Raw genomic sequence first — 70,981 nt, forward strand, 5'->3', positions numbered from 1 at the left:
ACCGCTAATTGTGGTGTTGGAGCTGGGCTGTTGGGAGTGGGTGGGCGCAGATGTTCGCTTTGTGGGGCTCCAACCCCAGCCACGCCTCTTTGCCGGATTGACGCGGAATTTGCCAGCTGAGGGAGCCTTTAGTAGGGAGAAGGAAAACAAGCACGCCAGCCAATCAGAAAGTGCCTGGCAAGGCATATAGCCAATCAGAAAGCTCGTAAGTCAGAGCTCTGCAGAGGGACGTGCTGGGTGCCCCGGGGCACTGACAGACAAGGGGACAGACATCAAGGCTACAGCAGGGATGGGTATTCGGATACGCACCTTCACTTCTGTCACACCATGGCCACAGTGGAAAATACTGTTTTCCACCACAGGCCACTGAGACTTTGCCTGTGCTGCGCTCTTTGGCCTAGAAGATGCTATGGCCCCACTCCTGGGAAAGAGGCTGGTTTATTGAAGTCTGAGAGGTCAGGGGGTCAGAGTGGAACAGAGAGATGTAAGAATTCTCATCCTCAGGGTTCTTTGCAGGGAGGCACGTGTAGACATGGCCGTTTCTCCTCCACCATCACCTTCTGCCCCTGCAGCACATCGCACAGTACCGACGGTTTCCCCCAGAAGGTCACATTCTTCTCACCCTGACCTTCGACTGTGGTAACGGTGGGCCTGGTGCGTTAGTCGGGGAGGGGATGAAGAGGAAAAGCTCAGGGAAGGCAAGAATGCGTTCAACAAACTCTTACTGAGTGGATACATTTATATGTATATTTTTAACTGGGAGATACTGGGCAATTTATCTCCTCTGTGCCTCAGTTTTCCTCATCTGAAAAATGGGAATAATAATACTCTCCTCACTGGGCTGAGGATAAATGAGTTGATTCAAGTAAAGTGCTCAGAGTCATGTCTGGTACACAGTAAGTGCTCAATAAATGTTGGTAATTATTGATATGAACTACCATCTCTTACCTTTAAAACCTTTTCTTTCTTTCCCCATTGCCTACTGGAAAGAATCCAAATGCCTTGCTTTGGCATTCAAAGCCTTGTTGTTGGGCCCAAATCTCTGCCCCCCAGGTCAATCTCTAGTTCTTTCTTCCACTTTATTTAGACTAAGCCCCATGTCCAAAATGGTCTTTGCTTGGGTTATTTCTTCCATTAGGCAAACCCTCCTCCATTCACTCCCATCACGATTCTCTCAATCAGTCCTTTCTCCATTCACTCCCTCCCTCTGTCAAGTCCTTTGTGCCTCCATTCAACACCCGTAATGCTTCTTCCAGACCCACTCTAAACCCCACACCTGATGACCAGGTGGCAGGCCTTCCACGAGTTGGGAAGAGGCCACTTAACCTAGTAGTTTGATGTTCGTGGAAATAAGGAAAGGATAAGTGTTTTAACCCTCTCCAACACCTGGGCCACCCTGGCCATCTGGAAACATTTCAGGCAGCTTATTACCTGTGTCCATGACTCTGCTCACACAGTTTTGATGGTGGGAAAGTGTTTCCCAACCCCTTCCTGCCAGGGGAGGCCCAATCAGCTTCCTGGACCCAGACCCAACATGCCAACCATTCCTCAGATGTCTTCTGTCAGGGTGGAGTGGGCCTGGATCCCTTAGGGGAACCCATGGGATCTGGGTTCTGTGTGTTTGCAACTGTTGCCAAAAAGGCCTTAGAGCGTCTTGGGGCACAGGTGACAGAGGGAATGAGAGGGTGAATGGAGGCATGAGTGACTGAATGGGCAAATCAAAGCTTGGGTAACTGAGGAAGCAAAGCATACGGACACAAGAAGGACAGAGTGAATGGGAGAATGGCTGAGTGACTGAAGTAGTGACTGAAGGGCACAGATGTTACTGATTCTCCCCTCAACATCCTCTTTCTCAGCTTCTTCTTTAGTTTCTCCCCTCTTCCTACAACTGGAAGATGGCACTCAGCCAGGCAGGCACCTTGGACCCAGTGACAGAAGCCCTGTTTGGTGGTGACCAACCCTCTGCCCTATCTCCTGACATATCACTATCATAACCCCCTCCAAGGCACATTGCCCCCTCACTCACGAGAACTTGGGGAGTGTGGCCTGGCAGAGGCGCTGGCGGGTGCGGATGGGGTTGGGTCCACATGGGGGTATGCACAATCCCCAGGTACTCCACTCTGACCAGGAGCCTTTCCCTGCAAAAGAGGGGAGAGGTTCCTGAGTCAGAATTAGAGGTCTTGGTGGGGGGGTTGTGAGAGAGAGGCTTCAGGGACATGGGGTCTGCAGCAGAGAGTCAGAAAGCCCCTGTCCCTGCACGGGCTGCCCCACCCTCGCAGCATGGTCCCTGGGGGCACTCACAGGGGCAGCGCTGGATGTTGTAGCAGTGCCGGATATCCTGCTGTTTCCCAACACATCGTTGTCCGTCAAATTTGCGGCCCTTGCAGATCCTGGAGCGTGTCTGCTGGCCTGGGATCTCCTGGCAGCTGATGTGTTTAATGTTTGGGCGGATACAGTTGCTCCACTCTCCCCAGAGCCCCCACTGTCCATTCACTGCAGAGACAGGGGCAGCTGGGCTTGCACCAAAGAAGGGAGTCAGTGAGGAGGTTCAGAGGAAGGAATGGGGGCTGAGGAAGACAGTGGGAAGGATTGGATGTGGGAAAGGGGGATCAGACATGGAATCAAGGCACTGGGACCAGGAATGGAGGGATTAGAGGCAGGAACAAGTCATTAACAGCAGGAATTGGGCAGCAGAGATGGCCAGGCGCCTTAGGCATGGAAATCGGGCATCTTGGGGTGCTGACCAGGGCAGTGCACAGCCGTGTTGCAGACGTGCGTCCGGGTGGCATCACCGACACAGAAGGGGCCCCCATGCTGGGGTACAGGGTGATCACATGTCCGTTGTTCCTGGATCTGACCCAGGCCACAGGTCACAGGGCAGGGGCTCACAGCACCCCATGGCCCCCAGCCACCAGCCACTGTTGGGAGGATAGAAGTGAGGAGAAAGGCCACCTCAATCTCCCTGACTCAGCCCCTAGACCCATGAGGCAGACTGCTCCCAAATGAAAAGCTCCATGGTCACATGGTCTCAGATCTCTGTCTCTTGAAATGTCAGAGCAATCTCCACGTAAGTTAAGAGCAGAGGTCTCATACCCCAGTACCTGGGCAAGGTGGCAGGCTGGTGCAGACCCGCTGCTCATAGGCTGACCCTGGGCAGGGATTCCCAGGAGGCTGTGTGGAGGGCTCAGGTGCAGAGCATGTGCGGCTTCGTCTCTCCACAGCTGCATTGGGTCCACCTTGGCAGGTGCCTGAGCAGGGGCCCCAGGGGCCCCAAGCAGCCCAGGCCCCGTGTGCTGTGATGGGGTAGGGGTGGGGAGATACCAAGTGTGGTCATGCATATTGAAGTCTTCATAACATGGAAGTTCCCTGCTGTAACCCCCGGACCCACCCTGGGTGCCCGCATCATTGCCCAGGGGTTGCCCTCACTCACTGGGGCAGACATGTTTGGTGTCACAGGCCTTTGACTCTTGTGCCTCTCCTGTGCAATGGCCCCCACACTTGGGGGTGGGGCGATTACATGCTCGACGACGAATCTGGGCCCCTCTAGAGCAGGTGACAGAGCAAGCTGTCCAGGGTCCCCAATCGGACCAGCCACCCATCTCTGTGGAAGAGAAAAGAAGGAACAAGATGGAGGTGGTAGTATTATTCAGGGGTCCAGGCTTCCTCATGTACCCCACATCAGCTTATCCTATCCCCCCAGTTTCTGCCATACTTGGCCTACCATCATTGCTCATCTGGACTATTGCAGTAGCCTTCACACTGGCCCCTTTGCTTTGCTACTCAGTGCATACAGTTTGTCTTCCTAACAGCAAAAGGGATCTGTCACAAGCCAAATCAGATCACATTTTTCTGCCATCACTACATCACTCAGAATAGAAGCGGATATCCTCACCATGACCTACAGGGGTCAGTCCCCCTCTGACCTCACCTCTCATCACTCTACTCCAACCACACTGGCCTCCTCCTTGACACCTCACAAACATCAAGCACAGTCCCACCCTCAGGGCTTTTGCCTTGATTGTTCCCAGTGCCAGATAACTGACAGTGCTCGCCCGCCTTGCTGATCCTCCTCACCAGGACAGCATGGCTGGTCCTCACAGGCCTGTAGCTGCCACTGGAGGGTTCCAGGCTCCACCTTCTCGGGGAAGCATTGGTCATCCCAGCCTATGCAGTGCCGGTGCCGCAGCTGGGAGCCCTCAGTGCAGGTCACTGAGCAGGGGCTCCATGCGGACCACGGTGACCACTGTGGGAGCCTGTAGGGAGAAGCACACGTCCCACTCTGGCAAGGATGGTATATGGGACCAGACTGTGTGTAGGCACAGGCGGGAATGCAGGATAAATGTATGCAGAATGGAATGATGGGAGTACCTACCTCTTAGTGATGTTGGGGGATTGAACAGGAAGAGGAGAACACACAGTAAACACTTATCATTTACCTTCATGATCAGGAATCTGGAGTTACCCTTTGAAGTCTCCCAAGGACAGTGCCAGGCATGCAGTAAACAGGATAAGGACTAAGGGCCCAGAACTGCTGTCAAAAGCCCACCAGGCCACAACTATGCATGGTAGCGGGCAAACAGGAAGTGCTTAATAAATAGCGGCCATCATCCCAATGAGCTCAGAAACCCCACCCCCACCATGGCATAATGCTAAACAGATGAGACCTGTTGACAACTAGGGGCCTAGAGCAGCCTTCAAAAATCCCCAAGCTACACATCCCTGTAGCTGTGTGTATCTGGTATATACGCAGTGTATCTGGTGGTGTATCTGGGATATATAGTAAGCAGTTAGAAAATATGTCTGGCATACAGAAAGGGCTCAATATATGTCAGCAGGCATTATGATTAAGAGACTAGAGCTACTCTCAAAAATCCTCTACTACTCCCAACATCTGCAGTGAATTGGGATGCTGGAAGTAGTCGATGAATGTGAAGTGTCATTTTAATTTTGAGCCTGGAGTTGCCCTCAGAATTGCCCAAACACTTCCCTTCCTGCAATGTATCTATACAGTATGAACATGCCTTATGAGCTGTCATCACCATTTATGAGGGCTTGAGCTACCCTCAGAAATAGCCGAGCAGCAACCCACCCACAATGCTTCTGGTATGCAAGAAGTGCTCAATATGTGTAAGCCATCTTGGTTCTCAACCAGGGAGGGGTCTTTCACCTGTCTGGAGACACTTGAGTTGCTACAGATTGCTACTGATAACTAGTGGGAGGCCAGTGATGCGATAACACATTCTGCCCTGCACAGGTCAGCCCCCCACAACAAATAATTTTCTGGCCCCTAAGTGTCAACAGAGCCGAGGCTGAGAGACCTGGAGCTACAGTTGTGATCAGGGCCTTGGAGCCATGCTGGAGAATCTGAGAGAAGGCAAGAGCCCAAGTTCTGTGTTACCCCGCATACAGTCCTTTTTGCCTCCCACAAACCCCAGGCTCCCCCTGACCTGCATGCCATACAGAGCTTGCTGCCAGGCTTCTGGAAGGCATAGTCAGCATTGAGACAGCAGTTTTTCATGCTGACCCCTCCCCCAAGGAGGCCCTTGCACTTGCCCGTAGATTCCTCATACTGGGCGAAGCAGAATACAGGGTCTGAGCCTGTAACAGGGTGGGGGAGCATGGTCAGGGTTGTGAAGGGCCCAGGCACCCCTGGGGGCCAGCTGGACCCCCACCCACTTACCTGTGGCTGGGGTGAGCAGCAGCAGTGGCAGCAGCAGCAGCAGCAGCAGCAGGGCCTGCGCTTGGGCGGGCATGTTGAGCACTGTACCCCTGCAGCCCCGCCAGGGAGGAGGCCTGGCTTTATGGGAGCCTGCTCCCAGAGTTAGTGGAAAAGAGGAACCAGGGGCAGGAGGAACTAGGAGGGCGAAGGGCAGTGTGGGAGGGGAGGAGTGGGGGGAGGGCAGGGTATTGTGCTGGTCTCTTCAGCTCCAAACTCTCCTGGCCACCTCTGTCCCTGAGCTTCCTCCTCTCTCTTCTCCCCTCCCTACTTCCTGCCTCATTCTTGTGAGGTCCTGTTGTGTTTGTCACCATATCCCCAGCACCCCAGGCCCCACCCAGCAGCCCATGGGCACTCAATCAATGCACCTTGGACAAGTTCTGAGGGGGAAATGCAGCCTGGCAGTTGGAAGCAAGATAGAACTTCCTTACTGTGTGACCTTGAACAAGTCACTTGAACCTCTCTGAGCCTGTTTCCCCACCTATAAAAAGCATGCCCTCTACCACAATGACAGGGCCAACCCCATGGGGGTGCTGAACACTAGTGAAGAGAGCACGGTGTGCTCAGCGTGTCCTGCCTCATTGGGCGGAGCGGGCATCGAGGTAATTGCTTCATCCTCCATCCTGCCTTCACCACCACCCTCCTCTTTCCTGAAAGTGAAGTTCTTCGTGGTCAGCAATGTTGAGGGGAGGTCAGCACAAAGGAAGTGAGAAGGGGAAGTGGCAAGAGTGCGGGGAGAATTCAGGACTGAACTGGCGCTATCCACTGCCTCATGGGCAGCTGGGGGTACCTTCAGGTCCCAAGGAGGGGGTGGTTGGCTTGGCCATGTTCCATCAACTATCTTGGATAGGTAATAACTGCCCCCCTCCCCAACCCATACACAGCCTACATCATAGGGCATTTTGAGCAGATCTGGAGTTAAGGTATTTAAAAGTCCTTAGCCTAGTGCCTGGCATACAGCAGGTGCTGTTTGTTAAATACATTGATTAAACATTTATTGAGCAACTACTGGGTGCCAAGGGCTGTTCTGGGCATTGGATGGAGCAGACAATAAGAAGCCCCAAATGCTAGCCCTCAAAGGACTCTTGTTCTAAGAGAGGGAGACAAGGTCACCTCCCTCACAGAAGAGTATCTGTCACTCTCTAGCCCAGAGGCTCTCAAATCTAAGTACGCATGAGAATCATCTGGAAGGTTCGTTAAATCCAGATTGCCAGGGCCCACCCCAGTTTCTGATCCTATAGGTTTGAGGTGGGGCTCAAGAAGGTGAATTTCTAATAAGCCCCAGCTGACACTGATGCTGCTGTTCGGGGACCACACTTTAAGAACCATCATTCTAGTTCCTGACCCTTTTCTCTGTGGGTCTCATGTAGGAAAACTGTTTGTTGTAGTCCTTATTTTACTGTTAATAATTAATTCCAATTCAGCCTAAGCTCCACAGAGCCTTTTTTTTTTAAAAATAAGCCTAATGAGTGAAACTCCAGAGCCTGCTTTAAAAACAGAAATCTTTTTAATTAACAAAAAGGAGTCTAAGAAAGCTAGGAAGGCAATGTTTCATTTCCTCTGCATCCATGCAGGAACACTATTCTGCAAATTAAAACAAGGTTGAATGATTTGATTCGGTCAGGTGTGTTAAAACAGAGCTTTCTCAAGAATATTCGTCTTACTTTACGGGTGATAAGGCGTGTTGACAATTCATATCCGTTACAGATGTGCTGTTTTCTGATAACATAAGCCTGTCTTTGAACAAAGCGGTCTTGTTAAGTTTCCAGGACTTCAGTGCTGTTATCCTATGAAAACAAACTCCTCAAGAAACCTGTAATTCTGGTTGCTTGCTTTATCTAATCATCTGTTGCCCTGGTAATGATGTTATAATCGATACTTCATTTATTCCTAAACTCTGTACCTACTTACTGGTTCCCCTGGGAAGAGGATTGTCGCTACTTTCATCTTCTCCCACACGTTTAGGCAATAAAATGACTGCAGATTTCTTATTTAAACAAAGACTGAGAGTCTTATCTCATGTAATCATTGCAACACCACCACGATGCATTTGTTTCTTGTCTGTTGTCCCCACTACAATGCCAGCTCCACAAAGGCGAGATTTGTGTCTGCTTTATTAACCGCTATATCTGCAGGGCCTGGATGGGCACCAGCAAACAGTAGGTGCTCAATCAACATCTGCCGAATGAGTAAGTAAATGCAATAAACAGTGCTTTCAAGATTCTGAAAAGTGCTTAGAGGAATAATCTGGATTGGAGGTAAAAATGTGATCATCATGACGGGGAGAAGCAGTGTTTCAAGTGCTGGAACTGGATCAGACAATCTGGAGAGGGCTTGGCTTGTGCGAAGAGGGAAGGGAAGCCCAGGCTAAGCCCTGGGAAAGTCCAGCATTTCACCTTTTGGAGAACTGGGAGAAGCCAACCCAGGGGCCCGAGGAGGAAGAAGACAGCCAGAAGAGAGCTTTCCCCTAAGCCTGGCACAATCCATCCACCAGCTCTCACCCACTAATTCAGTTTCAGTCATTCTCTCTTGAGATCTCTTTTCTTTTTTACATATTTATACACACACTTCAGAATTTACAGCTTCTACCATAGCCACATACAAACAAGATCACATACATACTCGAACACACAGCCTCTCTCAGCCACTCTTTCAGGGAGTCGGTTGCTGTCATTGACATCAGCCTGACTGTGGTCTTCTTTCAAGAACAGTTTCCCACACAGTCACGTCATCTAGCCTGTCTCCTTCAGCCAAGGCCACAATGACTCTCACTGGTCAGCTTTGTACATACCCACAGTCATGCGTTTTGATGTTTCAACTGCTCATTCGGGCCATCATTTTCTCATATACACAAATGTTTGGTGATTTATAGCCACCGCTAGTCCCTCTGGAAGTTCCTTGAACACACATGATCACTCTCTCTCCCACCTCTCCATACTCATGCCCATTTCACACACCTAGAGTCCCTGACTAGGCTGAATTTCACTCATGCACAATCAGTGTCTCAGACACTGTCTTAGTCACCTAGTCTCATATTTCTTTGCAAGCAGCTTTCAACATGCCCAGTCTTTGTTCTACAGTCTTTAAAGTCTCTTTTAGAGTTTTTCACAGACCCTGAGCCTGTCAGTCATTCTGTCACAGGTTCAGTGTCACAGTCACTTGCCCTCATTCACCCTTTGACATCCTGTAGTCACTAATTCACAACTGTTACTAGGCTCTCTGCAAGTCTCACACACACAGTTTCTCACAGCTCATCTTAGTTGTTTACACCATCCAGCCAGAGTATCCTGTACATTCAAACACAAGTAGAGCCTCCCCGACTTCTTGCACAAACTGACCGCATAGTCTCTCAGTGTCTCATTTGCTCAGCTTCATTTTCTGTTTTTCACCAGCATGTAATCTCTGGTTTACTATATGAAATGTTCCACTCTCACACACTGCTCAGTCATCAGTTTTCTCTCATGTGGCGCTGACTTCCTTCTTTTTACTCCTCGCTTCTCACTCACAGTGAAGTGGTCTCTAGCACACTTCCACTCACTCTGTCTCACCATCATCTTCTCTTATATTTCCATGGTCCCTGAACCTGTTGGCTAGATTGGAGTAGTAACTGCATCCATATGCCACTAGGCTCAGGAAGACAAACACACACACACACGAGCACACACACGCACACGCACACACACATTACAGCCTCTCACGCTCTCTCAGCTGCAGCCACTTTTTCTGTTTCTCATGCAGTCTTTGCTAGTTTAATCTCACAGAAAGTTTTCATACATACAATCACGCATTCTGGTATCTTAAATCTCAGGCACCCATCTGGCCTCACAGCTATTTTCTCTCATACAATCAACCTCTCACACACACGCTCTCATTACTTTAGTTGATCCAGCAGCCTTGCATGAACGGTTTCACACATAACCCATCTCCTAAACACTGAGTCACCTGCTTACTTACAATGAAGTTTCTCACCTATGCACTGTCCCTGACAATCTCCACTGCACTTTCATGCCTATACAGGCTCTCACATGTTGTTTTGGTTACTCTCTCTTGCTCACCATCAGCTTGTCCAACAGTGACTGATGTGCAGTCCCCACTTCCTTCTCGTAAACATTGTTTCACACAAAGCACCAGTTTCTGGCATAGTATCTTAATCACTCATTCAGTCTTTGTGTTTTTTTACCACCCAGCCACAATTTCTCACATAGACACAATGTCAAGTTTGTGGTTACAACTTCTACTCTCTCAATACATGACTTCACAAATGTATATGTGCAATCACAGCTTGCCAGAGTTTTCTCTTTTTCACACACCTGGTTACCAATCTGTAGTCTTTACTCTTTCTGACACACACCATCATGCTCTCTCTCCCATGATCAATCTCACACCCTTATGGCCTTTCACACAAAGTTGTGCCTTTGCACACAGTTATTCCCAACGGCTTCAGGGAAAAAAATGCTACCAGCCTCCAGCATCACCTTTAAAAATATATATTTACAGGAACAATTCCCCATTCTCTGGGACTCTTAGAAAAAAAACCCATTTGGGAGGAAGTTAAACAAACAGTGGAGACAGGTGTAGCACCGTCCCCCAAATCACCAAGACCCAGGTCCCTAGGCCCGGGCTGGGACGGTGCTGATGGGAGGTGAACCCAGGAGTCCTCTGAACCCACCCTCCTCCAGCCTGGAATTCAGATTGAGCAGGCTTTATGTCCCTTGTTCCTCCCTCCCAACTCCAGGGACACATAAAGGGTCCTTTGTACCCGCCCGCAGGAAAATTGGGGGGCTGGGAGGGAGTTGAAAATACACATTTGGTATCAAAAATAAACACTTGGGGGTGGCAGGGAGATCCCCCAAATCCCTTCCTTCCCACCCACCCCATCTCAGATATAGGAAGAGATACCTCCCTCTCCCTTATTGAAAAGCCCTGTTTAAAAATAGATTATACTATCAAAATGGCAGGGGGTGGGGGACAGGGAGACCTGGAGTACTGGCTGGAGGGGCCCCCCAGACGGGGACCACTCCCCAAAAATCCCTCCATTGGGAGGTAACAGGCAGGACCCCAGGAGTTTGGCAGACACAGGAATGGCTTCTCAGGGGGGAGAAGAACAAAAGGGGCATTCCTCCCTGGCCGAAAAGGTGGTTGAGAAAAGACAACCTGTCTGAGAGAAAGGCTGGGGAGGTGGAAATTCCCATCTCCAAGGGTGTGAGTCTTCCTTGGCCAAGACTCCCAAACCATTAAATGGCACAAATTCTTCCTGGACCCTTGGGGAAGGCCAGGAATAATAAACTACAACAAGCTAGCTCTTCTACCCATACCCCAAAGTGAAGACAGGGCTCCCTCAGCTCCCCAAGGGCAGGCTGAGAAATAAATAAAGAAAGGCCTGTCTCAAGCCAGACCCCGATTGTCTCATCTTGGGGAAAAAATGTGGAACACGGGGGAGATGCCCTTGCCACCCCCTCCAAAAGAGTTGGGCCAGGCTCCTCCCAGTGGCCTTCAAAAAATAAATAAATAAACCGTCCCCACCACTGCAGCAGGAGACGTATAAGAGCGGCCACTGGGGGACTGATCAAGAAGAGAGAAGTTGTATGTTTTTTTTGTGGAAGGGTTATTGAGAGATCCTTCTTCCTAAGAATCCCTACCCAACCACAACTGGAGCACGAGTCTGTCAGCTGAACTATGTTTCTCCTTGAGACAGCTGGCTGGAGAGAAGTTCAGGGCATGGAAGGAGTAACTCCAGAAAGGGGTGGTGGTGGTGGTGGTGGTGATAGTCATGGCTTCTGGGGCCCTGGGGAGAGCACCACGGGGGTTGAGAGGCCATCCACGCTGATGGAAGGGATGTGCACCTGTGCGCTGCCACTGGACGGAAACTGAGGACAGAAATAGGGAGAGGTCATGGATGGGGACCGTGCTAGGGTCACTCACCCTTTCTGAGATCAGGGAGCTGATCCTACCTGGAAGGAGAGCTTGGCCGGGCTACGGGGTGCAATGGGACTCAGGGTGCTCCAGAAGTGAATGCTGGGGGGCAGCGAGCTGGGCGTCAGCAGCACCGGGGTCTGTGGGGAAGGGGTGGTCAGAGCACAAGTGAGCAAGAGGGCAGCTGTGGGAAAACCAAAGGAACTTGGTTCTGGCCCCACCTGATTTCCCACTCATACTTCCAAGATCACTCCTCAAAAGTGCACAGGCCTAGACCATAACTACTGAGGCCATGTCTGTGACAGCTCTCTGACTTCACACAGACAACTCTAACTCCAGAGGGCCCACCCCAGGCAAGACCACCTCCAAGAGCCCACCCGCTGTTTTCAAACCTCACAATCCCAGTAGCTCAGGATCAACTTCCAACTCTTATCCCTGACCTGCATGCTGCTGCTGCTAAGTCACTTCAGTTGTGTCCGACTCTGTGCGACCCCATAGACGGCAGCCTACCAGGTTCCCCCGTCCCTGGGATTCTCCAGGCAAGAACACTGGAGTGGGTTGCCATTTCCTTCTCCAATGCATGAAAGTGAAAAGTGAAAGTGAAGTCATTCAGTCGTGTCCGACCCTCAGCAACCCCATGGACTGCAGCCTTCCAGGCTCCTCCGTCCATGGGATTTTCCAGGCAAGAGTACTGGAGTGGGGTGCCACTACCTTCTCCGCCGACCTGCATAACCTCACAGGAAACCCGCTGAGAAAATCTCAGACCCCAAAGCCCCACTCAGGTTCCTCAAGCCATGCCTCAACCCAGAAACAGTTCCTGCAGAAAGCCTCTTGGTCCCCGCCCACAAAACTCCCCAGAACCGCCCTTCTTTGGACACCTGATCCTTGGCATTGCAGACTCCTCCATCCAGTAGCAATCAAGCCTGTCCCTCCACGCAGCCAATCCCACTCGAAGGCTCCACCCCCTCACTCTTTCCGAGGTAATCGCATTGGCCTTCGCGGTAAGTCTCCCTCCCCCACCCCGCGCCACCCCTCCCCAATCCCATTTGTTCCAGGTGCCAGCCCCGCCCCTTCAAAAGTTCTCACCAATGTGTGCGTAGGTAGCAGGGAAGGCGTCAGCGCTGGACCTGGCGCCTGTAGACCTGAACCAGTTCCCGATCCCGGAGTCCGTTCGGGTCCTGGTCCACCCAGCAGGCTCGGGCTGAGTGGAAGCTCCAGGTCCCGGGGCTTCCGGCCCTTCTGAGGCTGGGCAATCTCCGCGCTGGGTGTTGTGGAAGCCGAGAGGCCGCCCACCTGCGCCGCAGTTTCCATTACGACAGCGGACAGCCGGGCTGGCACGCCCTCTGCTGGAGGGACTTCTGGGTCGACTTTGGGCTCAAAGGGCTCGGCCTTGACGGCTTCCAGCACAAACCCCGCCTCCCCACTGGCTGCAGCTTCTAACTCTTCCTTGGGCTCTTCCACTTTGACTTCTGGGGGCAGTGGCCGGCCCAACCCAGGCTCCATATTTGGCTCTTCGGATTTAAGGTTTGGGGCCTCGGGTGGGGTCAGGATGACCTGGCAGAGGAACGAGTGCAGAAGGGATGCCTAAGGATTCCTGGGGTAGTGAAGCCAGTTATTTCCCATGGAAAGTGGGACCTGAGAATAGGGGCAGGTCCTTTAACAAGATGTGGTACTTTGCCAAGAAAATGGGGCTTCTGGTCCTCCTATCTGGGTTGCCTTCAGGGGTGGGACTCCAGGAGATACTGCCCCCATTTATAAAAGCAGTGGTTCTCAAAAATTTGCTTTATGGACCAGCAGCATACACCTCATCTGGAAATTTGTTAAAAATGTAGACTCTTGGGCCCATCCCCAGACTCACATAAAGAAAAACTCTGGGGGTGTCCCTCAGCACCTCTGGCTTAAAAAGCCCTCCAAGTGCTTTCTGATGAGTGCTAAAAGTGTGAGAGCCAGTGCATTAAGCAAATACATTCAAGGGCACCTACTACATATTGGGTGTACTGCTAATTGTAGTGCACTCAATTTCCTTCCTCCTTCCCAGGGTTTGAATAGTTTTCCTCCCCATCTCTTTCTCCAAGGGGACTTCTGTGTCTCTCCTTCCATTATATCATCTTTAACAGGACATTATGTCCCTCCTCTTCCCAGTCCCTCTCTTCATTTGGGAACTGTACATCCCTCCTCTTGCTGAAATTCCATATTCCAGTCCTTACCTGCAGAGGCAGGCCAGCCTCCTCAGCTTCCAGGCAGGCCTCCAAGGGGTTTGGACTGGTGCTCCTGCTCCCCGAGGGAGGCACTGCTACTCCTGCAGGGCCGGTGTTGGGGAGCACTGTGGAAGGTCGAGGGTGAGAGGGCGGTTGTGGCTGCAGGGACTGGATGGTGAAGGTGGAATAGAGGCCTGAGCGCATGTAATCATTTCGGCTGCTGCGCGCCAAGCCGCCTGGGCCTGCCATTCCTGCACCCTTGAGTGTGCCTGGCTTCCCAGAGGCAGTGTCCCCGGGGATGGCGTGTACAGCTGTGGCGCCTGCATTTGCCAGAGTGGAGGTGACAGACACCTCAGGCTGAGGCGGGCAGTCCTCAGTGGAGCACCCTGCGACCTCAGGGTAGGACACAAACTTGTAGACAAACTTCTGGCCGCTCACTTTGCGGATGATGTTCTGGTAAGGGGGAAGAGACAGGATAGAGTGTCTTAGAAGAAAGGGCTAGAGAGAGAGTGGACGGTAAGGAGTGTCTCCTGGTGTTTTTTTCCCTTCATGCCTCTCCTGTCCTTTTACATATACACTGTCCTTGCTCAGTGTCTGTGTCCCCATAGGGTCCTCTTCCCAGCTTCTTTCACATCTCACTCACCTCTTCATCTGAGGCCTCCTCCCTTCTCCCCTACTTTCTACTACTCTTCCCCAACCCGATTTCCCTGTCTTCTCCTCCAGCTTCTTCCCCTTCTCTGTCTCCCCACTGCATAATCCTTCCTTTAGTCTACTGTCCTTCTCCCTGCCACACCTCAGTCCCATCCATCCCCGTCCACGTCTCCCTCTGTCATACTCTCATCTTCTGTTAGGTTCCCCCACCCTACCTTAGATACACATGGCCACACCCACTGGCTCCTCTCCACACTGGGACCCAACTAGGGAAGCAGATCTAGGAACAGGCTTTCCTCTTGGCTCCTGGAACCAGGGGTGTCTGTGGGCTAACAGGGCCAGGCCCTGGGGGTGGCTGCCAGGACACAGTTTTGGAGTCTAGCTAATGCAGTAAGACAGGGAAATGAAGTCACTGATATAAATGTTGGAAGAGACTAAATGAAAATGGAAGAATATGGTGATGAATTGTTAATAAATATGAATTATTAGAGGATGATTTAAAGCTCTTGACACAGCCGTGAAACAGGGCAAAGTCATCAGGGTGGAGACGATGAGGAGCCTTATTCTTAATACCACTAGAGAGGTTTAAGCTGAAACAATTGGAAAATGAAGTAAATGATAGCAACTAACAAGAATTTAAAATACTGGTATAAATACTGGGAATCTTAAGGCTGGCTTGGGTGGGTCACAGAGCACATCTGGGGTATTTCAGGATAGCCCTGGAGGATCTCAGGGATGTTCTGGTGGTTTCAGTGCATAGAGTGAGGCAGACTCATTATGAATAGTGTTCTGGAGGTTTGAGCTAAAGGATTAAAATATAAAAATATAAAAAATATAAATATATTAAAAAAATGGAATAAATGCTGTGAGTGAGTTAAGGGTGGGCAGCAGCACCGGTCTAGGGCTGTTCTGAGGGACAAGAGGCATCTGGGGGGCATTAGGGCACCCTGAGGACATCTTCATGTTGGCCACGAATGTCACAGGGTGGGTTTGTGTTTCTCAGAAAAGGAATGAAAAGGGAGACTCATTAATATTGTCTGAGAAGTTTCAGTGTGGGGTGAGAGGAAAGGGAATTGGATGAAGGCAGTCAAAAGGCACAAACTTCCAGTTATAAGAAAAGTAAGTACTAGGGATATAATGTACAACATGATAAATGATTCACACTGCTGTATGTTATATATGAAAGTTAAGAGTGTAAAGACTTTTCTTCCTTTTTATTTTGTATCTGTATGAGCTGGTGGGTGTTTATTTAACTTATTGTGATAATTATTTCTTGATGTATACAAGTCAAATCTTTATGCTGTACACCTTAAACTTATACAGTAATGTGTGTCAATCATACTGCAGTAAAACTGGAAGAAGAAAAACACTGTTTTGGAAGTTTCAGGTCAAGAAATAAGAAAATGAAATAACTGGTATAAATGTGAGGGGGGATATCTAGCACTGGTTTGGCAGTCTGAGAGGAAAAGATAAGCAAAATTTATAATTTTAGCTACAGGAATAAGATGATAAAATAAAATAACTGATATAAATATTGGAGAGGACCAGTGTTGCTCTGGGAATACAAGAGGATGGGGTGTGGAGCGGGCATTATACACGTTGTTTTGGAGGTCTTAGCTAACGAAATCAAATATGAAAAGAATTGATAAAAATGTTGAGGGTCTTGGAGGATGAGATAAGCAAAGGTTAGGATAATGCTATCATGGAGACTTTGATTCTAAGAATAACGCTATTCTAGAATTCTTATTCTGGGATAAGAGCAGACCATGAAATACCTGGGGGAACCCAGGACTGTTCCGGGATGAGGAAGACTCATTATTAATAGTGTTTTCAAAAGTTTTGGTCAGAGGAATAAGGAATAAGGCAAGAAAATGAAATGTTGTGTGGGGTATGGTTGGGACAGAAGGACTCTGGGGATCTCAGAAAGAATGGAGTGAGTAGGGGTCAGTATTAATGTTGCTTTGAAGGTTTTAGCCAAAGTTAAAATACAAGAAAATAAAATAACTGGAATAAATGCTTGGGGGCCCCAACATTGGTCTGAGAGTACCAGAGGATGGGGTAAAAAATGGTAAATTTCAATACTGTTTTCAAAACTAGAGCTAGATCAAATTAAGACAAGAAAATGAAATAACTGGTATAAATGTTTGCTGGTGTGGGGGGCGGGGGAGTGGGGTCCCAGCCCTGGTCTCAGACACCTTACCTTGTCATAATAGTACCGCAAGGCCCGGCTGAGCTTGTCATAGTTCATGTTGGTCTTATTCTTGCGCAGCCCCCACAGCCGGGCCACCTCCTCAGCGTCCACCAGCTTGAACTCACCGCCATCCCGTGAGGTCCAGGAGATGATGTGGCCATTGCCTTGCTCTCTTAGCAGCTGCAGCAGAAACTGCCACAGCGTCACAGAAGGGTCCATCGCTGGGGAAGTACTCACGCCATCCCAGGGGTACCTGGAGGGCAGACAGCTCAGAACTAAGAGGCTGTGAGTACATAAAGGGGAAGAGGTCAGTAGGAGAAAGATTTCTTTCTTTCCACCTTGCCTCCACCTCTGTCCTCAGCTACCACCATCATTCCCTGAGTACCCTCAGCCTGCCTTTGGATGATGGAAGGGTGGGATGAGAATTTTGGAAATGATACGATAGTGTGAATGTGTTCTGCCTGTGGGACAAATGTGAACCTCTGGGGGCCAAAGGGCAGACTGTGCTAGGCAGAATAATGTCCCCCACCCAAAGATGTCCATGTTCTAATTTCTGGAAACTGTGAATATGTTACATGGCAAAAGGAACTTTGCAGATGGATTTAAGGTTATAGACCTTAAGCTAGAGAGATGTTTAGGTGAGCTCAATCTAATCACATGAAGCTTCCAGAAAGGAAGGTAGCCCTGCTAACACCTGGATTTTAGCCTGGTGAGACCTGTGCTGACCTTCTGACCTCCAGAACTCTTAAGAGAATAATTTGTGTTGTTTTAAGCAGTTAAACACAAACTGGAATCAAGATTGCTGAGAGAAATATCAATAACCTCAGATATGCAGATGACACCACCCTTATGGCAGAAAGTGAAGAAGAACTAAAGAGCCTCTTGATGAAAGTGAAAGAGGAGAGTGGAAAAGCTGTCTTAAAACTCAACACTCAGAAAATGAAGATCATGGCATCTGGTCCCATCACTTCATGGCAAACAGATGGGGAAACAGTGGAAACAGTGACAGACTTTATTTTGAAGTCACTGAAGATGGTAACTGCAGCCATGAAATTAAAAAATGCTTCCTCCTTGGAAGAAAAGTTATGACCAACCTAGACAGCATATTAAAAAGCAGAGACATTACTTTGCCAACAAAGGTCCATCTAGTCAAAGCTATGGTTTTTCCAGTAGTCATGTGTGGATAAGAGTTGGACTATAAAGAAAGCTGAGAGCCAAAGAATTGATGCTTTTGAACTGTGGTGTTGGAGAAGACTCTTGAGAGTCCCCTGGACAGCAAGGAGATCAGTCCATCCTAAAGGAATAAGTCCTGAATATTCATTGGAAGGACTGATGCTGAAGCTGAAACTCCAATTCTTTGGCCACCTGATGGGAAGACTGACTTATTTGAAAAAGACCCTGATGCTGGGAAAGATTGAAGGTGGGAGGAGAAGGGGATGACAGAGGATGAGATGGTTGGATGGCATCACCGACTCAGTCAATGGACATGAGTTTGAGTAAACTCCGGGAGTTGGTGATGGATAGGGAGGCCTGGTGTGCTGCAGTCCATGCGGTTGCAAAGAGTCGGACACAACTGAGTGACTGAACTGAACTGAAAGCAGTTAAAAGTTTGTGATAATTTGTTACAGCATGAATAGAAAACCAGAGCAATGCCCCTCACCTGAATATTTTCATTTGCACCTTCTACCACATCAAATACCAAGTTTCCCAGGAGGTTCCCTCTGTCAGCATCTCATAAAGGCTGTTTACTCCATGCTGGGTTCCCTTCCTCTGCTTTCAAGTCTTCTCCTTTGTTCAAGTCTCAGCCCCAAGGAGCCTTGACTTTATGAAAATTCCTGACACTGAAATGTCTGCTCTCTTCTGTCTGTCTACCCCATGCTCCTCTGACCTGTTCCTTTCCTTCTGATTCTCCTTCTTGACAACAGCAATAATGAACATCTACTGAGTGCTAAATATGTGCCAGGCATTGTACCAATTAGAGGCAATATGGCCTATTGGACGATCACCCAGGCTCCAGAGCCAGACTGCCAGGGTTGGAATCCTCATTCTGCTACTTATTAGCAGTGTGACCCTGGGTGTGTTCTTTAACCTCTTTGGGCCTCATTTTTTCCATCTCTAAAATAGATGATAATACCACCTAGCTCACAGGGTTATTGTACAGTAAATATACTATGCCTGGGGTATGATAAGCTCTTACAAAATATCCATTTCTAATTTGTTCCTAATTCTTTATCTGCTATACAGAATATCCATTTCTAATTTGTTCCTTACTCCTTTTCTGCTACTCTAAAACCTGATTTGAAACCAAGTAAGGCCTTTTGTGGTCTTTATGGATCTTCACTTGGTGTGATTGTTCATACATCTTGCTATAGAAATCTGAATGTAGCTGATTACAGAGCCCACTAAGAGTATTATGTAACATCTCGTATGTGTACCTTGTTACTTGTCTAAAATCTGAAAAATTCAAAATTGTGAAACACATCTGGCCCCAAGGGTTTTAGATAAGGGCATGTAGACCTTGATTGCTATTTTTATAGCTATTGACTCATTTCTCTCATCACAACGTTGGGAAATAAGTACTCTTATTATCTCTAATTTATAAAGGAGGAAGCTGAGGCACAAAATGTCTAAATGACATTTACATACCACACAGCTCTAAGTGGCAGAGTCAAGATTTGGACCCAGGCAGCCAAGTCCCAGTTGTCTGAGCTTTTTAACCATTAGACTAAACTGCCTCTCATACTGACTATTCCCTCAGCATGTCATGCACAAAATAGGACCTTCCCTGGCCTTCTTCCCCCCAACCTATTAACTGCTCCTTTTGCTGAGTGTGAGTTGGAAATAAACATGAACTTCCTATTCCTTAAGGAAAGAGTTTTTATCAATCACCCAGCTGGGACTGCTGGGTTAAGAAAGAACTTTATAATTTATAGCTTGAGTCTTTAATCTGTAATGAAATACAGTCTGATCCTCTTATGTCTGAGCTGTTTCGAAGTTCATTTGGCAGACACAGTTTCAGGCAATTATGTAAGTCATAAGGCCACAAAGTATCCAGATTACAGTCCCGTCATCAGAAACCTTGCTTGGTTTATTTGGAAGGCCTGTTTGTTTCAGAGGCAGAGAGTCCACTGTGACTCCTGGTGGTGACAACAGGCAATTTTACCAGTTCCCCTTTCAGCAGCCACAGAATCTATCACTTAAGGTGAAACCTGACAGTTGGCTTCAAGCCTCAGCAGCACACGAGGTTTTGTATTTTGTTTATTATCACATCTCCCACATAATCCCTAACAAGAGTTCTAGTCATATGCCTCTCTCAGATGCATTTACTTCTCTTTATTTCATTCATTTAGCAAGCATTTATAGAGGGCTTGCTGTGGGCCAGGTGCTGGGGAGACAGCAGTGGATACAACAAAAATCCCTGCTCTGGCATAACTCCCGTTTTAGTGGGGAAGACAGACAAGAAGCAAGATAAACAAGAATTCTTCAGATGGTGATAAGAGCTCTGGAAAAAAACAAAGAAGCAGGGAGAAGTTATTTTCTGAAAAGGTATTCACTGTGGAGGTGATATTTGAGCAAAGACATAAGAGAGGTGAAGGTGTCAGTTTTGTGACAACCTGGAAAGCAGTCATCCAGGCAGAGGAAATAGCTCGGGTGAAAGACCCTGAGGCTGGAGAGCCTGGCAGGTCAGAGGAAGGCAAAGAAATCTGGCACGGTCAGAGAGAAAACAGTGAAGGCAAAGTATCAGCAGTAGGAGCTGAGAGCAGAGGGGCAATGGAGGCCAGACTGTGTGAGGCTCTTTTAGGCCAGGAAGGGCTTTGACTTGATTGAATAAGATAGGAGCCATCAGATGGCTGTGAGCAGAGGAGTGACAGGCTGTGACTTGGATTTTAACAGACCCTCAGGCTGTTGTGAGGAGAACCAGCTGTAGGGGCTGAAGAGGCTACTGCAATAGTCCACGTAAGAGATGGTGGTGTTAGCAGTGGAACTGGTGAGAAGCGGCTGAGTTCTGGATAAAACCTGAAGTCAGAACGAATGGAATTTGTTGACAGATAGCACTAGGGGTGGGGTGGGGTGGGGTGAGAGGTGACTCTAGGTTTGTGGCCTGATCACCTGCGATAGGGGCCCTGTGGGAGAGCATGTTTTGAAGGGAGAACATGGGGTCTGATTTAGAAACGGTCAGTCTCAGAGGCCTGTGAGACACCTACATGTATGCCAGGAATAATATTACCAATTTAAAAAACAGGAACCAGCCACATAGCCCTTACCATTTTAGTCATTTAACTCATTCAATCCTCAAACCAACATCATGGGTGGTCACTCTTATTACCCTCCCATGTTCCAGATGAGGAAATGGAGGCACAGAGAAGTAATATAACTTGCCTAAGATCACAAAGAGACAGGGATCAAACTGGCAGTTTGGCTCTAGGCAGTGATCCTAGCCACTTTGTTCCACCAGCTCTCCATAGAGCAAAACTGAAGGGTAAGATCCTTGAGGGGGACAGGAATGCTATTTTACACAGGGTGTTCAGGGAGGGCTTCCCTGAGGAAGTGACATATGAGTAGAAATCTGAAGGAGGGGAGGTAGCAAGTCATGCTGACATCTGTGGGAAGGGTCTTTCAAGCACAGGGAACAGAATGTACAAAGGCTCTGAGGTGGACTGAAGCTTGGCATGTTACATCGTGGGCACCCTGAGTTCATCCAGTTCCCATCTCTAAGGATATGCATGTGCTGTTCTCCCTGCCAGGAGTGTCCTTCCCTCTTTTCAACATACGATGAATCCTTTATTACACACATCATTAAGTTCTGAGATCTCCCATGCAGAATTAATTCTTCCTCTGTGTGATGAATAACCTGTCTACCCCAGCAGATCTTTCTTCTCTCTGGCTTGCCAGCCTCATACTCCTCTATCCTGTTCTAGCTCTGTGACCATGAGCAAGTTACTCAACCTCTCTGGGTCTGTTCCTGTACCTATAAAATGGGGGATATGCCACTCTCAAAGTTAAGTATCTTCAAGATACACCTACTCTGAAAGGTTTCCGGGAGGATTAAATGTCAGTATATGCCAACATCCGCTGGATCATCGAAAAAGCAAGAGAGTTCCAGAAAAACATCTATTTCTGCTTTATTGACTATGCCAAAGCCTTCGACTGTGTGGATCACAATAAACTAGGGAAAATTCTGAAAGAGATGGTAATACCAGACCCCTGACCTGCCTCTTGAGAAACCTGTATGCAGGTCAGGAAGCAACAGTTAGAACTGGACATGGAACAGGCTGGTTCCAAATAAGGAAAGGAGTACGTCAAGGCTGTATACTGTCACCCTGCTTATTTAACTTATATGCAGAGTACATCAATAACCTTAGATATGCAGAGGACACCACCCTTATGACAGAAAGTGAAGAAGAACTAAAGAGTTCTTGATGAAAGTGAAAGAGGAAAGTCAAAAAGTTGGCTTAAAGCTCAACATTCAGAAAACTAAGATCATGGCATCCGGTCCCATCAATTCATGGCAAATAGATGGGGAAACAGTGGAAACAGTGGCTGACTTTATTTTGGGGGGCTCTAAAATCACTGCAGATGGTGACTGCAGCCATGAAATTAAAGGTAAGGTCAGAGAAGTTATTTGTTTTATTAATTCACAAGGCAACCCACTCCAGTATTCTTGCCTGGAAAGAAAGTTATGACCAACCTAGACAGCATATTAAAAAGCAGAGACATTACTTTGTCACCAAAGGTCCATCTAGTCAAGGCTATGGTTTTTCCAGTAGTCATGTATGGATGTGAGAGTTGGACTATAAAGAAAGCTGAGTGCCGAAGAATTGATGCTTTTGAACTGTGGTGTTGGAGAAGACTCTTGAGAGTCCCTTGACTGCAAGGAGATCCAACCAGTCCATCCTAAAGGAGATCAGTCCTGGGTGTTCACTGGAAGGACTGATGTTGAAGCTGAAACTCCAATACTCTGGCCACCTGATGGGAAGAGATGACTCATTTGAAAAGACCCTGATGCTGGGAAAGATTGAGGGCAGGGGGAGAAGGGGATGACAGAGGATGAGATGGTTGGATGGCATCACTGACTCAATGGACATGAGTTTGGGTAAACTCTTTGAAGTTGGTGATGGACAGGGAGGCCTGGCGTGCTGCAGTTCATGGGGTCACTAAGAGTCGGACACGACTGAGCAACTGAACTGAACTGATATGTAAAGGACTTTTGCTCCAGCCACGCTGGCCTCCTTCATGGCCCTTGAACACGCCAGGCACAATCCCTCCTCAGGGCCTTTGCATTGGCTGTTCCTTCTGCCTGGTACACTCTTCCCTTACACATCATGGGTCCCTTCCTGAACTCCTTTAAGCCTTAATTCAAGTGTCACCTTCTAAATGAGGCCTGCCCTGTGCCTAAGATTCTAACCACCCTGATACTCTATTCCAACCTTCCCTTCTTCACTTTCCCTCCTTAGCACTTGTCTAACATACTAATTAGACTGACTTATTTATATAGTCTGCACTCTTAGCAAATGTCTGTTCCAGAAAGGCAGGGATTTCCGCCTGTTTTGTTCCCTTTCATATCCCCAGCACCTAAAAGAATGCCTGGTGCTCAGTAAGTGTGTGTTGAATAAACAGTCCTGACTAACTAGCCTCTTAACTAACTCTCTTATGCCCTCTTCATCTCCATCTGTCCCCAACTCTGATTTGTCTGAAATTGTCATTTTCTCCATTCATTTGTGCAATAAATTCTTATCAAGTACTAGGTAAGAATTTTAGGTGTTGGAGACCTAGCAGTGAATAAGCAGACAGAAAGAGTTCCTCATGGGACTCCCATTTTAATGGGGAAAGACAATAAATATGATAAACTGGTAAACAGAGTGCCTGACAGTGATAAAGGGCAAAAACACAAATAAAGCAGAAAAAGGGCCTGAGTCCTGCTAGGTGTGCAGGTTCAGATGGTCAGGGACAGGTGACATTTGAACAGAGTCCTGAAAGGAACCATGCAGAGATGGGGGTAGACTGTTCCAGGCAGAAAAAATAGCCAAGGCAAAGACCCCAAGGCTGGATTTCTCCTGGTGTTTCTGAGGATGAGTGAGGTCATTGTGGCTGGAAGAGAGTTAGGGGTGGGTAGGAGGTAAGGTCCGGAGAAGGCAGTGGCACCCCACTCCAGTACTCTTGCCTGGAAAATCCCATGGACGGAGGAGCCTGGTAGGCTGTAGTTCATGGAGTCGCTAGGAGTCGGACACGACTGAGCAACTTCACTTTTACTTTTCACTTTCATGCACTGGAAAAGGAAATGGCAACCCACTCCAGTGTTCTTGCCTGGGGAATCCCAGGGACGGGGGAGCCTGGTGGGTTGCTATCTCTGGGGCCGCACAGTCAGACACAACTGAGGCGACTTAGCAGCAGCAGCAGCAGCAGGAGGTAAGGTCAGAGAAGTTATTTGTTTTATTAATTCACAAAGCAACCCACTCCAGTATTCTTGCCTGGAAAATTCCATGGACAGCAGAGCCTGGCAGGCTACAGTCCATGGGGTCGCAAGAGAATAGGACATGACAGAGCAACTCCACACGCACATTCTTTATTTACCCTGGAGGGGATTCTAGTTCTGATGCCCCCACTTTACCAATGAGGAAACACGAGAAGAGAGAGAGTGGTTAAATCACAAAGGTCACATAGCTGCTGGAATCGGGTGTGGATATGTCCTGAGACAAGGTGTGGAATGGAGACAGCTGAGGGAACAGCAAAAACCAAAGCGTGGAGATAGGAACTAATTTGGTTTTTTAAAGAATGAGGCCTCAAGTGGGGTGAGATGAAGTGAGAGAGGAAAGCATCAAAAATTATCCTATGTTCTGAGGAGCAATCTAATCTGATACCTACTGGATCACCTTTGAGTAAGGCATCCCTATGCTGAACTTCCCTCAATACCTATCTTAAAGGTTGCATTAAATGAGCTCATTAACATAAAGCATTTTGCCTGGTACAAGTAGGTGCTCAATAAATGTTAGCTTCTATTGGCAATATCACTATCACTAATGTATTCATTTACTGGAGTGAGGTAGGATGTCTCAGTGGTTAAAAGTGTGTATGAGAAAGTGTGTTCTAGGGTAAAAAAGACCTAAGTTCAACAAGCACACAGGCTGATCCATGATTAAGGAGGGAGGGTGGCAGGGAAGGCCATGGACTGATCCACCACCATGAAAGAAGGGGGAAAATAAAAGCACACATGTTGACCCTCCTGGAGGGATTACAAGGCACTGGACTCATAGAATGTTATACCAGAAGGGAAGGGTGTGAACGCAAGCACAAGGGTGGCAGGAAAGCCAATGGACAGATCCACAGTAAAGGGGTGTATGTGTGTAAAGGCTCACCTTATTTACTAGGAGCAAGGAGATCAGAAAGCACATTGACTCCTGCACAATAGTGGAGAGCCATCCCACAGACTGATTAAAAGGAGAGGAGGACAAGGCCATGGACTGGGCTACTGAAAATGGGGAGATAAAACGCATTAAACTGATCCACTCTTAAGGAAGGGTGAAGCCCAAGGACTGGAGTGTCAGTCTACAAAAAAGGGAGAATAGGGCAACGGGCTAATAAGCAGGGGCACGTGAAAAACAAGCATGTAGACGGATCCACTGTAAAGTGGTGTGTGTGTGATAAATCCATGAACTGATGCACTGGAGGCATGAATACAAGTTCACAGATTAACTCATTGTTTGGTGGGGGGGGGGGTGTACAACGCTACGGATTGACTAACTACAGGAACAGTAAGGGTGGAAAAACAAGGCCACAGAAAGGGCCCCTGAAAGTTGAGGGCAGGAGAAATACAAACACTCAGATGCACCTACGGTCGAGTCGGACACTGCCGGAAACTGGTTCCCTATAAGCGTGGGGTGGGGGGCAAGACCACAGACCAGTCTACTGTAAGGTGGGGTGGGAAGAAACACAAGCACGAAGACTGATCCATTATAAAACAGAAAAGGGGGTTAGGCCACGGTCAGATCCACTACAAGGGGCGATGGGAGGGGACAATGCCACAGGCAAGTCCACCAGCCGTAGTGGCGGCGGTGGGGAGCCGAACACCAGCAGGGCTTGGGCCAAGGCACATCTCCCCCCCCTCACCCCGCGGGGGCGGGAAGGATACTTGGGGTCATGGACCGGGCCCTCCAACCTCCAGGCCCCGGACTCACCTGTGCGTAGAGGAGCGGCGGTGTTGGCAGCTCCGGGGGGCGGGGGCTCCATGCGCTGCCCCACCGCCCCCCAGGCCCGGGCTTCCGAGGCGGAGGCGGCGGCGGCGGCGGCGGAGGTGGCGGTGGCGGCAGCGGCAGCACCTAGAAGCCGCCCCTGCGTTTCTTCACTGCTCACGTGGGCCCGTGAAGGAGGAGCCGAGCGTTCTGCCGCTCGCTAATTGGCCAAAGTACCATGGATCGACCGCGCGGCTTCCAGGGCTGGGGAGGCGGACACTGCTCCACAGACCTATGCTGTGATTGGCCCGAGGGGAACTGATGGAACGCTGATGGCCGCCTGGGTTCCGAAGAGGAGAGCTCGGCCCTGCGGTGCTTCACGCTGATTGGCTCAAGACAGACTGATAGGCCGGGGGCGCCTGCCTCGCATGGATTGGCCTATATGGGATTGATGGAAGACAGCCAGCCTCTGAGGATACGGGTGATTAGGTCCTGCTTTCTGCTGATTGGCTACCGAGCGACTTCTAGACGGCTGCCAAAACCCCAACGGGGCGGTGCCGAACTCCACGCAGCTCAGCGGAAGCAAGACTTGTATAGAAGTACACAGGCATACCAGCCCGCAGGGAGGGGGGTCTGGGTACTGCGTAGGCGGGCAGGGTAACTGTGTAGTGATTGGCTGGAAAAGACGAATTTAGAACGGAGCAGCTGCCAGACATACAAAAGTGTGTGCTGAGTGGCGGAAACTAAATACCTACGGGGGAGGGGTCGAGCTGCAACCAGTTACAAACAGGCGGAACCTGGCTTTGCATGGATTGGCGGAAGCTGGACTCAACCTAGAATAGAGACCAGACCAGGGAGGGCGGGATCAGCCCTAGACCCATTGCTGGAAGCTGGAACTACTTAGCGGCTGGGGCAAGGCCAAGGTTGAGCCTAGATGGGCGTGAGTGTAATTTAAGGTACCTGAGGAACGACTGGGGTGTGGGAGAAAGGTAAACCTTCCGGCCAGGAGTGAAAGGCTGAATTGCTTTGGGGAGCAAACCTCCACCATGAATCGGCCCATTCTCTGGTAATTCATAGTAGTGTACATGAAAAGAAATGTGTCAGGTGGGGGCCCAGGTTGCCAAGGCAACGGTAGAGCGGGCACAGAAGTCAAATAGCAGGACTTCAGTGGTGTATTAATGGTCCCACACAGACCGGATTTCTGGGCCTCCTAGTACTTTGTGCTTTAGAAACAGGGCATTTTAGCAAACAGTAGGGGTTAAGGGGGGAAAGAAGGGCCGTGTGACTCAAAGACATTCAGGCTCTTTAATGTCAGGGGAGGTAGGAAGAAGTCAGTGCTGAGTCTCTGGGAAATTCTGCAGACCTTGTAGCTCTCTAAGCCCCTGAAAAAGAGAATATAAGAGACTGAACAGAGACTGGGTCCAGGCCCCATCCCAGGCTTGCTCAGAACTCTCTTCCCTCCGAGCCAGCCTGGCTCCAGTTTGACTCCAGTTTAGAGGAAAATATGGTCCTTCCCATCTCTGGCTCTCTCTCCTTCTCAGGTCACCACCCTAAACATTTGGAGATAGAGTCTGGGAATGGAGTGAGCTACTCTCACCTCTAGCAACATGTGGATATGGGCCTTGATATTCATGGAGTCCTTGGTGAGGTTGTCGCTGAGCCTGGAGAAAAGAAACAAGAAAGGTGAAGTGGGCAGGAGGATTATGCTTCTTCATCACTTCAAGAACTACCTACATTATGTATGACTTCCACACGGTAGGTGGTAGGACATCCTACTACCTGAGCTGCTCCTATGCAGAGATGCCTGGCTGCCATCTGGACTGCACTGATTCAGAGACATTTATTGAGTGCCTACTCTACACCAGGTCGTTTTAGGTACTGGGAGATAGCAGCAAACAGAGCAAACAAAAATCTTGGCCTTGTGGAACTCAAATTCTCATTATGGGGAACAAATGATGGGAATAAAATATGCAGTATGTCAGATGGTTACAAGTACAATGAAAAAATTAAATGTTGAGAGGGAATAACGAGTGCAGGAGTGGGGGTTGTAATTCTAATTAGAGTGCTTAGGGATGGCTTCACCAAGAAGCGCGTTTGAGTAAAGACTTAAAATGAAGAAGCGAATTGGAGGATGGAGGATGAGTGTTCCAGACACAAGGGGCAGCAAATGCAGAGGCTCTGAGGTGGGAGTGCACCTGGCATGTCTGAGGTACAGCAGAGAGGCCAGCAGGACTGGAGAAGGATCAGTGAAGGGGGTTTGTAGAAGGTGAGGTCACAGAGGTAAGCAGGGGAGAAAGATCATGTAAGACCTACCAGGCCATGGTAAGGACTCTGGCTTTTATTCTAAGTGAGATGGGAGCCAGAGGAGGATTGTGATCAGAGAAGGGATGTGAAATGACTAGGGTTTAAGAGGATCCATCTGGCTGCTGTGTGGAGAACTGACTGGGGATAAGGACAGCTAGTGTGGAAGAGGAAGTCCAGTGAGGAGGCAGTCCAGGTGAGAGAAGCAGACTCAGACCACAGTGGCAGCAGTTGAGGTGATGAGAAATGACTAGATTTGGGATACATTTTGAAGGTAAAGTCAACAGGATTTACCAAAGGAGGGTGTTGGGTGTGAGAAGGAGAACTCAAGGTAAAGACACCAAGGCCTAAGTGACTGGGAAGCAAGAGTTGCCTGAAACCATGCTGGCTCTGGGCTGTTGAGTTACATGAAAGAAAAAAAGTGGAAGTGTTAGTTGCTCAGTCATGTCGGACTCTTTGCAACCCCGTGGACTGGGGCTCACCAGGCTCTTCCACCCATGGAATTCTCCAGGCAAGAATCCTGGAGCGGGTTGCCATTTACATGAACCAGTCACTTTTTTCTCTCTATGCCAACTGGCACCAGTCTCACCCAAAGAATCCTAATTCACCCAAAGGATCAAGGAAGGCCTTTGAAGAATGAGTAAAACAGTAGGATATAGTCTTTTCCACAAAAAGTCCAAAAGGCAGGAAAGAGCTTTTTAAGGAGTAGTCAGGAGGCCAGAGTGTTAGAAACTAAGTGAATGGTGGAAGAAAAGTGGCACAAGTTAGGATCCGAGAGGTAGGTAGGGGACAGATCATGTAATCTTGATATTATGAGAGGAATATGGATTTTACTGTGTTGAGCTATCTGTCAATGTAAGAGTTAGTTTCAGGGAAATGAAATACTGTTAAGAAAAGTAGAAGGCAACAACAAAGGATATTAAATTGGGAAAAAAATACTATGAACCCATTTATATATCACTATCTCTCAAAGTTGTATTTTCTTTTTTTTTTCAAAGTTGTATTTTTAGTCTAGCCCTCTCTCCCGAATTCCAGCCTTGGGAGTTTTAACTACATCTTCAGAAAACTTACTTCAACGTTTAATGATCACCTCACACTTAACAGGTCCCAGACTGAACTGATTTTCCCCTCCAAATCTGCTCTCCCCTTATCTTCTCCATCTCATAAAAGGGTAATTCCATCCTTTGCTCAGCCAAAGACCTGGACTCCTTTTTCTCACACCCCGCTTCCAATCAAGCATTCTATTTATAACTGCAACTGCTCCATCCCAGGCAGTGTTTCTAGTCTCCAGTCCTTACTGTTCTCTGCACCACTGTCCACCTGTGACATACTATATCCTTTACTTGTTTATTGTTTGTCTGAATAGAATGTAAGCTGTGTGGGCAGAGATTTGGTCAGCTTTGCTCCCCCCCCGTATTCTCGGGAACCAAAAAGTATGTGGCACATAGTATACACTCAGTGTATAAGCTTAGTCTATGAAAGGTTTCAGCACTTTAAAAAAAAGGAGAAAAGTATAAAGTTCACCAAATGCTAGTTGTAACAAAAGGGATATGTTTAATTTATTGCTACTGATTTAATATGTAAGGCTGTGTTAGTCAAATGGTTATTCTGTTTTTTCTGTAATCATGTCTACTTATGGGTGTGGATGTGTACTCCTTTCTTTGTTATCAGAAAGAATATATACAGAGACCTGATCCCCAAACAGAGACATAGACTAAAAACAGGAAGTATTGATAGGCCATTTTGGTTACATAAAATAAGCTGAAGGAAAGTTACTTAAAGTGTTTCTCAAATAACCACACATTTTAAAGAAGAGAATGAGCTACACAGACTCAAATCTTCATCTCCTAGAAAGATTCAATTACTAGGGAGTCCTACTAATTATAATAAAGTAATAACAGATTCATGGGCTTCCCAGGTAGCGCTAGTGGTAAAGAACCTGCCTGCCAATGTAGGAGATGTAAGAGATGTGGGTTCGATCCCTGGGTCGGGAAGATCACCTGGAGGAGGGCACGGCAACCCACTCTGGTATTCTTGCCTGGAGGATCCCATGGACAGAGGAGCCTGGCCGGCTACAGTCTATGGGGTTGCAGAGTTGGACACAACTGAAGCGACTTAGCACAGTGAGGAATTCACATTTCTCATCACACTAATAGACCAGATCAATAAATCAGAAAGACCAAATGGGGCAGACAATGACAAATACCTCATTCTGGGGAAAGACATCAAGTCTCAAAAAATTAAAATCTATTTGAAAGGCTTAGGAATCCGGTGACATAATAAGGAAGGCTTTGTCATTAAAAACAAAAAACAAAAAACAGACTTGGTGTAAATGGCTGCTGGTTCAGAATTATACTGGCCTATTAAAGCAGGCCCCTCAATCAAACTATTCACCAACTGATCTGATCACTAAGATTTAGAAATCTCCACAGGTCTGAGGCTCATTTGAGTTTATGAACACTGAAACCTTGAAAAGGTCTGAAAAGAGAAGAATTACTGAAACCTAAGGTAGGCAACTGTGGAAGAAATGAATGAGACATAAAGTGAAATATAACCTAGAAGGTAGAATTTTACATCAGTAGTATTCACACTTGTGAGATGTTGTTAATCTAAGTGTATTTGCTCAGCATCCCCTCACTCACTCCATCTGAGTGACTGAATGCTCACCATTCTCAGCAGTTCCTCTATCATGGCAGGCACACTGGTCCCCTTGCCAGGAATGCTCTTCCCTAGAGAGCCCTATGGCTTGTTCACTCAACCAAGTAACTCAAATGCTGCTTCCTCTGGAAGGCTCATTTCAGAAGTCTCTCCACAATCACAATTCCCCTTCCCTGCATAGAACCTTACACTCAGTCAGAGTTCATCCTTTATCCCCACATTACCTCCATCACCACCAACAGAGATCTACTAATCCTTCAATCCCCACTTAAATCTATTTCCAGCATATGCTTTGAAATTCATTCAACAAACACAGGATGACTCCTATATGTTTTGTGCTATTCTAGTGACTTGAGACGTAGAGAAAATCTCTCCCTTTGGAAAGCTTATATCCTAATGGGAGCAGGCAATGAACATTATAAAAAAGTAAATCACACAGTAAACATTAGGAGGTCATAAGTGCTACAGAAAAAAAGAAAAAGTAGAACAAGGGAGGGGAATCAGGAATGCAAGGGTTGCAATTTTCAAGTTAGGTTATAGGAAGTGACATTTAAGCAAGACTTCAAGTGAATAAGGAGAAAGGAAGCCATGCATATATCGGGGGGAAAGTGCTGTAGGCAGACAGAGAACAGTTACTGCAGTTGTGCTGAGGTGGGATCACTTTGTGGGCATTTAAAGAAGCCTGTGAAGGTTAATGTGATGAGAGCACAGTGAATGAGCAGGAAAATTAGCAGAAGGTGAAGTCAGAGGTAACTTGTTTTACTGTTACTGATTTACAGGCTGAGACCTCCAGGATCTGGTCAAAACTGTGCTGATGTGTAACAGTTATAGCCCTTGCAGAATGTAAGCTTTCAAGGAATTCTTCTGTCTTGTTCATACTGCCTCCCCAACACCAAGCACAGAGCCTGGCATACAGCAAATGCCCAATAAATTTTTGTGTGAGTGAACAATACAGAGACCATTTATTGAGTACTTATTATGTGCTACACCTGGGGCTAAGCTTTGCATCCCCACTGTTCTCTCCCCTAGAGAGAGGGGAAAGTGGTTCCTAGGTACCATCCCAGGTAGCCAGGGTGAAAGGGGGAAGAAGGATGTTACAAATGGTATTGTTTTAGACAGTATCCTCATGCAATGGACTTACTCTGTGAGGAGATTGCTCTTACGATCAATGAACTTGAGAGCTTCTGCCAGTGTCAACTCCAGGAAAAAACCATATCCAAGGGCCACATAGATCCGTGAAGTGTCTGGGCTAAGGAAACAGTGGTGATCAGAAGTGGAGAAGTCCTTGTCACTGTTTAGCATACTACACAGTTTAATATTTATTTTACTCCCCATCCCCCACCTTCCCCAAACTGAAGGTCAGGGTGGGCAGAGAATTTGTCCTATTTTATTTACTGTCACATCTTCAGCACCGAGCAGTGTCTGGTTCATAGCAAATACTAACAAAAGTATTTGCTGAATGAAGGAAAAGGGAAGCTGAACCCTGTGGGCTCAGAGGGGCAGGTAGACACTCACACCACTGTGTCAACGAAGAAGTTACAGCCCAAATCCACTTGCATATATAACTCCGAGTGATTAGCTTCCTGTGGGGCCAGGGAAAAAGAGGTAGGGATCAGTGGTCAACTTTTAGGTCAGGTGACAGGTTTTGGTCTTGGGTATCTCCTCTCTTCCCCCTCCTTTGCCCACAAAAAGACTACCTAACCCTGGCATCTTTACCTGGAGTCGCTCAATGACATTTCTCAGTTGAAGGTATTTGGCCAGCTGCTCATATACCTTGTCGCGATGGTCCAGGACCTTTCTGATGGGACATGACAGGACAAAAGTAAAATGGTGACCAAGAGGAAACCCTGTCCCTCTTGGAATATCTCACACCATGAACCCCTGAGACTCTCCTGTCACCAGAGTCTAAACAGGAATTTTAGTGCAGAAGTCAAGGTTTGGCCTCTGGGTCAGATTGCTTCGGTTTGAATCCAGGCTTTCCATTTTACTAGCTGTGTGACTTTGGCAAGTGAGTAACCTCTTTGGAACTCAATTTCCCCATTTTAAAAATAGGAATGAGAAGTATTACTTCATAGAGTCATTAGGAGGATTAAATGAGTATTTACTATAAGGCATTTAGAATAGTGCCCTCCAAACAAAGTTCTCTATATGAGTTAGCTCTTATTTACGAGTATTATTATTACACTCTACTCTCAATGCCTCCCTCCAATCAGAATATGACATTCTCACCCTAGAAAAAAATCCTCCATCTCTTTTAGGAGCTCATAATCCTAGACCTGAACACTCTCTTTCCTGCTCTGATTAATAATGATAGTAATAATAATTTTTTATACTCATTGAGCCTCTAGTATCCAAGTTAAACCCTTTACAAGGACTGAATACACTTAAAACACAAACCCACTGCCGTGGGGAAGGTTGCATTAACTTCCCCATTTCACAGATGAGGAAACTGAGGCACAGCAAGTGGAGGCGAAGTATGATTTCACACGGAAAGCAAAATGGTCAAGCCAGGATTCGAACCTGAAAACTCCAGCTTCAGAACTCTAATTCTTAACCCTTTAAGGTCATCGGAAGCCGTGCATGCGCGTACACAGGCACCATTAAATCACCAAGTCTCCCTCCTCACCCGACGCTGCACCCCGGATACCGCCCCTCCTTCCTCCTCGAATGGCGCACGGGGCCGGGCTCTGAACGCCTCACCCACCAATCAGAAGGCCAGGCCCTGACTTCGAACGCCCCGCTCACCACGTGGACCGCTCCAATAGCTCCGCCCCTCGTTCTGTCACTTACTGCAAGTCCCGCTGCAGCACGTCAGAGATGAAAGCCTCGTAGCGCAGCACTTTCTCCGCCGTGGCCTCCACCGCCCGCCGTTTAGGGGGCGTCGCCATGATGGGCTCCTGAGGAACGGGGAGGGAGAAAGACCACGTTTAAGACCACTGGTCTCAGTTTGGTCTCAAGCACAGTACAACTGCACCTTTTCAGTGTTGGGAGTTGAGTCGTCCGGCTTATGCCGAGGGTTCAGCCTTCCGCCCCTCCCAGCTCTGGGACCCCATCACACAGGGACACCCAAGCGCGGCCGTTACCTGAAAGCCGCCGGCAAAAAGAAGTGTTAGTAAGAACCGTGGCTTCCGGGTGGCGCGGGTAAATGACGTACGGCGGGGGCGCTGGCCAACCAAATAACCAGGGTGGGTGAGGCAGTCCTGAACGGAAAAAAAACGCCGGAGAGAAGGAAAGGGCGGGGCTTTAAGAAATCCGCTGATTAAGGAAGGCTGAAGAGCGTGGGAACCTGGACTGCACAACAAGCCTATGGGGATAGTGCACTGTTGCTGGGGGTGGGGTTTAATGGGATTTGGCGGGTTCCGGAGGTGGCGGTACACAGAGCGAGTACAGCTTTTGGTGTTTAAAAGACAGAGCTTCAGAAGCAGCCGGGCAAGGAAAGATTATGAATGTGGTCTGTAAAAAGGAAAGTATATCCTTGCATCGCCCTGGATTTTGAGTTTTCACAAGGGAAGCTTGGGTTTGACTTCCAATAATGGAAATAAATGTCAGCATTAACATAAGTTTTGAAAAGGAGACAACTTTTCTGATATGCACCTTTGACGACTCCAGCTCTGTAGCCCGCAGTCCATGACTGGAGTTCAAGCAGAGGTTGATAACGCACTATGTCTAATCAGTTCAGTTCAGTTCAGTCACTCAGTTGTGTCCGACTCTGCGACCCCATGAATTGCAGCACGCCAGGCCTGCCTGTCCATCACCAACTCCCAGAGTTCACTCAAACTCATGCCCATCGAGTCGGTGATGCCATCCAGACATCTCATCCTCTGTCGTCCCCTTTTCCTCCTGCCTTCAATCCCTCCCAGCATCAGAGTCTTTTCCAATGAGTCAACTCTTCACATGAGGTGGCCAAAGTATTGGAGTTTCAGCTTTAGCATCAGTCCTTTCAAAGAACACCCAGGGCTGAATACCCAGGGCTGATCTCCTTTAGGATGGACTAGTTGAATCTCCTTGCAGTCCAAGGGACTCTCAAGAGTCTTCTCCAACACCACAGTTCAAAAGCATCAATTCTTCTGTGCTCAGCTTTCTTCACAGTCCAACTCTCACATCCATACATGACCACTGGAAAAACCATAGCCTTGACTAGACGGACCTTTGTTGGCAAAGTAATGTCTCTGCTTTTGAATATGCTATCTAGGTTGGTCATAACTTTCCCTCCAAGGAGTAAGCGTCTTTTCATTTCATGGCTGATCATGTCATTTAATTGGGGCGTCAAATGGAGGGTTGCTGAAGTCCTCTGCCCAAGATAGGTTATCTTGTCATTAGAAAGAGTTCCTATGTTTTTATTTAAATGTGTAAACTTTGTATTTATTTTTATGTGCTCAAATTACCGAATGGATTTATTTCCTATGTTAGATTTTCAAATAATAGCCTCTAACTCAGTAAGTCCAGGCCTGAAGAAGAACTCCAATGCTGGATCCCCCAAATGATACTTCTGGCTGCAGGCCCTAGAGCACCCACCATATCAGGGAAGTTTTCCCAGATAATTTGTGGGTTTGCGGTCTAAAACCAAGCTTTGTTTCAAATGCTCAAAACCTGAGCAAGTCAAACTTTTCTTTACCCTTAGAACAAGACGATTGCAAGGAAAACTTTGTGAGTTTAAAAAATTATTTTTGGTAAATCATCTCATGTTACATATAGTTGCAATTATATTTAGTTTGATCAAAAGAGACAGTAGGTAGGTAGACAAATATTATCGAGTTAATCTATACAATTTTCCTGTGAAGAAAAGGGTGTTACATTTATTATCTTTATTTAACATGGAGAGCACAGAGTTCTGATGAGCTGGAGATGGTTTATTAGCTTACATTTCACAAAAAACATTTTTTATTATGGAGTCCATGTAAGATTTCTTTTTTAAAACTTTTTTTCTGTTTCAAAATGTTTTCAACTTCATTTTAAAATGTCAAACCTACTCGAAAGTTGCCCATATAGCCTTTACTTAGATTCACCAAATGTTAATATTTGACAGCATTTGCTTTCTCTCATTTCAGACCATCCAATAATTGTTGATATGGCTGCATAGCATTCCATCTTTTGGATGACCTCAGATTTTTGAGCCAGTCTTCTGTTCCTCGATGTTTGGATGTGTCCAGTTTTTTTCGTTCTTATAATCCAGAATGAGATAACAGTTTTTGTTTTCAAAATTTTCTGTGCAACCATGTTTGTTTTCTTGTGACAAATTTCTAAAACTTAATTTGTTGATCTAAGGGAGATCATTGCATTGTAAAGCAAGTGTTAAGTGACAATTGTATATCTACTTCCAATAACAAGCTTCCTCATCCAAGTTTTACATCAAGGTCAGCACACTGTGGCCCACTGTTTGCTGACCCTTGTTTTACTACTGTCTGCAAGCTAAGAGTACTATTTCCATCTTTTAGAGGCTTGAAAAAAAGTAGAAAGAGTATTTTGTGACATATGTGAAGGAGTTACACGGCTCAAAATAGCCTGGAGTTAAAACTCCCCTCTGGGTCCTCCCCACCATTCTATGCAAAACAAAGAACTCTCACCTGAAAAAAAAAAAAAAAAGGACATTAAGGTTGATTACGCCCAGCTCCCAGCAGGTCCCAGCCTCTGGCAGATCTCCAGAATTCCTTGCCCAAGCTGTTTAAGAGATGACCAAAGCTGGTGGAGTTACTTCCAGCCGGGATTTCCGGCCCCCGCCCCCATTCTAGCTAATTAAACCTCCCCACTTCCCTAGCTTTGGGAACCTGGGCCCTGAAGGGGCCCAATAAGGCAAGAGCCTTGAGAAATGCACTGTGCAAATATATTGACTTTATTGTCTCCTTTCGGGAGCCTCACAGACATATCTAGGTAAAAAGATCGTTAAATAAATGCTGTCAGTCATTGCAAAAAAAAAAAGACAGAGAGAGAGAGAGAACTAATCCAAACAACTTTGGAGAAGAACAGGCCCCCTTAAGACAGTTCAGTTCAGTTCAGTCGCTCAGTCGTGTCCGACTCTTTGCGACCCCATGAATCGCAGCACGCCAGGCCTCCCTGTTCATCACCATCTCCTGGAGTTCACTCAGACTCACGTCCATCGAGTCAGTGATGCCATCCAGCCATCTCATCCTCGGTCGTCCCCTTCTCCTGCTGCCCCCAATCCCTCCCAGCATCAGAGTCTTTTCCAATGAGTCAACTCTTTGCATGAGGTGGCCAAAGTACTGGAGTTTCAGCTTTAGCATCATTCCTTCCAAAGAAATCCCAGGGCTGATCTCCTTCAGAATGGACTGGTTGGATCTCCTTGCAGTCCAAGGGACTCTCAAGAGTCTTCTCCAACACCACAGTTCAAAAGCATCAATTCTTCAGCGCTCAGCCTTCTTCACAGTCCAACTCTCACATCCATACCTGACCACAGGAAAAACCATAGCCTTGACTAGACAGACCTTTGTTGGCAAAGTAATGTCTCTGCTTTTGAATATACTATCTAGGTTGGTCATAACTTTTCTTCCAAGGAGTAAGCGTCTTTTAATTTCATGGCTGCAGTCACCATCTGCAGTGATTTTGGAGCCCAGAAAAATAAAGTTTGACACTGTTTCCACTGTTTCCCCATCTATTTCCCATGAAGTGATGGGACCGGATGCCATGATATCTTCATTTTCTGAATGTTGAGCTTTAAGCCAACTTTTTCACTCTCCTCTTTCACTTTCATCAAGAGGCTTTTTAGTTCCTCTCCACTTTCTGCCATAAGGGTGGTGTCATCTGGATATCTGAGGTTATTGATATTTCTCCCGGCAATCTTGATTCCAGCTTGTGCTTCTTCTAGCCCAGCGTTTCTCATGATGTTCTCTGCATATAAGTTAAATAAGCAGGGTGACAATATACAGCCTTGACGTACTCCTTTTCCTATTTGGAACCAGTCTGTTGTTCCATGTCCTGTTCTGACTGTTGCTTCCTGACCTGCATACAGATTTCTCAAGAGGCAGATCAGGTGGTCTGGTATTCCCATCTCTTTCCAAATTTTCCATAGTTTATTGTGATCCACACAGTCAAAGGCTTTGGCATAGTCAATAAAGCAGAAATAGATGTTTTTCTGGAACTCTCTTGCTTTTTCCATGATCCAGCGGATGTTGGCAATTTGATCTCTGGTTCCTCTGCCTTTTCTAAAACCAGCTTGAACGACAGTAGATTTCCACATACATGCCTATATATACTTACTCTTTTCTTGGGTTAGTTAGTGCAGCAGCTCACTAATCTGACTGCTGCCCCTTCTTGCCTCATTGAAGGTGATCTGTTCCTGTAAAGTGCCGGTCTCGTTCTTTCTCCAAACTTCACTTTCTCTAATTCCCTTACCCTACATTTTTTGGTGCCGAAACCCGGGAGGTTGAGGTTACTTCTCGTTCTCCATGGCCAGCTCTTCGGAGCATGGAAGCCTGCCAAGCTCACTGTTCTGCTCGGGCTTTGAAGACCTCCTCGAGAGGATGTCCTGTGCCTTCGTGAGCGGTACAAGTCATGTGTAAGGGCTTTATTGGTTTTCCATGTACCCGAGGAATAGTGGTCTTTCTCTCTCTCTCTCCCTTCCTCTTTTCTCTACACTTTCTTTTTCTTGAGACCAACCAACTCCAGGATAGAGGCCTTCTGCCATTCAACTTCCCTCCATCCACCATGAATTCTCGCCTGACCCAGTAGCCCAGGTAGCCTCTAGGGTGCCATAGACTATTGTCCTTTCCCGGTTACAGGGGAACCCTCCGGCCAAAAGGCCCTCTGAGGAGGTACTTGGGGGATGCCCCTCCCTCCTTCAGAGTCTCTCTCTCTCTTTGCCTAGTCAAAAGATTAGGTGACATCTTTTCTCTCGACCGGACAGTCGCTAGCCATTTGCTATGGGGTCAAGCCAATCCATCCCATGGGACTCTCCCTTGGCCTGCATAAAACGAAACCTCAAACCTCTACTCTTGACCGATCTCAAGGTTCATAAACTCGAGTCACTTTGTACTCAAGTTTGGCCTCAATACAATCTAGATAACCAAAACCGTTGGCCTGAGTTCAGGACTTTTGATTTGAGTATTTTATCAGATCTCACTAACTTCCTCAAACAGAATGGCAAATGGTCGGAGGTCCCCTATATTCAAGCCTTCTGGGATCTTAGAAGCCATCCTTCTCTCTGCAAGGACTGTTCTACCTATCAAATCCTCCTCTGCTCTCTTTCCCCCTGCATTACAAAAGAATCCAAATCTAAAGCCCCTAAAAGGCCCCCTAAACCCTAAGGCCCCGATTTTGACCTGGCAGATAAGCCTCCTCCCTACCGCCCCAGAGAAGAAACTTCCAGAGATGAGATCCCATCCTCTAGCCCTTCCTCCTCCAAAACAGTAAGCAATGACTCCAAAACCCCAAAAGAGAATTCCACCGTGCCCCCCCCCCACATTGGCCATGACCCGAAGCAAACATATGTTTCCTTTCAGAGAGGTAGCGGGACTGGAGAGCCCTACACGGGTTCATGTGCCTTTTTCAATTTCTGATATGAGCCAAATTGAAGAAAAATGGGGATCCTTTTCAGAAAATTCTACTACATATAGAAAAGAATTCCTCCACCTTACACAAGCATATCATTTAACCTAGAATGATCTTTACTACATCCTAAATGCCACTTTAACCCCTGATGAAAAGGAATGGATATGGCAGGCAGCTCAGACTCATGATGATCAGCTCCACAACCAAGATAGGACTAATCTGGTGGCTGATGATGCAGTCCCTTTAACTGAGCCATGGTGGACATATCAAGCAGGTAATGCCAGCATCCGGTACCTGCATCATATGATTACTCACATTCATGTTAAAGCTCTCACATTCATGTTAACTACGATAAGATTAGGGAAGTGACTCAAGAAAAAGATGAAAATCCTGCTCTTTTTCTTTCACGGCTTACTGAGGCAGTCCAGAAATATACTAATTTAGATATTTCCACCCCTGCCAGACTTCTGTACCTACACGTCTAGTTCATAAGCCTGTCACCCCCTGATATTCACCAAAAACTACGCTAGTTAGAGAAGGGCCTCAAAACCCCTCAGTGAGATCTCCTAGAAATAGCCTTTAAAGTTTTCAACAATAGGGAGGAAGAAGCGAAGAAAGAAAAAGAAAGAAAAAGAAATGGAAAGAATGGCCACATATGCTTTATTTGCTGCAGCTATTCAAGAAAAAAATTCAACCCCTTTAGCCCATCAACCTAGGCCCACCCATATGGGACCTTACCCTTCAGGGCCCTGCTTCAGATGTAACCAAATGGGACACTGGGCTAAGTCCTGCTCAAACCCTTGGCCACCCACTAAACCCTGCCCCACCTGCAAACAATGGGGCCACTGGAAAGTGGATTGCCCTCAGACACTACCCACCAAGTCTCGGGGTCCACCCCAGGCCCAACAACAATGGGCCAGAAACCAGACTCAGGGGGGCCTTGACACCCCAGACCATGGTTCCTCAGATGAGGTGGGAGATGATCCAGTTGTGCTTGAATTATTCCAGTGATGGAGCCCAAGCTCCAGACTCCAAATCTGCCCCGTACAGATGGACTTGGAGCTTTGGGCAATTGGCATGGTGGCTATACCCAAAGTCTCGTTCCTAATAGACACTGGAGTGGCCTTTTCACTTGTAACCTCCTTTAAGATCCCTCTCCAACATTCAAAAGTGGCCATCGAAGGGGTCTCAGGCACCCCCTTTTATCCCAAAATAACCCCTCCTCTCCTTTGTTTCTTTGGTAAGGCAACACTAACACATTCTTTTATAGTAGTTCCTCAGTGCCCAATGGCATTGATGGGACGTGATCTTCTGGCTAAGTCACAAACTTCTATAAACCTCCCATTCTTAGATCCCCTATCAATTCTTTGCATCCAAATGGCACCCAAACTCTTGGCCAACCCTCACTCCCAGAACATGCCCACTAATCTTCCCCCAATAGATCCTCAGGTCTGGGACACTGAAGCCCCGTCAGTAGCCTGACACCATCCCCCCATACAGGTTTTTCTTAAGAATCCCTTTCAGGTAATAACCCAAACTCAATATACCCTGACCACAGAATCCCGACAAGGACTTAAACCAATAATCTCCCACCTGCTCAAAGCCGGTTTTTGTGGCCTATCTGTTCTCCTCATAATACTCCTATACTGGCAGTCAAAAAGGGACCCCACTCCTGGCATCTAGTCCAAGATCTTTGCAAGGTCAATGAGGCTGTAATACCTGTACACCCCGTGGTCACTAATCCCTATACCCTTTTCTCGCATGTTCCCCCTGACACACTCTACTTCATGGTATTGGACCTCAAAGATGCTTTCTTTACTATACCTCTACACCACTCTTCACAGCCCCTATTTGCCTTCACCTGGACGAACCCAGACACATATCAATCTCAACAATCAACTTGGACCGTTTTACTGCAAGGGTTTAACTGCTGCTGCTGCTAAGTCGCTTCAGTTGTGTCCAACTCTGCGTGACCACATAGATGGCAGCCCACTAGGCTCCTCTGTCCCTGGGATTTTCCAGGCAAGAATACTGGAGTGGGTTGCCATTTCCTTCTCCAATGCATGAAAGTGACAAGTGAAAGTGAAGTTGCTCAGTTGTGCCCGACTCTAGCGACCCCATGGACTGCAGCCTACCAGGCTCCTCCATCCATGGGATTTTCCAGGCAAGAGTACTGGAGTGGGTTGCCATTGCCTTTTCTGAAGGGTTTAGAGATAGCCCTCATTTTTCGGTCAAGCCCTTCAAAGGGACCTACAAACTTTAGACCAAGGCTCTACTACCTTACTCCAATATGTAGACGATTTATTGTTATGTAGTTCCTTTTGCCATAACTGCCTAGTCCACACTGCAACTATTAAATGCCGTAGGCAACTGGGGCTACAGAGTTGGGCTCTACAAAGCACAAATTGCTTTCACCACTGTCAGCTACATGGGATTGCTTCTCACTCCCACATCCAAAATAATTCCAGCACAGAGACTTCGAGCCTTGACACAGACCCCCAGGCCCCAAACCAAGAAGGAACTTCTTTCTCTATTAGGTCTATTAAACTTCTTCCAAATATGTGTCCCAAAATTTGCCCTCCATGCAAAACCTCTCTACCAAGTTACTCGAGGAAACTTAGATGAACCCTTATTGGCCCCCACCTCTCTCCACACCCCAATACAGACTCTTATCAAACACTTACTACAGGCCCCTTCTCTTTACTTACCTGATTATGCCAAAACTTTTTTTCCTTTTTCTACATTCTTGACAAGGACATGACTTAGGGGAGATGTATGGGGGCCTCTAGCTTACTTATCTAAACAACTAGATCTTGTCATACTCGGATGGCCACCTTGTCTCCAGGCCTCAGCTGCAACTACCCTCTTAATACCTGAAACCCAAAAATTAACCTGAAATGCTCCTCTAAATGTATGCTCACCTCATTCCTTCAAAGATTTACTCTCTCATCGGGCTTTCCTTTCTCTGCCCTCTGCTCAATTACAGATCCTCCATGCACACCTCCTAGACCCATCCCTTTCTTTTATGCCTTATAAACCTCTTAATCCTACTAGCTTACTCCCTATACCAGATCCAGAAGCAGAACACCTATCTCATGACAGTGTTCAGACCTTAGATATGACACTTAATCCCTTTGAACGTATAACCGATCAGCCCCTTACTGACCCCAAAGTCCCATCCTGGTTCATAGATGGCAGTGCCCAGAAACAAGCCCCATTTGGGGCTGGATATACTATAGTCCAGGGACAGCCTGACAAAGTTATCCCCCCTTGCCTCATCATATCAGTCACACTCCCAGCTCATACATCCTCACAACAGGCTGAAATGATAGCTCTTACACAAGCTCTGACCCTAGCCAAAGACCAAAAGACAAACATTTACACTGACTCCAAGTATGTCTATAACATTATAATCTGGAGGGATAGGGGATTCCTGACTCAGAAGGGCACACCTATTCTCAATGGTTCTTTTATTTCTGAACTCCTCCATGAGGCTCAGCTCCCAAAACAAACTGCTGTAATACGTTGCCGGGGACATCAGCGACATGGTCCTATTTCCTTTTATAACAATATAGCAGATCACGAAGCAGAGTGGCAGGCTGCCTCTGTTAGTCCTGTCTTTACTATAGCCCAAATTGATGAGCCTAACATCTACACATTACTTTCATATTTGCATTCCCTTTTCCACCCCTCTGCAAAGGTACTTAAGGCTTTCCTTCAGAACTGTATTGAACTGACTAAGGATGATGTAATTTATTTAAATAATCTGACCCAAACTTGTGCCATTTGTCAGCAGACAAATCCTAACTCTAACCTTCGCCCCCTCCTTTCCCCACCCACCAAATTCACGGACATCTTCCTGCAGAAGACTGGCAGGCAGATTTCACCCACATGCCACTGTAAAAAGGGTTAAATTTCTCCTAGTCTTCATAGATATATTTTCTGAATGGATTGAAGCTTTTCCGACTACTAACAAACGAAAAGAGCCCCTACTGTGGCTTGCCTTATTCTTACTGAAATCCTCCCCAGGTTTGGAGTGCCTTCCCCGCCCCCCCACCCAGCCCCCACCGCCCCACATCTGACAACGGCCCTGAGTTCACATCCCAAATCACCCAAAATACTGCATGAGCGCTTCAAGTTCCTTGGAGGTTTCACATTCCTTATCATCTCCAGTCTTCCAGTAAGGTTGAGAGAGCCAACCGAGTCCTAAAAGAAACTCTCACCAAATTAACGAACGAACTTCATCAGGACTGGACAAAACTACTCCCTTTAACTCTCTTAAAGGTCCGGGCCTTACCAAAAAAAAACAAAAAACAAAAAAAAACCTTAAAAGCAGTCCATTTGAGGCCATGTACGGGAGGCCCATAGTACCATGTACGGGAGGCCCATAGTACCTTTAGGTCTTCCCCCCTCCCAGGACGGTCCTAAACTGCCATACCACCTTCCTTTTCCTTGTCCAGATATGAGATGCCCTTTGGCAACATATGGATGACTTACTCCTTCAACCGCATTCCAAACTTCCATACCCATCCTTTCAAATAGACAAAGTCTATATGACAACTCAGTTCCACTCGGATCTAACCCCAAAATGGCAAGGTCCCTACACGGTAATTCCGCTGACCCATACCGCTGCAAAATTAAAAGAAATCACCCCTTGGGTACACATCACTTGGCTAAAAAAGGTTATGCAGTCCAATGATGAAAATGCTTGCCAGACTAATACTTATCAAGTTTCTCACACAGGCCCTTCAACTCTAAAGTTCTCATGGCTTCCACTGGCCCCAACTGGCTATGGATGAGCCTGTTGATCTGGGTCTCAAGTGCTCAAGGATCCACATTTGAACACGTTGAAGATTTACATCTTCACCCTGTGGCTACAGGGAACCTTTAATAACTTTTACCGCTTCTCAGACCATTCATTTTTATCACCCTCTTACTCACCCTTGGGCCTTGTTTGTTTAATCTTTTTCAGGGATTCCTCCAAGATCAAATCTGAGCCATTTCCTGAGACCAAGTCAAGACTGTTCTTTTGCTCGAGATCCTGATAGCTAGAATAGAAAATCAACACTATGTGCCTTAGACTTCCTTTGTCCCAGACCACAAACCCCTGACCCTCATTTATCAGCGCGAAGAAGCCCTGAACTTTAATGACTCCCACCTATCTTTCTCTTTTTATATGTATTCCTTAGGGTCTGGAATGAGGGAAAGTTACATGGCTCAAGATAGCCTGGAGTTAAAACTCCCCTCCGAGTCTTCCCCACCATTCTATGCAAAACAAAGAACTCTCTCACCCAAAGAAAAAAATGAACATTAAGGTTGATTACGCCCATCTCCCAGCTAGTCCCAGCCTCTGGTCTATCTCCAGAATTCCTTGCCCTAGCCGTTTAAGAGATAACTAATCCGAACAACCTTGGAGAAGAACAGGCCCCTTAGACAGTAGATTTCCACATATATGCCTATATATACTTACTCTTTTCTTGGGTTAGTTAGTGCAGCAGCTCACTAATCTGACTGCTGCCCCTTCTTGCCTCATTAAAGGTGATCTGTTCCTGTAAAGTGCCCGTCTTGTTCTTTCTCTGAACCTCACTTTCTCTAATTCCCTTACCCTACAATATGAAAATAATATGAAATTCAAATTTCAGTGTTCAGTAATAAAATTTTAAACATAGCCACACTCATTCATTTACTCTGATGAAAGAAATTTTCACATATTGAGGTATGGAGAAGTCATTCTGGCTAACACATGAGTTAACTTGAATTTTATGCTAACTAAAAGAGCCTGTTTGTGGCCTACCAAATTTACATTGTACATCTGCTTTAATTATTAAAGAAAAGGGCACATTGACCAGAAATAAACAAAATGCAAATAAGATAAATGTTAAATACCTCTTTTTCTGGATGCCAAGCAGGTCAGGAAGCAGCAGTTAGAACTGGACATGGAACAACAGACTGGTTCCAAATAGGAAAAGGAGTACGTCAAGGCTGTATATTGTCACCCTGCTTATTTAACTTATATGCAGAAACATCATGAGAAACACTGGGCTGGAAGAAGCATAAGCTGGAATAAAGATTGCTGGGAAAAATATCAATAACCTCAGATATGCAGATGACACCACCCTTGTGGCAGAAAGTGAAGAGGAACTAAAAAGCCTCTTGATGAAAGTGAAAGAGGAGAGTGAAAAAGTTGGCTTAAAGCTCAACATTCAGAAGACGAAGATCATGGCATCTGGTCCCATCACTTCATGGGAAACAGATGGGGAAACAGAGGAAACAGTGTCAGACTTTATTTTTTGGGCTCCAAAATCACTGCAGATGGTGATTGCAGCCATGAAATTAAAAGATGCTTACTCCTTGGAAGAAAAGTTATGACCAACCTAGATGGCATATTGAAAAGCAGAGACATTACTTTGCCAACAAATGTCCATCTAGTAAAGGCTATGGTTTTTCCAGTGGTCAGGTATGGATGTGAGAGTTGGACTGTGAAGAAGGCTGAGCGCTGAAGAATTGATGCTTTTGAACTGTGTTGTTGGAGAAGACTCTTGAGAGTCCCTTGGACTGCAAGGAGATCCAACCAGTCCATTCTGAAGGAGATCAGCCCTGGGATTTCCTTGGAGGGAATGATGCTAAAGCTGAAACTCCAGTACTTTGGCCACCTCATGTGAAGAGTTGACTCATTGGAAAAGACTCTGATTGGGAGGGATTGAAGGCAGGAGGAGAAGGGGACAACAGAGGATGAGATGGCTGGATGACATCACTGTCTCAATGGATGTGAGTTTGAGTGAACTCCGGGAGTTGGTGATGGACAGGGAGGCCTGGCGTGCTGCAATTCATGGGGTTGCAAAGAGTTGGACATGACTGAGTGACTGAACTGAACTGAATGCTGGTATTCCTTCAATGATAAGATTCCCTCCCCAGGAGCCAAGGCCATTACTGACTTTCTCTGTACATGCTGATCTGTGTTTTTTTTAACTTTAAAGGAATGTATCCCTGACATGTTTGATGTTCTTTATTCTGACAAGGTATAAAACTGCCCTGAAAATCAAGCTTCTCCAGAGCAGTTCCTCACAGTTATCTAAGAGGCTGTCTTCTGGGCTGCAGTGCTCAGTTTGGCTCAATTTTACTCTTTTCTATTCCTATTCATGGGCTTCCCAGGTGGCTCTACTGGTAAGAACCTGCCTACTAATGCAGGAGACATAAGAGACTCAGGTTCTCTGTGTAGGTTGGGAAGGTCCCCTGGAGGAGGAAATGGCAACCCAATCCAGTATACTTGCCTGGAGAATCCCATGGACAGAGGAGCCTGGCAGGCTACAGCCCATAGGGTAGCAAAGAGTCAGACACAACTGAAGTGACTTAGCATGCAAACTGTGATTATTTCATTATAATTTCAATTTGTCATCACTACAATGGCAGAGTTGAGTAGTTGCCAAAGAAACCATATGGCCTGAAAATTCTAAAGTATTTACTATCTGGCTCATTCCAGAAAAAAATTTCCATCCCTAGCTTTACACAATCATATCAATTATATCAATCATATCAATACATAGGTTGGAGCTATAAGCAACGTGGGTCTCCTTGGCTTTAACTTGCATTGCAACCTGTTACCTAGCCTACGGGTGGATGTTTTCAGGCTTGTGGGAGATATGAGGCTCTCATATCTCTATTTTCTCTTCCTCCCATCCAGCCTTCTATGCTGTAACCTCCCACAGGTCTGACTTAGAGATCTCTGCCTTTGCCTTTACCCAAGAAGAGCAAGAAGTGACTGAAACCCAGATGAGTTATAGCGCAGTTGTTCATTCACCATCTACTTTATTTTCCACTGGATATTTGGAACCTGACAAAAATGCATCCCATTAAATTGAAAAGTAAAGGTAGGGTCACAGAAAACACAAAGCAAGCAAAATATTAACATCAGAGAAGACTGGGACGTAGGCATGAAATTCACATCTATGTGTAGCTCTGAATTTGTCTCTGATTTTCTTACAGCTGTAGCAAAAAAGGTCAGTTATGTTGATGAAAATAATCAATAAACTATCTATAACAGGAATAGAAAAGAGTTTTATTTGAGCCAAATTGAGGATGATAGCCTGGAAGACAATCTCTCTCAGATAGCTCTGACGAACTGCTCTGGAGCAGCATGGTTTTCAGCCCAATTTTATATCTTGTCAGAACAAAGAACATCAAACAAGTCAGGGATACTTTCTTCAAAGTTTGTAAAAAAATAAACAGATCAGCATGTATCCAGCAAGTCTGTATGTTCTTGGCACCTGGGAAGGGAGTCTTATCATTGAAGGAGTACCAGCACTGGCATCCCAGGAAGGGAGGCATTTAGTCTTTATCTTATCTGGATATTCTTTACTTCTGGTCAATGTGCCCTTTTCTTTAATAATTGAAGCAGATGTACAACGTAAGTTTGATAGGCCACAAACAAGCTGTATTAGTCAGCATAAAATTCAAGTTAACTTATGTATAAACTAGAATGACTTCTCTATACCTCACTATGTGAAAGTTTCTTTCACTGGTTGTGTGATTAGTATTGTTTATAAAGGGAAATCATACCAATTTATCAGAAGCAAATATTTCATGGCACTCAGCAGGAAACTATAAAAAGAAAACTCTCCTTCACTTCCTACACTAAAATGAATTCCAGATGGGTTAAAGATTTAAATGTAAAAATAAAACTATGAGCATGCTAAAAGGAAAAAAATGAAAGAATCTTTCTTTTATTGTTTTCTTAGAGTGAAGTCCTTTCTAATCATAACAAAATTATCCAGTCATGAGAGAATATATTGGTACATTGTGTACATAAAATTAACATATGCAGTTCAGTTCAATCGCTCAGTCATGTCCGACTCTTTGTGACCCTGTGAACCACAGCATGCCAGATCTCCCTGTCCTTCACCAACTCCCGGAGTCCACCCAAACTCATGCCCATTGGGTCAGTGATGCCATCCAGCCATCTCATCCTCTGTCGTCCCCTTCTTCTCCTGCCCTCTATCTTTCCCAGCATCAGGGTCTTTTCCAATGAGTCAGTTCTTCGCATCAGGTGGCCAGAGTATTGGAGTTTCAGCCTCAACATCAGTCCTTCCAATGAAAACCCAGGACTGATCTCCTTTAGGATGGACTGGTTGGATCTCCTTGCAGTCCAAGGGACTCTCAAGAGTCTTCTCCAACACCACAGTTCAAAAGCATCAATTCTTCAGCACTCAGCTTTCTTTATAGTCCAACTCTCACATCCATACATGACCACTGGAAAAACCATAGCCTTGACTAGACAGACCTTTGTTGGCAAAGTAATGTCTCTGCTTTTTAGTATGATGTCTAGGCTGGTCATAACTTTTCTTCCAAGGAGTAAGCGTCTTTTAATTTCATGGCTGCAATCACCATCTGCAGTGATTGTGGAGCCCAAAAGAATAAAGCCTGACACTGTTTCCCCATCTATTTCCCATGAAGTGATGAGACCGGATGCCATCCATGATCTTAGTTTTCTGAATGTTGAGCTTTAAACCAACTTTTTCACTCTCCTCTTTCACTTTCATCAAGAACTCTTTAGTTCTTCTTCAGTAGTTGTTGTGAACAGGCTTAGTTGCTCTGCGGCATGTGGGATCTTCCCCAGCCAGGGATAGAACCCTTGTCTTCTGCATTGGCAGGTGGATTCTTTTACCACTGAGCCACCAGGGAAGTCCAGGATATATATATATATATATATATATATATATATATATATATATATATATTAGCACTATTATGTATTTAAATATAGTCAAAACATGCATAGCAGCATTGTGTGTATTAGAGAAATATTAGAAACAACCTAAATGCCCATCAATGGAGGATGGGTCTAATTAAGGTACATCTATATAACAGAACATGAACAATTAACCAGAAAATTATAATTCAGGGCCTGTATGTACTCAACAACATGGCCTCAAAATAATAAAGTATAAAAATAAAATTCTAAAACTTCTTTTATGATTTCTTGTAAGCCAGATCACCCAGCAAAGAATTCTCTTAGTCTCTCTTTCTCTAGAAATGTATTTTGTCTTTGATAATTTTTTAAATTTTAAAACAATTGTAGATTTACTAGAATTTGCAAAAATAGCACAGAGAGGTCTTGTGCACATTCACCCAGTTTCCTGCAGTAGTTAAACCTTATGTAACTATAGTATGATATCAAACAGAGGAAATTGACATCAGTATGATGTGTGTATATAGTTCTATGCTATTTTATTACATGTGCAGATTCAATAACCTCTACTACAGTCAGGATACAGAAATATCCTCTTGTTGAAATTATCTGCCTCATGTCACACTTTCCCAGTTGCACCCACCTCTCTCCCTAGTATCTGTTAACTCCTGGCAACCACTAAACTGTTTTCCATCTCTATAATTTTTTTTCATTTTGAGAATGTCTTATAAATGGAATTATATACTCAATGTAATGTCCTTGAGATCCATCCAAGTTGTTGCTGGTATCAATACTTCCTTTCTTTTGTTGTTGAGTAATATTCTCTGGTCTGGATGTATTACAGTGTGTTAACCCTTCACTTTTTCAGAAAAAAGTTTTCAGAAAACTAAGATCATGGCATCTGGTCCCATCATTTCATGGAAAATAGAAGGGGGAAAAGTGGAAGCAGTGACAGATTTTATTTTCTTGGGCTCCAAAATCACTGCAGATGGTGACTGCAGCCATGAAATTAAGACACTTGCTCCTTGGAAGAAAAGCTATGACAAACCTAGACAGCATATTAAAAACCAGAGACACCACTTTGTTGACAAAGGTCCATCTAGTCAAGGCTATGGTTTTCCCAGTAGTCATGTATGGATGTGTGAGTTGGACCCTAAAGAAGGCTGAGCACTGAAGAATTGATGCTTTCGAACTGTGGTGCTGGAGAAGACTCATAGAGCCCCTTGGACAACAAGGAGATCAAACCAGTCAATCCTAAAGGAAATTAACCTTGAATATTCATTGGGAGGACTGTTGCTGAAATTGAAGATCTAGTACTTCGGCCACCTGATGGGAAGGGTCAACTCATTGGAAAAGACTCTGATGCTAGGAAAGATTGAAGGCAAAAGCAGAAGTGGGTGGCAGAGGATGAGATGGTTAGATAGCATCACTGACTCAATGGACATGAATCTGAGCAAACTCAGGGAGATCGTGAGGACAGAGGAGCCTGGTGTGCTGAGAGTCAGACATGACCTAGTAACTGGACAACAAAAACAACATTCATTCACCTATTGAGGGACATTTAGGTTGTTTCCTATTTTTGTCTATAACCAATAAGGCTGCTATGAGCAATTGCATACAGGTTTTTGTGTAGATTTAAGTTTTCATGACTCTAGGATAAATGTCCAGGGATACAGTTGTTGGATTGCATGGTAGTATATGTTCAACTTATTTAAGAAACTGCCAAACTGTGTTTCCAGAGTGGCTGTATCATTTCATAGTCCCACCAGCAATATATGAATGACCCAGTTTATCTGCACCCTCTCTAGCATTTGGTGCTGGAAGTGAAAGTGTTAGTTGCTCAGTTGTGTCCGACTCTTTGCGACCCCATGGACTGTAGCCCACCAAGCCCGTCAGGCTCCTCTGTCCATGGAATTTTCCAAGCAAGAATACTGGAGTGGGTTGCCATTTCCTTCTCCAGGGGATCTTCCCGACCCAGGCATCGAACCTGGGCCTCCTGCATTGCAGGCAGGCTTTTTACCATCTGAGCTAGCAAGGAAGCCAGCATTTGGTGTTGTCACTATTTAAAAAATTTTTTAGCCATTCTAATAGTTGTGTGTTAATATCTCATTGTGGCTTTGGTTTGCATTTCCCTGATAGCTGAAGATGTGGAACATTTTGTCCATTGCTTGTTTCTCATTCGTATATCCTCTCTGGTGAAATGTCTTTTCACATCCTTTGCTCATTTCCTAAATAGATTTTTTTTTAACTTTTCAGTTTTCAGAGTTCTTTAGACATTCTTGATACAAATCCTTTGTAATTTATATGGTTTGCAAATATTTTCTCCATCTCTCTATTTGTGCTCTTAATGGAGTCTTCCACAGAGAAAAGTTTTTAATTTTTGAAGTTCAAGTTATTGATTATTTTTCTTTTTGGATTATGCTTTTGACGTTACGTCTTCACAAGCCTAGCTCCCAAAGAATTTTTCTTGCGTTTTATTCTAAAAGTTGTGTAGTGTTATGTTTTACACTTAAGTTCGCAATGTTTTTAGAAACAGCCTTTCTGAGATATAATTCACATGCCATAAAATCCATACATTTGAAGTGTACAATTCAATGGTTTTTAGTATATTCATAGAGTCGTGCAACATCATACAATCTAATTTTAAAACATTTTCAACACCCCAAATTGAACTGTTGCGCCCAGCCTTCAGTCCACTCCAGCCCTAAGCAAGCACAAATTTATTTCCTGCTTTTATAGAGATGCATATTCTAGACAGTTCATATAAATGGAAACATGTGATATGTGACTTTTGTATCTAGTTTCTTTCACTTATCATGTTTCCAAGGTTCATTCATCCATGTTTTAATATTTATTCATATTTTATTCCTTTTTATGGCTAAAAACATTCCATTGTGTGTATGCACCATGCTTTTCCCCTACTTTGCCAGTAGAGTTAAATGTAAAGTCCTTATCTCTGTTTGTTTCTTTATACTACTTTTACAATAGTAAGTGTTTCCTCTACACATATAGAAAACCACATCAAACGACGTTATAATTTTTGCTTCAAACATGATTTAGAAAACTCAAGAGATGTCAAATCTATTTTATTTATCCTGATTTTACTCCTTCAGTTGTTCTGACTTCCATTCCTGTGCTCCAAGATTTCTCTTTTTAATCATTACTTTTGTGTTACAAGGATTTCCTTTAGCCATATTTTCAAAACAGGTCTGCTGGTGACAAATTTTCTTAGATTTTTTTTCATTTGAGAATGTCTCAATTTCCCTTTTATTCCTAAAGGATATTTTTGCTGGTTAAAGACTTGTTGGTTGACATTTCTTTTACTTCATCACTTTAAAAATGCCATGCCAATTCATTCTGGTCTCCATGTTTTCTGATGAAATTCACTGTCATTCAAATTGTTTCCCCATGTATATAAAGTATTGTTTCTCTCTCTGTGCTTTCAATAATTTTTGTGTTTAGTTTTTCAGACCTTCCCTCTTTCACCTCTCCTTCCAGGACTTTGATGACACAAATGTTGGTGTTCTATTAGTTCCTGAGGCTCTACTCATTGTTTTTAATCTATTTTTACCCTATTTTCAGACTGGGTATTTTCTATTGTTCTATTTTTGGGTTCACTGATTCTTCTGTCTTCTCTATTCTGTTTTTTTTTTTTAACCCCATCCATTGTTTTTTCTTTTTTAAGCTGGAGAATTTACTTTTATTCTTGCAGTTTTATACTAGGAAGTCAACGTTTAATTTAATAATCCATTTCACAGTTGATTTATGAAAAATTTTAATCCTTAAAATTGTACATCAATATCCTATGACTCCAAATTTTATTTGTCACTCTCCTTCAAGTCTGAAGAAAACAATCATGTAATTTAATAACTTCTACAGACAGCAAGGTCCCACTGATGTAACATTTAGTCTGAAGTCCTATACTCAGATGAGAATTAAAAACAGCCAGTATCTAACTGGCCTGAAACCTGATTGTGTTCCTGGCTCAGGATTCTTGTAATAAATCTGTTCCCAACCCAGGAATCAAACTGGTGTCTCCTGCATTGCAGGCAGATTCTTTACCAACTGAACTATCAGGTAAGCCCTGTAAGTCCACACGAAGACACAAAAATAAACTAGGGTTTGTATATCACATAAAAAACTCCACAGTAAAAATAACATTAAAATGTTATCAAATTTCAACAATATTACAGTTTTTCTCCAATTAGCTTTCAAAATGCCTGATTAACTGAATTAAATGCAATTTTTAAAAATGTTTGCCTAGCATTTCAAAATTTAAACAAATTATGCTTCATATTTTCTGGCTTAACAAAAAGCTATGATCTCTATTATCCAAATTAAGAAAAATTTTACTAATCAGAAGCTATTAATTTTCAAAAGTCTATGTATGTCTCTCTGTAGGTCCCCTTAGAACCTTTCCAAACTTTCATAAACAATAGATTTTAATCAATTATGTACTAGAATCAAATTAGGTAAGAAAAACATTTTGCCAAAATAAAATAACTTCCCAACATGCTTGACAGAAACAAGCTATTCATTTGTGTTCCACTGAAACCACTGAAATCTGTCCAGTGGTTTATTTCCAACTGGTCCACTATGAAATTCTTCAGAATGTTTTAAGATTGGCTGTAGCTAGAGTTCTGACTTCTATTTGGACCCTGTTCTCCTTCACTGTTTGGGGGAATTTTTGGTTTCAGTATCTTACTAAGAATAGTCGCCATCTCTTTTCTCTCATCAAAATTTTTCCACTGCTCAGTTTTAAAATAACCCTGATTATTTCCAAAATCTTCTCCATATCCACAGAAAGCTTAGCAAACCACTGTCTGGCATCTTTCTGGTCTTCTTGGCCCATGTCCTGCACATACGGGAGCAAAGGTCTATAAAGATGATACACTATCAAACAACAATCCATTAATTCTAAAAGACAGAATTCACACTCTAATATATGGTTCATCTTATAAGGAAATTCCTTTGGAAAAGCATATGAAAATCTAGTTTTCAAAACAGAAGGAGCAGCAGAAATTAATCTTGTATTTGAGACTACTCCGAATTCCTCTACTTTGGATGCCAAAAGCACATAGGTAAGAGCCATTAATACAGGATCCATACTTTTCAGAGAATACCTTACATAGAATCTCTTGAAATAGACCGTAGCAGTGGCAATAACTTGTCTTAATTTAAGATGTTCACCTAATGCTTGGATAACATTTGTAAAAAATATCTGTAATTTTTAACTCTTCTACTGAGAGAAACTTTAAATCCTTTTGATGTTCCTTCAGCAGATCTTGTTTATCCAAAATCCATTGCAAATAGTGTGAGCTCTGCCTAAATTTCCCTGCCATGGTACACAGCTTGCCCTGATAAGAAAGCACCAGCCGGCTGAGAAGCCCACAGAGCGACCATAGACCCAGCCCGCCCGGTTACCGTGCTCCTTGATCTGATGGGCTCAGCTCTGCTCCGCAGCAGCTGAGAGCCCCTTGAGTTTTTTTTTTTTTTTCTTTTTTAAGTCAGTTATTGTATTTTTCTTTTTTGGTCATAGTTTTATTGAGATACAATTTACACATTTAATGTGGATAAATACCCAGAAGAGGTTCAATTTATCCACAATCTGTATTTTTCAGTTATAAAACTTGTTTGGTTTTTATCTATATCTTTTGTTTCTTTGCCTATGCTTAGATTCTCTATTTTTTTCACTTGTTTCAAGTGTGTTCATAATTGAAGAATTTTTATGGTGGATGCTTTAAAATTTTTGTCAGATAGCGTTAACATCTATATCATCTTGATGTTGGCATCTGTTGATTATTTTTCTTCATTCAACTTAAGATTTTCCTCTTTGCCAGTATTCCTAGTGATTTCCCATTGCACCCTTCACTTTCTGGTATTATGGTATGAGACACCATGCAGATAGCAAAAAGAGAGTATTACTTCATTACGACCAGGTTGTGGTCAAAGTCCCAGTTACCCCAGAGCCTCTGTTGATACTCTGGATGGGGGTACCTCATTACTGCTGGGTAGAGATGGGAGTTAATACTAACCACTAAGCCTCTGCAGACACTGTCCTGGCTAGGAAGAGGTCAGGGTCTCATTGCTGCTTCCCATGTGGCCTCCACTGACACCCGTGGGTAGGATCTTTGTTGCTGCTGGGTGTGGAAGTCCAGGTTCCTTGGCAGAGTGTCTAGGTGTCTGCTGGCATTATAAGGAGATGCAGTCTCATTACTTCAGGGCAGGCATGAAAATCCTGGCTTCCCATACAACTTTCCCTGAAACTACAGTTTTGCCTTTGTTTTGAAGCACAAAACTTGATATAGTTATTGATTGACAGTGTTTTTCTTTCAGCACTTTTAATATTACTCCATTGCCTTCTGCCCTGCATTGTTTCTGATGACGTTAGCTTTAATTTCATTGTGGTTCATTTTTTCTGTGCTGTTGTTTTTTTTCTTTACAGTTTCCTGGTTTTTCTCTTTCAGCAATTTAACTATGGTGTATTTAAAAAGTGTGGGTCTGCTTGGGTGTTCCCTTCTTAGAGTTTGTTGAGCTTGTTGGATGAGTAGGTTAATGTTTTTCATCCAATTTAGAAAGTTAGTGGACATAATTTTCCAAATATTTTTCTTCCTTATTCATTCTCTTCTCTTTCTGAGACTCCTGTTATATGTATATTGGTACATTTGATGTTGTCCTATAGGTCTCTGGTGCTGTCTTCATTTTTCTTCATTCTTCTTTCGTCTATCTTCAAATTCACTGACTCGTTTTTATACCAGGTCAAGTCTGCTGTTGAGATCCTACAGTGAAATTTTCATTTCAGTTGTTGTACATTTTAGCTCCAAAATTTTCATTTGGTACTTTAAAAAATAACTATCTTTCCTCATGGATATTCTTTATTTAATAAATTGTTGCCATCAAACTTACCTTTAATTCTCTAAACATAGTTTCTTTCATTTATAATACCTGTTTTGAAGTCTTTGTCTACTAAGTGCAAAAATCAGTTCAGTTCAGTTCAGTTGCTCAGTCATGTCTGACTCTTTGTGACCCCATGAATCGCAGCACGACAGGCCTCCCTGTCCATCACCAACTCCCGGAGTTCACTCAAACTCACCTCCATCAAGTCGGTGATGCCATCCAGCCATCTCATCTTCTGTCCTCCACTTCTCCTCTTGCCCCCAATCCCTCCCAGCATCAGAGTCTTTTCCAATGAGTCAACTCTTTGCATGAGATGGCCAAAGTATTGAAGTTTCAGCTTCAGCATCAGTCCTTCCAATGAACACCCAGGGCTGGTCTCCTTTAGGATGGATTGGTTGGATCTCTTTGCAATCCAAGGGACTCTCAAGAGTCTTCTCCAACACCACAGTTCAAAAGCATCAATTCTTCGGCACTCAGCTTTCTTCACAGTCCAACTCTCTCATCCATACATGACCACTGGAAAAACCATAGCCTTGATTAGATGGACATTTGTTGGCAAAGTAATGCCTCTGCTTTTCAATATGCCATCTAGGTTGGTCATAACTTTTCTTCCAAGGAGTAAGCGTCTTTTAATTTCATGGCTGCAGTCACCAGCTGCAGTGATTTTGGAGCCCAGAAAAATAAAGTCTGCCACTGTTTCCACTGTTTTCCCATCTATTTCCCATGAAATGATGGGACCAGATGCCATGATCTTCGTCTTCTGAATGTTGAGCTTTAAGCCAACTTTTTCACTCTCCTCTCTCGCTTTCATCAAGAGGCTTTTTAGTTCCTCTTCACTTTCTGCCATAAGGGTGGTGTCATCTGCAAATCTGAGGTTATTGATATTTCTCCCGGCAATCTTGATTCCAGCTTGTGCTTCCTCTAGCCCAGTGTTTCTCATGATGTACTCTGCATGTAAGTTAAATATGCAGGGTGACAATATGCAGCCTTGAGGTACTCCTTTTCTTATTTGGAACCAGTCTGTTGTTCCATGTCCAGTTCTAACTGTTGTTTCCTGACCTGCATATAGGTTTCTCAAGAGGCAGGTCAGGTGGTCTGGTATTCCCATCTCTTGAAGAATTTTCCACAGTTTGTTGTGATCCACACAGTCAAAGGCTTTGGCATAGTCAATAAAGCAGAAATAGATGTTTTTCTGGAACTCTCTTGCTTTTTTGATGATCCAGCAGATGTTGGCAATTTGATCTCTGGTTCCTATGCCTTTTCTAAAACCAGCTTGAACATCTGAAAGTTCATGGTTCACGTATTGCTGAAGCCTGGCTTGAAGAATTTTGAGCATTACTTTACTAGCGTGTGGTGAGATGAGTGCAATTGTGTGGTAGTTTGAGCATTCTTTGGCATTGCCTTTCTTTGGGATTGGAATGAAAACTGACCTTTTCCAGTCCTGTGGCCACTGCTGAGTTTTCCAAATGTGCTGGCATATTGAGTGCAGCACTTTCACAGCATCATCTTTTAAAGTTTGAAATAGCTCATCTGGAATTCCATCACCTCCACTAGCTTTGTTCATAGTGATGCTTTGGACCTCTTTATAAACAGCTTCTATTGAATAATTTTTTTCATGTATATAAGTCATACTTCTCGGTTTTCTCGCATGTCTCATAATTTTTCTTTTTTTTTGGAGGAGATGTGAAAACAAGATATTTTAGATAATATATTGTAACAACTCTGTATTCTGATCCTCCTGTCCTCTACAGAATGATTTTGTTTGTTTTGTGACTTGCTCAGAGTAATTCTGAAGAGTGTTTTCCTCAGTGTCTAGATGCTTTTATTTCTGCTCAGTGTTTATAAATATTGTTTCCATGTACTTAAGTCTAACCTTGTTAGGGTAGTCCCTGGGTCAGCACAGATTATTTGTCAGTCAATGATTGGTCAAAGATTATACTTAGACACCTTGAGGCACTAAGGCAGCAGCTACCTTTTGCTGATGGATCTGTTATGTAACTTGGGAGAACACATTAAAAGTGCATCTATTTTCTAAGTATCTCCTGGCTTTTACTCTCTACAGTTACAGTGTTTTATGTTCAACTTGCTAGAGCTAGCTCCAGTTTCTCTTGAAGATGCACGCCTATTTGGTCGTGTGTACAGTACTTCTAGATCTCTTGATAATTAAAGTTTTTATCAGGGGGGTGATGTGTCTGTGTCATTCCCTGGATCTTTCTGTTAAATCTATGACAGACATGCTGGTTTACTGCTTGCCCCAATCAGCATTGAGCTAGCTATGATGTTGACCCTTTCTAATTGTAAATCACTAAGATCACTGGTGTGTTTTGATATTGCCTTTGGGCCTGGAATTTTCCTCATTCTCCTCCTTCAGCTTAGCTGCTTGTCCTTGGGGACTCTTTGTTCCTAATGATACTTCTGTGTCTCGGACCTAGAAGGGGCAGGAACAGTTCCAGGTTAAAACACTACAGACTCTCATCATTCTTATTGAGATTCAAGTAGATTTTCTTGAATAAGCACTTTTTGATTTGTTGTATAATTTTGGTCAATGTCCAGAGTCTTTAACTTGTCGTCTTTTGACAATTTTTTTCCACTTTTGTAATTGCTTTTTGGGGAGAGGATTTGCCAAGCTTGTCATTTAGCCATTCTAGAAGTTTCTCCCTTCTTGAAACTTGATTTTTTTTAATTGCATCATTTAAAAAGTATTAGTATGCTTAATGAAAATTTGTGCCAGTATAAATTAACAGTTTTGATAGAAATAACTTATGCATGCTGTGACATAGATTCTTGATCAGTTCCAAAAAACGCTTAATACCATGCAGTGTCTGTATTTTTATATGTGATGATTATGACACATAAGAATGAAGAGATACTGCATTATTCCTGACAATGGGTGATAATAGTTTGAGGTATCAATAAATGAGTAACATTATTTTTCTCCTTATATCATGCCTTTATTTCAGGAACTAGTCTTTTTCATGTGTTACTTCTGTTTGACACTCTTTTCTCATTTCTAGAGGTAAAATGTGTTTCTCCTTTAATATCCCTCATAGCAGATAAAATATTGCCTCCTTTCCATGGATATCTGCAGTTCAAACACTGAAATGCTCAATCAGATGGTGTTAAAATATATTCATACTTACATAAGGAAAGTAGATACTATTTTAAGCTTCCTATACTGATTTCTCTTTTTAAATTTTATTGGAGTATAGTTGATTTACAAAGTTGTGTTAGTTTCAGGTGTACAACAAAGTGAATCAGTTATACATATACATATATTCACTCTTTTTAAGATTCTTTTCTCATATAGGTAATTACAGAGTACTGAGTACAGTTCCCTGTGCTATAAGTAGGTCCTTCAGTTCAGTTGCTCAGTCGTGTCCGACTCTTTGCGACCCCATGAATCGCAGCACGACAGGCCTCCCTGTCCATCACCAACTCCCGGAGTTCACTCAGATTCACGTCCATCGAGTCAGTGATGCCATCCAGCCATCTCATTCTCTGCCGTCCCCTTCTCCTCCTGCCCCCAATCCTTCCCAGCATCAGAGTCTTTTCCAATGAGTCAACTCTTTGCATGAGGTGGCCAAAGTACTGGAGTTTCAGCTTCAGCATCATTCCTTCCAAAGAATCTATTTTATATTATATATTGTACTACTTATTTCTTAAGTGGTTACCTTAGATTAGGTAATAGGAAGAGTTTTGTGGTTTTATTTTTCTATAACCAACTGGAAGAAGAATTAGTGTCATATTCTAATATGTTCTGAAAATTTAAAGGCTTTAATTTAAAATTGTGGTTTCCAAGATGATTTCATCTAAAATGATTCTCCTAGTATCATAAAGTAAAAGCAAGTTCTAAAGAAGATGAATGTTATTATTTTTTTAATTTCCCTGCACCATGCAGCTTGTGAGATCTTAGTTCTCTGACCAGGGATTGAACCTGCTCTTGGTAGTGAGAGCATGGAGTCCTAACCACTGGACCACCAGGGAATTCCCAGTGAATGAATGTTATTCTTGTTATTATAGGTATCTGGTTGAGATTTTTCTTATCCATCTTAAGAATATTTTTAATTCAGAGAAGACTAATTTTAGAATCTTGTCTTTTTCCCTTTAAATATTCTGTAATATTTATTCAACAAGTTTAAGTTCTGAAAATGCCTTGGTAGACATAAATTGTAGATGATAATATCAACATCTCAATTTATGGCCTTACAAATGAATTGTAATTTGTTTCTCTTTTTGTTACTTTGTCATCTGCAATGCTTATACACAAATACTTCTTTGTGTTATTTTTATTTCTGTTTTTGTTAGTTGTGTTTGAAACTAAGCACTATGAAAAAATTAGCAATCCATCAAAAATTGCTTTAAAAAACCCACCAGTAAACTCATTTGAAAATCTGACTTTGTCAAATGATTTTTTAAAAAATAGTTTTTGTACAAACATAAAATAGCAATCATTTGACTTCATAAAGTGAAATATTTCAGAGTATTGCTGAACAATGTTTGTTTGTGGATAATATAAAAAGAGTTATTTAGAATCCTGGACATGTAGTTTGTCAACAAAACTTCAATTAACTATCCAGTTAAGAAGAAAAAAAAGGAAATTTTATTTGAGCTAAACTGTGGATTATAGCCAGGGGAACAGATTCTCTGAAAGTTGTTAGAAGTCAAAGGCACAGTCATACACATTTTTGAGACAAAAGATTGTACATCAAAATGACATACTGATATTTTATATAAAGTTCACTGAGGATATATAGTCCAGGTGAGCACACATAAAGTGAGCAGCAAGTCAACATGACCCCCTACAGAGCTGGGAAAGAATGGTATTCTTCTAAGAAGTTACACTGTTGGTGTCAGAAGAAAGAAAAAAAAATTGATCTTTATGGTTGAGCAGGCACTCCCGTCTTTGAGGAGCTCTGGTTAATGTGCAGACTGCACATTAGGGAGGGAGAGGAGAGGTCCAAACAAAGAATTCATGTTTAATCTTTTTTCTTGTTCTGCCTTAAAATATAAATTTTACTTCATTTCAATGACCATAGGTTTAATACATAGTGGAAGTATATGTTCCTGATCTTTTATTATTATCTAGTCTGCTGAATTCCTGCTAATCAAAATTATAAATGTGTTCTAATGAAAACAGGCATAATTTAGTCGTATACTAGACCATTCAGATATGACTTAAATCAAATCCTGCATGATTATACAATGGAGGTGACAAATAGATTCAATGGATTAGATCTGGTAGACAGAGTGCCTGAAGAACTATGGATGGAGGTTCATAACATTTTACAGGAGGTGGTAACCAAAACCATCCCCCCAAAAAAGAAATGCAAGGCAAACTGGTTGTCTGAGAGACTTTACAAATAGCTGAGGAAAGAAGAGAAGTGAAAGGCAAGGGAGAAAGGGAAAGACATACCCAACTGAATGCAGAGTTTCAGAGAAGAGAAAAGAGAGAGAAGAAGGTCTTCTTCCATGAACAATTCAAAAAAGTAGAGGAAAAGAACAGAACAGGAAAGACTAGAGATCTCTTCAAGAAAACTGAAGATATCAAGGGAACATTTCATGTAAAGGACAGAAACGGTAAGGACCTAACAGAAGCAGAAGAGATTAAGATGAGGTGGCAAGAACACACAGAAGAACTATACAAAAAGGTCTTAATGACCTGGATAACCACGATGGTGTGATTACTAACCTAGAGCCAGACATCTGGAGTGTGAAGTCAAGCAGGTCTTAGAAAGCATTACTACAAACAAAGCTAGTGGAGATGATGGAATTCTAGCTGAGCTATTTAAAATCCTAAAAGATGATGCTGTTTAAAGTGCTACTCTCAGTATTTCAGCAAATTTAGAAAACTCAGCAGTGGCCACAGGACTGGAAAAGGTCAATTTTCATTCCAATCCCAAAGAAAGTCAGTGCCAAGGAATGTTCAGACTACAGGACAATTGCGCTCATTTCGCATGCTAGTAAGGCTATGCTCAAAATCCTTCCAGCTAGGCTTCAACAGTACATGAACCAAGAACTTCCAGATGTGCAAGCTGGTTTTAGAAAAGGCAGAGGAACCAGAGATCAAATTGCCAACATTCATTGGATCACAGAGAAAGCAAGGGAATTCCAATAAAACATCTACTTCTGCTTCATTGACTATGCTAAAGCCTTTGACTTTGTGGATCACAACAAACTGTGGAAAATTCTTAAAGAGATGGGAACACCAGACTACCTTACGTGTCTCATAAGAAACCTGTATGTGGGTCCAGAAGCAACAGTCAGGACCTTACATGGAACAACTGACTGGTTCAAAATTGGGCAAGGAGTACGACAAGGCTGTATATTGTCGCCCTGCTTATTTAACTTGTATGCAGAGTACATCATGTGAAATGCAGGCTGGATGACTCACAAGCTGGAATCAAGATTTCCAGGAGAAATATCAACAACTTGTGGCTTAGATGGTAAAGAATCTGCCAGCAATGCAGGGGACCCAGGTTCAATCCCTGAGTCAGGAAGATCCCCTGGAGAAGAGAAAGGCAACCCACTCTAGTATTCTTGCCTGGAGAAGTCAATGGACAGAGGAGCCTGGTGAACTACAGTCCATGGGGTCGCAAAGACTCGGACATGGCTGGGTGACTAGCACTTTCACTTTCACTTTTAGATACGCAGACAATACCAGTTTAGTTGCAAAAAGTGAAGAGGAACTAAAGAGCCTCCTGATGAGGGTGAAAGAGGAGAGTGAAAAAGCTGGCTTAAAACTCAACATTCTAAAAACTAAGATCATGGCATCTAGTCTCATCACTTCAAGGCAAATAGAAGGGGAAAAAGTGGAAACAGTGACAGACTTTATTTTCTTGGTCTCTGAAATCACTGTGGATGGTAACTGCAGCCATGAAATTAAAAGATGCCTGCTTCTTGGAAGAAAAGCTATGACAAACCTAGACAGCATATTAAAAAGCAAAGACATCACTTTGCCAGCAAAGGTCCATATAGTCAAAGCTATGGTTTTTCCAGTAGTCATGTACAGATGTGAGAGTTGGACCATAAAGAAGGCTGAGCACTGAAGAATTGATGCTTTCGAACTGTGGTGCTGGAGAAGACTCTTGAGAGTCCCTTGGACAGCAAGGAGATAAAACCAATCAATCCTAAAGGAAATCAACCCTGAATATTCGTTGGAAGGACTGTTGCTGAAGCTGAAGCTCCAATACTTTGGCCATCTGATGGGAAGAGCCGACTCACTGGAAAAGTCCGTGATGCTAGGAAAGATTGAAGGCAAAAGCAGAAGGGGCTGGCAGAAGATGAGATGGTTAAATAGCATCACTGACTCAATGGACATGAATCTTGGCACATATCACTGGTTGTGCTTCAAAGAAACTCTTAAAAAAGGGAGCCTGTCATCAGGCTTATTCTCTTCGCATTTTTCTCTTTGTCTTTTCCCATTTTTCTTGTCAGAAGAGTAGGTGCAATGCCTAGGGCTGGAGGAGCCATTTATAGCCATAAGGATTATCTCCATTTGCTCAGGCAGTGTAACAAAATACCATTAACTGAGTGGCTTACAAAAGCCAGATATTTATTTCTCACAGTTTTGGAAGCTACAAGTCTGAGATCAGGATGCCAGTACATTGGGTTTTAGTGAGGGCCCTCTTCTGGGTTGCATACTGTTAACCTCTAGCTGTATCCCCACATGGCTGAGAGTAAAGCAGAAGAAGCAAACTCTCTTGTGATATTTATAAGGCCACTAATCCTATTCATGAGTGTTCCACCCTATGACTTCATCTAATCCCAATTACTTCCCAAAGGCCCCACTTCCAAATACCATCACATTGGGAGGTAGAGTTTCAATATATGACTTTTGGGAGGACATAAACATTAGGTCCATAACAAGGGTTAAAACTATAGGCCAAAGATGGAGTTACAAAAAACACATTATCTTGGCTCCACAATACTATCTTTGAGTGGCTACATCAATCCCAGACTGCCTATTTCTGGACTTTTTCTGACATGATATAAATAAACTTGCTTTTGGTTTAGATCATCATTTCCTGTGTAGGATTGTGTTTATCACAGCTGAATGAAAGCCCAGAGCAGGATTTTTTAAATAAAAATTATGCATACTTGATAGAAAATGTATATTATATAATTTTAGTATAAATTTTCATAAATATATCTGTTTGTGCTTGTTAAATGTGTTTTCAAGTATAATGTGTACCACTGAATTTTTATTTCAACCTGTCACTTACTGCTAGACATATGTTGAAATCTTCTCTTTTGATTATGGATTGTTAAATTCCCCTTGTAATCTTGGCATGTTTTTCTTGTTCCCTGAGGCAGTTTTACTGAGTACAAAAAAAATTTAGACATTTAATTTCTTTCTGGTTAATTGTTCCTTTTATGCTTATGTAGCAAATCTTTTTGAACTAACAATGAATTTTCATTCATTCATCTCCCCCTCATGGTGCTTACATTATAGTTGACAGGGTTAGGGTGGGGTGGGAGAAGGTGGATGATAAATCAGTAAGTGCAGGGAAAGAGCATGCAGAAGGAGATAAAGAGTGGGGAGGTTGAGGTTTATATTCTGTAGAGGATGGGCAAGAAAAACCTCCCAGGTAAGGGGTTTGAAGAGATCAAAGTGAATTGAGAGAGAAAAGTTTCTGAAGCTGCATGTGGGGTGTTACAGCAATTGCAAAGAGGACAGTGAGCCTGAAGTTGAGCAAATAAAGGCAAGGGTGGAAAGAGGTAAAATCAGAGATGTAGCACGTCCTGATTATTTAAGTCCTCATAAGCCACTATAAGAACTTTGCCTTTTACTTTCAATGAGGTGGGGATCCATTAGAGGGTTCTGAGCAGAGATATCGGTAATATCACTTATGTTTTAAAAGGACCATTATGGCTATTATGGTTAGAATTGACTGTAGAGAGATGAGGGCAGAAGCAGGAAGACCCGTTGGGAGGCTGTTATGAAATCCAGGTTAGGAATAATACTGATTTGCACTAGGGTGGCAGCAGTTGTTAGATTCTGGATATATTTTCAAGATAGAACTCTTGACAATATTTTCTGATGGGTTGGATGTAGTATGTGAGAGAAAAAGTAAGTAAAAAATGACACAATTAGAGGCTAAGTACTTCTGACATGAGAAAATCAGAATATCAAAGTTTCTAGTTCCTTAGTGGGAAAGGCTGTGGAAATATCAGGCATGGATGGCAGCAGTAACGGGAAAGGAGTTTGGTTGTTAACATGTTAAATCAAACATGCCTATATTGCATCTCAAGTGGAGAATGTCTGTGTACAGTTTTCCATGAGTCTGGATGTAGAGATAAAGCTATAGGTATAAATTTGAGGGTCTTGAGCCTATAAATGGTACTTAAAGCCATGAGACTAGCTGTTAATCACCTAGAGAATGAGTATAGATAGGAAAGAAAAGAGGTCTGGGGACTAAGCCCTGGGGTACTGCAACTTTTACAGCTTGAGGAGTAGCATGCAAAGGAGATTGAGAGTGGAGAAATAAGAAAATCATATCTAGGAAAGCAGTGATAATATGTTTCAATAAGAGAAGAATCAACTTTAACAAACGATGCTAGGTCAGGTAAGATGAGGAATTAGCATTGGATTGAACATTGTGAAGGTCATTGGTGACTTTGTCAAAGGCAGATTCAGTAGTGACAGGGACAAAATCTTGACTGGAGTGGGTTAGAAAGTGGAAGTACAGAAATTGGAGACAGTCAGGAAAGAGAGCATTTCTTTTTGCCCTTAATGTCTATTTTGTCTAGTATTCATATAGCCATATCAACTTTTTTGTTATTATTTATGTGGCATATCTCCCTTCTTTTCTATTGTGGTAAAATATACATAATATAAAACCTGCCATTTTAACCATGCTTACTTTTCCCATTCTTTTAACTTTCTTTTTTTTAATATAAATTTATTTATTTTAATTGGAGGTTAATTACTTTACAATATTGTATTGGTTTTGCCATACATCAACATGAATCCGCCACAGGTATACACGTGTTCCCCATCCTGAACCCCCCTTCCTCCTCCAGGAATTTATGTTTTTATTGTGCCCTTTGTAAACAGGTGAAAAATCATGCTTGGATTTAAAATGTTATAGTCTTTTGTACTATTTTGATATAGATAAGATATTCACAGATATTTACGTGGTTATGGATGTTTAAAAGCTCAAACAACAACAACAACAACAACAACAAGCTCAAACAGCCCTTAGAAGAAGAGACATAAATAACTTACAAGTCAGAATACGGAAAATAGAATGATAGAAAATTGGGAACAAAAAACTTTGTTCTTAAAAAAAGGGCTAGAAAGCAAGAAAAAGAAACAAAAATAGAAAAAGTAGGACAAATAGAAAGCATGCAATAAGATGGTATAAATAAATCCCATAATGTTAATAATCATAATAAATGTAATAAATAAATTCACCAGCTAAAATATTAAACATTGTCACTGGAATAAAAAAATGCAAGTTACCATCTGTTTATAAAGACATCTAAAACATAAGGACAGAAAAGGTGGAAAGTCAAAGGGGTGAGGTTATATTAATATCAGACAATACAGAGTTTAAGGCCAAAAATACTAAAAATAAAGAGAATAACTGCGTAGTGATAAAGAGTTCAGTTCACTAAGAAGTTTTAATTCTAAAATCATACGAATTAATATGTAATATCTCGTGTTTGCCAAGGGGAAGGGGGGTGGGATAGGATAGTATTGAGAGTTTGGGATTAGCAGATACAAACAATTATATATGGGATGGATAAACAACAAGGTCCTACTGTATAGCACAGGGAACTATATTCAATATCCTGTGATAAACCATAATGGAAGAGAATATGAAAAAGAATATTTAAGATTATGAATATATACATAGAACTGAGTCACTTTGTTGGACAGCAGAAATTAATACAGTGTAAATCAACTATACTTCAATAAAAATTTTTAAAAATGAAAAAAATAGTCTTAAAACATACAAGGCAAAAGTTGACAGTACTACTAGGGGAAAAGAAAAGAAATCTATTGTACATCACACATTGCTGCTCTCAGCTATCACTTGTACTTGGCTAGGATGTTGGGGGACAGCTTAGACTAGCTGTCTCTACTGAGCACCTTCACGTAGCATCCCAGCATGTAGAGACATTTGGTTCTACCGTAGAATTTATGTGAATTCAGGCATGTTAACCTAAGCTCTCTAAGCTATAGTTTTCTCATCAGTAAAACAATAATAAAAATATCTATCCCTTGGGGATATAGTGGGGAATAAACTATATGGTGCATATGTTGGAAAGTGTTTTCTGCCCATCACTTTCCTAGCTGGTTTTGCCTGGACGAAATGCCGAGATTCAGCAGAATCTCCCTTCCAAAGTCCCTTCTTGGTGCTCAGCAGGTATCCAGTGGATTTCCTTCTATAAGAGACTTATGAGTGTCCTGGGCCATGGAAAGCAGGGTTGTCACAAGAAGTTTTCATAATATGTGCAACAGGGATGACATATTTATCATAGCAGAATGTGGACACTATGTTCACTTGCGGCCAGTTAGAGTGAATTGCTCTAAATGTTTTCTTTCTTCCTAGTTGCAATTCCAACAGCTATGCCCCATAAGCCCTGGGAAAGGTTGAACATGATTATGCCCTAACTGAGACCTGGAATGCTCATGGCTAGGTCGTCTGCCCCTTTGCCATTTCCTAACTTTTTCTAGTCTCATCAGCTGAACAAGAAACTGGACCTAGGATCTCTCTCTGTCCAACCTACCCAAAATATATCAGAGAAAAGCCCTGCTTTGTGGGGTCCAGAAATACCTTTGCTTTGGCACCTTGCTGGGGGGACTTGCTCTGGAAAGCTCTCACTGTGTTATACTGAAGTTGGTAAAAAAAATTTCTTTAAACCTGTCAAAACTTGCTTATTTTTTGTTTATCTTTCTAGCTCCCCTCTATTAGCTACAAGGACCACGACCAGCTTCACAATCACACTCTTTTCCAAGTTGCACTTTTCTTTCCCTTTCAGTGACTTTGGGCTTCCTGTTTTCCCTTCTTGACCATCTATAACACAAGAAAGAAGTTAATGGTGGAGTTATAATACATCCAGTAAATCTTAGATTCATTTGCAATAGGGACAAATAGGAAACAGTCCAAATATCCATCAACTGGTGTATGGATAAACAAACTGTGATACATCCATACAATGGCATATTACTCAGCAGTAAAAAGAAACAAAAGTGTTATGTTGAGTGAAAGAAGCCAGGCACAAAAGATGGTGCTGTGTGACCCCATATATCTGGACTCCATATGACTCTATGACTCCATATGCTTGTAGATCTTGTCCCATGATCTCCCTCTCCATTGGATTCCCAGCAGATCTATCCCAAGAGTCAGTATTCAGTGGATTTTACACAGACATGCATACAAATAACTGTCTTGCTGGTACAAACAGATCTAAAATAAATATTCCCATAGTATTTCTGATTGTTTTCTTTACTGGGATATAATTTACGTGCAATAAAATGCTGCTATCTTAGGGTATATAGGGTGTTGAGTTTTCACAATATATAGACTCATGTAACCTCAACCCCTACCAAGGTACTTCTATCACTCCAGAAAGTTTCATCATGATCTCTTCCCAGTCAATCCTCTGCACCCAGTAGTAACCATTATTCTGCCTTCTATCACAACAGATTAGTTTTGTTTTTCTAAAACTTCAAGTAAATGGAATCATACAGAATGTACTCTTTTCTTTATGGCTTCTTTTGTGCAGCATATTGCTTTTGAGGTTCCTCCATGTTGTTGCTTTCCAGGTAACAACAGTGGTAAAGAACCCGTCTGCCAATGCAGGAGATGCAAGAGACATGGATTTGATCCCTGGGTCGAGAAGATCCCATGGAGGAGGGCACGACAAACCACTCCAGTATTCTTGCCTGGAGAATCCCATGGGCAGAGGAGCCTGGTGGCCTACAGTCCATAGAGTTGCAAAGAGTTGGACATGAAGTGACTTAGCACACACACACCACGCTGTTGCAAATATCAGTTTTTTGTTCATTATTGCTGAATAGTATTTCATTGTATGGATGTATCAGAGGTTGCTAACCTATTGTTGAATAGTTTGGAGCTATTACACATAATGTTGCTACGCACATCCTCGAAGGGCATTGAGTTGGTTTCTGAAATGAAAGCCATAATATCCTTCAGGAATGGTCAGTGTTTGGCTATGCCATAAGTCAGTGTTAGAAACTATATGAGTCATTAATTGGCAGTCTGGGAAGATGGATAATTGGAAACCTGCATTGCACGTGGCACTGGTGTGCTTGCATTGGATATTAATCAAGATTGCCATGGTCACCACTATGAATTAATAATAGGAGCCTGGCCATGCTAGTGATTAGGGGGCTTTGAAGTGTCCTCTGGCAGTCCCTGTAGTCCAGCCATGGGTGGCTTCTTGTGGTCAGTTAATGACTGGCAGCCAGAGGAATCAGAAGCAGAGTCCTGGGGACCTGAGGTGACCAGAGGCCAACTATTTTGAGTTGGTCAGTCATTGGGGGACTTGGTGCACACCTGGTTTCCAGTGTTTAAGAAAGGAGTGGGGAGGGTGAATCTGAGTTTTTATCTCTGTCAGAAGAGGGAGGGCTAGGCAGGTTGCTGTGGATGTGCACTGAAATATGCAGAAGCTCAGTTTATGCCCACAGATGTTGTCTTCCTTCAGCCTGAGAAATTTGAAGATGATGGAAATAGGGATATTGTTTATTGGGAGCTGATCCACTATAGGGTTCAGAATCACAGACTGACATTGGAGTCAGCTGACTTGGCTTAAGTATTTCTTGGTCCTTCTACTTGCTAGCAGTGTGACCTTGGAGCAACTGACTTAGCCTCACTGTGCTTCAGTAGCTTCTGCTGTCAAATGGTCCTAACAATAATCATTGTCATGTAGCTGGCTAGGTTACAGTGAAAATTAAATGAGGTACCTGGTATTGATCACCAGGGCCTCAGGGCAGGGCAAATGTGTCATAGGAGGGGCACATTCCAGACTCACTGCCCCTGAGACAGTTCACCACCCCCCTGCTGAGGGTGAGCACCACGTGGCTGGTTTCCCCACATCCAGAGCCCTGAATATTTCAGTGGAAAATGTAATGCAGCCGGTGGAGGAAAGGTGGGATGGAAGGGTCAGCCCCATATTCTGGGGGAGAGGGATGCAGCTCCCTGTAGGGTGTCTGCAGGAGAGGTCTGGGTTGGGGTGACTATTGGCCCCAGCCATGGAGACACTATGCTTGATGCCCAGCATAGACCCTCCACTCCCTACTGGTCCTGTGCTTGTGCTCAGCTGATCCCCACTAGAGCCTGCTTCCCCCCCAGCACAATATTGTTAATTAATCTATAGACCTAATTCAGATTTCACCGTTTTCCCCACTAATGTTCTTTTTTTAAGATCTTCTACAACCTTTAACAGTTTGTCTGTCTTTGTCTTTAATGACCTTGATGCTTTTGAAGAGTAAAGTTCAGGTATTTTGTAGAATGTCTCTCAATTTACATTTGTCTGATATTTTCTCATGATTACATTGAGGTTTTGCATTTTAGGAAGAATGCCACAGGAATGTCCTTCTCATTAGGATGTATGTGATGTCGATGTTAACCTAGATCATTTGGTTAAGGTAACATCTGTTGGTTTCTCCATTGTAAAGATTCTATTTTTCATATTGTGCTTAATAAACACCTTGAAGGAGATACTTAGAGACTATGTAAATATTCTGTTTATAGTCAATCTTTTGCCCACTAATTTTAGCATCCATAAGTGGATCTTGCCTATAATTATTACTATGGTGCTAAAGCTAAGTTGCTAAGTTGTCTGACTCCATGTGACCCTATGGGCTGTAGCTTGCCAGGCTCCTTTGTCCATGGGATTCTCCAGGCAAGAATACTGGAGTGGGTTGCTGTTTCCTCCTCCAGGGGATCTTCCCATTTCAGGGATCAAACCCATGTCTCTTATGTCTTGTGGATTGGCAGGTGGGTTCTTTACCACTAGTGTCACCTGGGAAGCCCATTACTATGCTGTTTGCCCAACAGTGGTTTCATATTTCACTCATTCCTTCTACATTTATTAATTGAGATTATTGTATTAATATAAGAATAT

The 70,981-nt window shown here is 44.0% G+C and overlaps 3 protein-coding genes and 1 pseudogene across 3 annotated transcripts; all 4 read right to left on the reverse strand.

Moving 5' to 3' along the window:
• Positions 1–446: 446 nt before the first annotated feature.
• Positions 447–5,795, reverse strand: CFP (complement factor properdin). The gene is made up of 9 exons (XM_068962709.1): positions 5,681–5,795; positions 5,448–5,598; positions 4,075–4,253; positions 3,431–3,601; positions 3,102–3,293; positions 2,745–2,918; positions 2,302–2,493; positions 2,027–2,138; positions 447–651 (listed from the first exon to the last, which is right to left on the reverse strand). The coding sequence occupies exons 1-9, from the start codon at positions 5,751–5,753 to the stop codon at positions 501–503; spliced, it is 1,395 nt and encodes a 464-aa protein (XP_068818810.1). The 5' UTR covers positions 5,754–5,795; the 3' UTR covers positions 447–500.
• Positions 5,796–10,296: 4,501 nt separating this feature from the next.
• ELK1 (ETS transcription factor ELK1) lies at positions 10,297–25,950 on the reverse strand. Its single transcript, XM_068962598.1, has 6 exons — positions 25,843–25,950; positions 16,679–16,922; positions 13,837–14,280; positions 12,716–13,183; positions 11,668–11,769; positions 10,297–11,583 (listed from the first exon to the last, which is right to left on the reverse strand). The coding sequence occupies exons 2-6, from the start codon at positions 16,886–16,888 to the stop codon at positions 11,485–11,487; spliced, it is 1,323 nt and encodes a 440-aa protein (XP_068818699.1). The 5' UTR covers positions 16,889–16,922; positions 25,843–25,950; the 3' UTR covers positions 10,297–11,484.
• A 1,192-nt stretch (positions 25,951–27,142) lies between these two features.
• UXT (ubiquitously expressed prefoldin like chaperone) lies at positions 27,143–33,988 on the reverse strand. The gene is made up of 7 exons (XM_068962927.1): positions 33,879–33,988; positions 33,586–33,692; positions 32,512–32,593; positions 32,311–32,378; positions 31,937–32,044; positions 27,434–27,497; positions 27,143–27,218 (listed from the first exon to the last, which is right to left on the reverse strand). Exons 2-7 carry the CDS (start codon positions 33,681–33,683, stop codon positions 27,168–27,170), a joined length of 471 nt encoding a protein of 156 aa, XP_068819028.1. The 5' UTR covers positions 33,684–33,692; positions 33,879–33,988; the 3' UTR covers positions 27,143–27,167.
• A 19,610-nt stretch (positions 33,989–53,598) lies between these two features.
• LOC138071357 (cyclin-C pseudogene) lies at positions 53,599–54,354 on the reverse strand (annotated as a pseudogene).
• Positions 54,355–70,981: the final 16,627 nt, after the last annotated feature.

Source organism: Capricornis sumatraensis, chromosome X, assembly GCF_032405125.1.
Source record: "Capricornis sumatraensis isolate serow.1 chromosome X, serow.2, whole genome shotgun sequence".
Taxonomy (NCBI): Eukaryota; Metazoa; Chordata; class Mammalia; order Artiodactyla; family Bovidae; genus Capricornis; species Capricornis sumatraensis.

What these genes read in the sequence shown, in the direction of transcription:
- UXT (XM_068962927.1), bottom strand. Translation starts at nt 33,683, where the DNA reads ATGGCGACGCCCCCTAAACGGCGGGCGGTGGAGGCCACGGCGGAGAAA. An exon ending in GTGCTGCAGCGGGACTTGCA is followed by an intron (nt 32,594 to 33,585) that starts GTAAGTGACAGA and finishes ATGTCCCATCAG; the next exon opens with AAAGGTCCTGGACCATCGCG. An exon ending in AAGAGCAATCTCCTCACAGA is followed by an intron (nt 27,498 to 31,936) that starts GTAAGTCCATTG and finishes TCTTTTCTCCAG; the next exon opens with GCTCAGCGACAACCTCACCA.
- ELK1 (XM_068962598.1), bottom strand. Translation starts at nt 16,888, where the DNA reads ATGGACCCTTCTGTGACGCTGTGGCAGTTTCTGCTGCAGCTGCTAAGA. An exon ending in AGGCTGGCCTGCCTCTGCAG is followed by an intron (nt 13,184 to 13,836) that starts GTAAGGACTGGA and finishes TTCCTCTGCCAG; the next exon opens with GTCATCCTGACCCCACCCGA. An exon ending in CGGCCAAGCTCTCCTTCCAG is followed by an intron (nt 11,584 to 11,667) that starts GTAGGATCAGCT and finishes TTCTGTCCTCAG; the next exon opens with TTTCCGTCCAGTGGCAGCGC.
- CFP (XM_068962709.1), bottom strand. Translation starts at nt 5,753, where the DNA reads ATGCCCGCCCAAGCGCAGGCCCTGCTGCTGCTGCTGCTGCTGCTGCCA. An exon ending in CACCAAACATGTCTGCCCCA is followed by an intron (nt 3,294 to 3,430) that starts GTGAGTGAGGGC and finishes ACCCCATCACAG; the next exon opens with CACACGGGGCCTGGGCTGCT. An exon ending in CAACATCCAGCGCTGCCCCT is followed by an intron (nt 2,139 to 2,301) that starts GTGAGTGCCCCC and finishes CCTCTTTTGCAG; the next exon opens with GGAAAGGCTCCTGGTCAGAG.